Here is a 72089-nt window from a genome sequence, read left to right on the forward strand (position 1 = left end):
ATTGGGAGAGGGAGGGAGGGGGATCAGGATCAGACCGTGCGGGGAGTGTCTGGGACTGGGGGAGGGAGGGAGGGGGATCAGGATCAGACCGTGCGGGGAGTGTCTGGGACTGGAGGAGGGAGGGAGGTGGATCAGGATCAGACCGTGCGGGGAGTGTCTGGGACTGGGAGAGGCAGGGAGGGGGATCAGGATCAGACCATGCGGGTAGTGTCTGGGACTGGGAGAGGGAGGGAGGGGGATCAGAATCAGAACGTGCGGGGAGTGTCTGGGATTGGGAGAGGGAGGGAGGGGGATCAGGATCAGACCGTGCGGGGAGTGTCTGGGACTGGGGGAGGGAGGGAGGGGGATCAGGATCAGACCGTGCGGGGAGTGTCTGGGACTGGGGGAGGGAGGGAGGGGGCTCAGGATCAGACCGTGCGGGGAGTGTCCGGGACTGGAGGAGGGAGGAAGGGGGATCAGGATCAGACCGTGCGGGGAGTGTCTGGGACTGGGGGAGGGAGTCAGGGGGATCAGGATCAGACCGTGCGGGGAGTGTCTGGGACTGGGAGAGGGAGTGAGGGGGATCAGAATCAGAACGTGCGGGGAGTGTCTGGGACAGGGAGAGGGAGGGAGGGGGATCAGAATCAGACCGTGCGGGGTGTGTGCGGGACTGGGGGCCGCTCGGAGTGGGGGGGCTCAGGATCCAGGGGCAAATGTGATCCTAAAACCAGAGGCGGGACATCGAGAAGGAATTGCCTCAAACTGGGGCTGGAGAATGAAACGATCACATGTTGTGGTCGGGGTGGTGAAGAGACATGGAATGTGGAACAGAGTTCCTCAAACAGTGTGTTAATTTTAATAATACAGGAAAAGTGTTGATTAGATTCTCCTTCACACCGTCAGTATTGGTCTCATTTTCTGCCCTGCCATCATTAGATCTCCCGGTGAATGATGGAGTGATTGAGAAAAGCCCACAGCTGGAAGTAAACTGGGATTGTAGACTGAGGAACAACAGCAGGTGAATCAGCACAGGATTGTGAGAGCAGCAACCAGAGAGAACGCTTCCGATTCAAAGAGCTTCCATAGATCGACTGGGGAGAAAGGTAAGAGAAAGTCCCATTTCCTCAGATAAACACTGGTCCTGTCGACAGTCCACAAAGGTTACAAGGTAATGGGGGAAATGGTGAGAATGAGACTGCGAGAATCTGATCACCGAGTACAATTATCCAGCATGAGGCCGTGCAATGAAATGTGAAGTAAGATCAGTTTCTGTCTCAAAACACACAGGCACAAATGGATCTTGTGTGTGTTTTAGAGCAAAGGGGTTTGATCTAAGAGGTGACTCCAGTCTGAGGCAGAGCCCAGCAGATATGCAGTGTCTCCCAGCCCCCAGCACCAACTCGGAAACAACCCACCTTTATAGCCCCCATAATATCGATATGTTGTATGTTAATATTTTACCAGACAGTGTTACCGAATTCAAATATATTTCATATCCATCAAAATCAATCATCTTACAATTCTGAACTGGATACTGGGTTTTACTTAATGTTATTTCCCATCAGTAAATCTATTTCTGGATTTCACAATTGTAGTTGGATTAAATTATAATTTAAATATAAACTGGTGAAAAAATGATACGTAAATCGGATTCTAATATTGATTTGTAAAATTTCTTCCAATTGATTATGTTGTGTTTTGTATCAGAATAATGTTCTAGGTGATCACATAATCCAGCTCCCGGCCTCGGCCGAGGGTTCCTTTTATTAAACTGAGAGCGATCTTTTTCCCCATACAATCCAGATTCATTTCCATGCTCTTTCAACACAATCACCTGATTATTGCAAGAGCGTTGGAGTACAAGAATAAGAAAGCCTTGCTGCAATTGTACAAGGCTTTGGTGAGACCACACCTGGAGTACTGTGTACAGTTTTGGTCTCCTTATCTAAGGAAGAATATGCTTGCCTTAGCTGGGGTGCAATAAAGTTTCATTAGATTGATTCCTGGGATGACAGGGCTGTCCTATGAGGCGAGATTGAGTCGAATGGGCCAATACTCTCTGGAGTTTAGAAGAATGAGAGGTGATCTCATTGAAACATATGATTCTGAGGGGGCTTGACAGGGTAGATGCCGAGAGGCTGCTTCCCCTGGCCGGAGAATCTGGAACGAGGGAGTGCAGTCTCAGGATATGGGATCGGCCATTTAGGACTGAAATGAGGAGGAATTTCTTCACTCAGAGGGTTGTGAATCTTTGGAATTCACTAGCCCAGAGGGCTGTGGATGCTGAGTCATTGAATATATTCAAGGCTGAGTTCGATAGATTTTTGGACTCGAGGGGAATCAAGGGAAATGGGAATCGGGCGGGAAAGTGGAGATGAGATTGAAGATCAGCCATGACTTTACTGAATGGTGGAGCAGGCTCGAGGGGCCGTATGGCCTACTCCTGCTGCGATTTCTTATATTCTTGTTATGGGAACCTGCTTTTAGCAGAAAATATAAACACCGTCTTTCAGCCCTTTAAACACTAACTGGAGTTTGCAGAAATGTGGTTTATACAAGTTTTGTACTATTCCAGATGTACAAAGAATGTGACGACCAGATGTTTCGCCATCGAATTCAGTGTTGTGGCAGTAATTTAAATGGTCACTGCTAACAGTTACAGATTTAGGTGGTTTAAGACGTTCAGATTTTCAGAGCAGACGCGGTCTGTTTTTAATAATGTGACTATTTTATCGATGTCCTTCTGTGGATGCGGTGCTGCTTAATGTTCTGCAGAGCTCAAACTGATGGTGAATTTACTAAATCCCAAGTATCAGCTCTTGTGGTGTAAAAAATCCGTTATTGGAATCGCAGCTTCATGGTTCGAAAAAGTGTCTGAATGTTCAGGGTTAATCTTCATCTGAACTAAACTCTCAACACGATGGTGGTTTTTGTTATTTCCATTTCAGTTATTTTCGTTGAGTGATTTCCTGTATTGCCAGGGTAACAATCTGTCAGATCTCAGTACAAGAGGCGTTGGTTCCAAATTATATCCGAAAGACCATGAAACATTCAGTGTAAACTCCTATCTATATATCCAGACCGTGAAACATTCAGTGTAAACTCCTATCGATATATTCAGACCATGAAACATTCAGTGTAAACTCCTATCTATATATTCAGACCATGAAACATTCAGTGTAAACTCCTATCGATATATTCAGTCCATGAAACATTCAGTGTTATCTCCTATCGATATATTCAGACCATGAAACATTCAGTGTAAACTCCTATCGATATATTCAGACCATGAAACATACAGTGTAAACTCCGATCTATATATTCAGACCATGAAACATTCAGTGTAAACTCCGATCGATATATTCAGACCATTAAATGAGGATGCCCAAATCTCTCTGAACACCAACATTCAATATTTTCTCATCATTTAAAAAATATTCAGTTTTTCTAATCTTCCTACCAAAGTGAATCACCTCATATTTCCCCACAGACTCTTTGTGTCCTCTTCACAGCTTACTTTCCCACCTACCTTTGTATCATCAGCAAACTTGGAGACATTACACTCGGTCCCTTCATCTAATTCATAAAATCATAGATTGGTTACAACACAGAAGGAGGCCATTCGGCCTGTCGACTCTGCGCCGGCTCTATGCAAGAGCAATCCAGCTAGTCCCACTCCCCCGCCCTATCCCCGTAGGCCGACATTTTTTTCCCTTCAAGCGTTTATCCAATTCCCTTTTGAAGGCCATGATTGAATCTGCTTCCACCACCCCCTCGGGCAGTGCATTCCAGATCATAACCAATCACTGTATAAAAAAAAGGTTTTTCCTCATGTCGCTTTTGGTTCTTTTGCCAATCATCTTAAATCTATGTCCTCTGACTCTTGATCCTTCCACCAATGGAAACAGATTCTCTCTATCCACTCTGTATGTTCCCTTCATGATTTTGAATACCTCTATCAGATCTCCTCCAAACCGTCTCTGTTCCAAGGAGAACAACCCCAGCTTCTCCAGTCGATCCACATTACACGAACATAGATTGTTAATAGCTGAGGCCCAAGCACCGATCCCTGCAGCACCCCACTAGTTACAGCCTGCCAACCTGAAATTGGCCCATTTATCCCTACTCTCTGTTTTCTGTCCATTAACCAACCCTCTATCCATGCCAATATATTACCCCCAACCACCTTAACTTATGTAATAACCTTTTATGTGAAACCTTATCGAATGACTTTTGGAAATCCAAGTATTCTACATCCACTGGTTCCCCTTTATCGACCCTGCTAGTGACATCTTCAAAGAACTCTTAGGAAAATCGTGTTTAACAAATTTACTTTCATAAAACCATGTAATCATATTATGATTTTCTAAGTGCCCTGTTACCACTGCCTTAATGGATTCCAGCATTTCCCTGATGACTGATGTCAGGCTAACTGGCCTGTCGTTCCCTGTTTTTTCTCTCCCTCCTTTCTTGAATAGCGGGGTTACATTTGCTACCTTCCAATCCGCTGGGCCCGCTCAAGAATCGAGGGCATTTTGGAAGATCATAACCAATGCATCCACTCTCTCTGCAGCCACCTCTTTTAGAACCCTCGGATGTGGGCCATCAGATCCAGGGGATTTATCAGCTTCAGTCCCATTAGTTTCTCAAGTTCTTTTTCTCTTCTGATATTAATTGTTTAAAGTTCCTCACTCTCATTTGCCCCTTTGTTCCCCACTATTTCCAGTATGTTTTTTCTGTCTTCTGCTGTGAAGACAGATACAGATTATCGACGCATATTAATCTTAAAAGGTTTTATCTAACCATCCGTTTATCGATTAATAAATATATTTAATTTTACTTAGCAGTTGTAAATAGAGGACTGTGTTTTAATATGTGATTTCAAAACATCAGTGAGCGACAGGCCCTTTAGATTAATGTACAAGTCTGGCGTGTCATGTAACTTTCATATTACAAAGTGATCATCATAAGTAATACCGTTGTTGAGAAATGGCGGGGTTATAATATGTTCGATGCAAAACAAGTATAAGTGCAGAGACACAAAGTTCAAAGCACTTTTTTCCACTTGGCGGCTGTAAGTTGTCAGCAAGCTCAGGGAACGGAAATGAGATTCTGGGTGGAAACCAGATGGTGATGAGAATTAAAGATAAACCCTAATGCAGAGAATTAATCAACACCAAATGCGGGTGACCCCATTATTCTCAGATGGATGTTAGGGTCGAATTGAAACCCAGTGCTACTTTAATCAAAAAACACTGGGATTGAATAAACCTTCTGGTAAAAAAATCAAACTGAAGGGGGAACTGAGTGGGTCTCAAAATGTCTGCCCCTGAGTGACACAAAGTAACAGCAAAATGCTGAAACTTGCAGAGACAGAAGCGAACGGTTTTCGTTTGTGGGAACTCACTTCCTCAAACTTTGGGTTGATATGAGGAAGAGCTTTCTGCACTTTGCACGGAGACACCACTTGCTGAGTCTGATCCAACCTGTGATATGGACACGTGTCTTCTGGCAATTTAACTTGTTCAATCCCAGTCTGTGTAGGATTTTCCAAGTTGTTGATAGTTAAAGGTCGGGTTTCATCATGATGCCGCTTGTCCCCAACACAAAATACACACGGATACTCAGAGTCACTCACTGATATACAGAGGCATCCTCTCTCTCACACACTCACTCACTGATATACAGAGGCATCCTCTCTCTCACACACTCACTCTCACTCAGAGTCACTCACTGATATACAGAGGCATCCTCTCTCTCTCACACTCACTCAGAGTCACTCACTGATGTACAGAGACATCATCTCACACACACACACACACACACACACACACACTCAAAGTCACTCACTGATATACAGGTGCATCTTCTCTCTCACACACACACTCACTGATATACAGGGGCATCCTCTCTCTCACACACACACTCACTGATATACAGGGGCATCCTCTCTCTCACACACACACTCACTGATATACAGGGGCATCCTCTCTCTCACACACACACTCACTGATATATAGGAGCATCCTGTCTCTCTCACACACACTCACTGATATATAGGAGCATCCTCTCTCTCACACACACACTCACTCAGAGTCACTCACTGAAAAACAGAGGCATCCTCTCTCACACACACACTCACTGATATACAGAGGCATCCTCTCTCTCTCTCACTCACTCACTCAGAGTTACTCACTGATATACAGGGGCATCCTCGCTCACACACTCACTCAGCGATATACAGGGGCATCCTCGCTCACACACACACTCACTGATATACAGGGGCATCCTCTCACACTCACACTCACTCACTGATATACAGAGGCATCCTCTCTCTCTCACACTCATTCAGAGTCATTCACTGAAAAACAGAGGAATCCTTTCTCACATTCACTCACTCAGAATCACTCACTGATATACAGGGGCATCCTCTCTCTCTCTCACTCACTCAGAATCACTCACTGATATACAGGGGCATCCTCTCTCTCACACACACTCACTCAGTGTCACTCACTGAAACACAGAGACAGCGTCTCTCTCTCACACTCACTCAGAGTAACTCACTGATATACAGGGGCATCCTCTCTCTCTCACACACACTCACTGATAGACAGGGGCATCCTCTCTCTCTCACACACACTCACTGATAGACAGGGGCATCCTCTCTCTCTCACACACACACTCACTGATAGACAGGGGCATCCTCTCTCTCTCACACACACTCACTGATAGACAGGGGCATCCTCTCTCTCTCACACTCACTCACTGAAACACAGGGGCATCCTCTCTCTCACACACACTCACTGATATACAGGGGCATCCCATCTCTCTCACACACTCACTGACATACAGGGGCATCCTCTCTCTCACACACTCACTGATATACAGAGGCATCCTCTCTCTCTCACACACTCACTGATATACAGAGGCATCCTCTCTCTCACACACTCACTGATATACAGAGGCATCCTCTCTCACTGTCTCTCTCACACGGTTCATTGCCTTCCGCAAAGTGTGTGACACTGTGTCATTACCCGTTTGTTTCACACCCCACCCAATAAACAGTACACAGGAACAGGAGAGGGCCGTCCGGTCCCTCGAGCCCGTTACACAGGAACAGGAGGAGGCCGTCCAGCCCCTCGAGCCCGTTACACGGGAACAGGAGGAGGCCGGTCAGCCCCTCGAGCCCGTTACACGGGAACAGGAGCAGGCCGTTCAGCCCCTCGAGGCCTTCCAGCCCCTCGAGCCCGTTACATGGGAACAGGAGGGTCCATCCAGCCCCTCGAGCCTGCCCCGCCACTCTATTATATCGTAGCTGATCTGTACCTCAACTCCATATCACCTCAATATACCTAATAAAAGGGTAGATTTGATTACCTGTTACTTTGTACTGAAAACAGAATCTGACCCTGTTGGGGAAACTGGAAAGCAGGGACACAGACAGAGTGAGTGAGTGAGGAAAACTGTGGGAGATGGTGTTTAATGTGCGCAAGTGTGACGTCATCCACTTTGGATCAGAAAAAGATAAATCGGAATATTTTCAGAATGGGAAGAGTGTGGGAACTGTGGATGAGCACAGAAATTTACGGCTCCAAGTGCACACATCTCTAAATCCCAGTGGGCAGGTACAAGAAGTTATCTCAAAGGCTAATGGAGTGTTGGCCTTTATCTCAAGGGATGGAATATAAAGTGGAGGAAGTTATGTTACAGCTGTACAGAGCTCCGGTCAGAGCCCATCCAGTGCTCGGTCAATGAGGTAGGTTTTAAGGAGCATCTTAAAGGAGGAGAGAGAGAGAGGTGGAGAGGTTTAGGGAGGGAATTCCAGAGCTTGGAGTCCAGGCAGGTGAAGGCACGGCCGCCAATGGTAGAGTGATGGAAATCGGGGGATCGGCAAGAGGTCAGAATTGGAGGAGTGCAGAGATCTCGGAAGGTTGGAGGGCTGGAGGAGGTTGCAGAGAGAGGGAGAGGGGCGAGGGTCATGTCGGGATTTGAAAACCAGGATAAGAATTTTTAAATGGAGGCGTTCCCGGACTTGAGCCAATGTAGATCAGTGAGCACAGGGGGTGAAGTGTGAATGGGAGTTGGTGTGAGTTCAGATACGGGCAGTAGAGTTTCAGATGTTTATGGAGGGTGGAAGATGGGAGGCCGGGCAGGAGAGTATTGGAATAGTGGAGACTGGAGGTGAGAAAGGAATGGATGAGTCTGATTAACCGTCTGATTCACACTCATATCCGGGGGAGAAGGGCAGTGGATTGAGATGATGGCGATGGATGGGGACCGGTTGATCCTCTCCAGGGGGAGGATGGCGGTGGAAGGGGACCGGTTGATCCTCTCCAGAGGGAAGATGGCGGTGGATTGAGATGATGGCGGTGGATGGGGATCGGTTGACCCTCTCCAGGGGGAGGTGGCGATGGATTGAAATGATGGCGGTGGATGGTGACCGGTTAATCTTCTCCAGGGGGAGGATGGCGGTGGATTGAGATGATGGCGGGGGATGGGGACCGGTTGATCCTCTCCAGGGGGAGGATGGCGGTGTATTGAGATGATGGCGGTGGATGGGGACCGGTTGATCTTCTCCAGGGGGAGGATGGCGGTGGATTGAGATGATGGCGGTGGATGGGGACCGGTTGATCGTCTCCAGGGGGAGGATGGCGGTGGATGGAGAGGATGGCGGTGGATGGGGACCGGTTGATCGTCTCCAGTCCCCTGGACTCTTCCATCCATCAGGTCGCGACCCCGCCGGATTGCTGACATCACGCAAGCGCGCTGCATCAGGGCCCGTGCTGAGTCGGTGAAACAGCCAAAAGGGTTTAAAAATCTGGGGACACGTGACCCTTTCTGCGGTCGGTCAATCAAGTGAGAGAGGGCGGTGTCTGTGGGGGAGGCGTTCATTTGTCCCGAGTACGCAGTGCGCATATCCCGCTCCGGGTGGGCCCCGGGGGAGGAGACGGTTGGAGAGGACAGGGGAACGGACTTCTCAATCGGGTTTGACCCAATGGGTACAAAATCTATGGGGGGAGTTGGAGGATGAGAGAGAGCCCCATACTTTCATCAGTGATGGGCGGGGGGATGGGGGAGAGGTAGAATGAGAGAGAGCCCCTGACTTTAATCAGTGATGGGTGGGGGGAGGCGGGGAGGGAGAAGGAGAGAGAGACCCTTTACTTTAATCAGTGATGGGTGGGGGGAGGCGGGGAGGGAGAATGAGAGAGAGCCCCTTACTTTAATCAGTGATGTCGGGGGGGGGGGAGGGAGAATGAGAGAGAGCCCCTTAATTTAATCAGTGATGGGCGGGGGAGGCGGAGATTGAGAATGAGAGAGAGCCCCTTACTTTAATCAGTGATGGGCAGGGGAGGGAGAATGAGTGAGAGCCCCTTACTTTAATCAGTGATGGGAGGGAGAGAGGGAGAATGAGAGAGAGCCCCTTACTTTAATCAGTAATGTGGGGGGGGGAGGGAGAATGAGAGATGGCCCCTTACTTTAATCAGTGATGGGCGGGGGGATGGGGGAGAGGGAGAATGAGAGAGAGCCCCTTACTGTAATCAGTGATGGGCGGGGGAGGGGGCAGAATGAGAGATGGCCCCTTACTTTAATCAGTGACGGGCGGGGGGATGAGGGAGAGGGAGAATGAGAGAGCTCCTTACTGTAATCAGTGATGGGCGGGGGAGTGGGGGAGGGAGAATGAGAGAGAGCCCCTTACTTTAATCAGTAATGTGGGGGGGGGAGGGAGAATGAGAGATGGCCCCTTAATTTAATCTGTAATGTGGGGGAGGGGGGAGAATGAGAGATGGCCCCTTACTTTAATCAGTGTTGGGCGGGGGTTGGGGGAGAGGGAGAATGAGAGAGAGCTCCTTACTGTAATCTGTGATGGGCGGGGGAGGGGGGAGAATGAGAGAGAGCTCCTTACTGTAATCAGTGATGGGCGGGGGAGGGGGGGAGAATGAGAGAGAGCCCCTTACTTTAATCAGTGATGGGGGGAGGGAGAATGAGAGAGAGCCCCTTACTTTAATCAGTGATGGGGGGGAGGGAGAATGAGAGAGAGCCCCTTACTTTAATCTGTGATGGCCGGGGGGAGGGAGAATGAGAGAGAGCCCCTTACTTTAATCAGTGATGGGCGGGGGAGGGGGGAGAATGAGAGAGAGCACCTTACTTTCATCAGTGATGGGCGGGGGAGGGAGAATGAGTGAGAGCCCCTTACTTTAATCAGTGATGGGAGTGGGAGAGGGAGAATGAGAGAGACCCCCTTACCTTAATCAGTGATGGGTGGGGGGAGGCGGGGAGGGAGAATGAGAGAGAGCCCCTTACTTTAATCAGTGATGTCGTGGGGTGGGGGGGGGGGGGGAGAATGAGAGTTGGCCCCTTACTTTAATCTGTGATGGGCGGGTGGATGGGGGAGAGGGGGGATGGGGGAGAGGGAGAATGAGAGAGAGCCCCTTACTTTAATCAGTGATGGGTGGGGGGAGGCGGGGAGGGAGAATGAGAGAGAGCCCCTTACTTTAATCAGTGATGGGTGGGGGGAGGCGGGGAGGGAGAATGAGAGAGAGCCCCTTACTTTAATCAGTGATGTCGTGTGGGGGGGGGAGAATGAGAGTTGGCCCCTTACTTTAATCAGTGATGGGCGGGTGGATGGGGGAGAGGGGAGATGGGGGAGAGGGAGAAAGAGAGAGAACCGCTTACTTTAATCTGTGATGGCCGGGGGGAAGGAGAATGAGAGAGAGCCCCTTAATTTAATCAGTGATGTGGGGGGGGGGAGGGAGAATGAGAGATGGCTCCTTACTGTAATCAGTGACGGGCGGGGGAGGAGGGGGGGGGGGAGGGAGAATGAGAGAGAGCCCCTTACTTTAATCAGTGATGGGCGGGGGGATGGGGGAGCGGGAGAATGAGAGAGAGCGCCCCTTACTTTAATCAGCGATGGGCGGGGGGATGGGGGAGAGGGAGAATGAGAGAGAGCCCCTTACTTTAATCTGTGATGGCCGGGGGGAGGGGGGAGAATGAGAGAGAGCCCCTTACTTTAATCAGTGATGGGCGAGGGAGGGGGAGAGGGAGAATGAGTGAGAGCCCCTTACTTTAATCAGTGATGGGCGGGGGGATGGGGGAGAGGGAGAATGAGCGAGAGCGCCCCTGACTTTAATCAGCGATGGGCGGAGGACGGGGAGAGGGAGTATGAGAGAGAGCCCCTTACTTTAATCAGTAATGTGGGGGGGGGAGGGAGAATGAGAGATGGCCCCTTATTTTAATCAGTGATGGGCGGGGGGATGGGGGAGAGGGAGAATGAGAGAGAGCCCCTTACTGTAATCTGTGATGGCCGGGGGGAGGGGGCAGAATGAGAGAGAGCACCTTACTTTAATCAGTGATGGGCGGGGGAGGGAGAATGAGTGAGAGCCCCTTACTTTAATCAGTGATGGGAGGGGGAGAGGGAGAATGAGAGAGAGCCCCTTACTTTAAACAGTAATGTGGGGGGGGGGGGGGAGGGAGAATGAGAGATGTCCCCTTACTTTAATCAGTGATGGGCGGGGGGATGGGGGAGAGGGAGAATGAGAGAGAGCCTCTGACTTTAATCAGTAATGTGGGGGGGGGGGGGAGGGAGAATGAGAGATGGCCCCTTACTTTAATCAGTAATCTGGGGGGGGGGGGGAGGGAGAATGAGAGATGGCCCCTTACTTTAATCAGTGATGGGCGGGGGGATGGGCGAGAGGGAGAATGAGAGAGAGCCCCTTACTGTAATCAGTGATGGGCGGGGGAGGGGGGAGAATGAGAGAGAGCCCCTTACTTTAATCGGTGATGGGCGGGGGAGGGAGAATGAGGGAGAGCCCCTTACTTTAATCAGTGATGGGCGGGGGAGGGGGAGAGGGAGAATGAGAGAGAGCCCCTTACTTTCATCAGTGATGGGCGGGGGGATGGGGGGGGGAGGGAGAATGAGAGATGGCCCCTTACTGTCATCAGTGACGGGCGGGGGAGGGGGGAGGGAGAATGAGAGAGAGCCCCTTACTTTAATCAGTGATGGGTTGGGGGAGGGAGAATGAGAGGGAGCCCGTTACTTTAATCAATGATGGGATGGGGGAGGGCGATTGAGAGAGAGCCCCTTACTTTAATCAGCGATGGGCGGGGGAGGGGGAGAGGGAGAATGAGAGAGAGCCCCTTACTATAATCAGTTATGGGCGGGGGAGGGGGAGGGGGAGAGGGAGAATGAGAGAGAGCCCCTGACTTTAATCAGCGATGGGCGGGGGAGGGGGAGAGGGAGAATGAGAGAGAGCCCCTTACTTTAATCAGTGATGGGCGGGGGAGAGGGAGAATGAGAGAGAGCCCATACTTTAATCAGTGATGGGCGAGGGAGGGGGAGAGGGAGAATGAGTGAGAGCCCCTTACTTTAATCAGTGATGGGCGGGGGGATGGGGGAGAGGGAGAATGAGAGAGAGCCCCTTACTTGAATCAGTGATGGGCGGGGGAGGGGGAGAGGGAGAATGAGAGAGAACCCCTTCCTTTAATCAGTGATGGGTGGGGGAGGGGGAGAGGGAGAATGAGAGAGAGCCCCTTACTTTAATCAGTGATGGGCGGGGGGATGGGGGAGCGGGAGAATGAGAGAGAGCGCCCCTTACTTTAATCAGCGATGGGCGGGGGGATGGGGGAGAGGGAGAATGAGAGAGAGCCCCTTACTTTAATCTGTGATGGCCGGGGGGAGGGGGGAGAATGAGAGAGAGCACCTTACTTTAATCAGTGATGGGCGGGGGAGGGAGAATGAGTGAGAGCCCCTTACTTTAATCAGTGATGGGCGGGGGGATGGGGGAGAGGGAGAATGAGCGAGAGCGCCCCTGACTTTAATCAGCGATGGGCGGAGGACGGGGAGAGGGAGTATGAGAGAGAGCCCCTTACTTTAATCAGTAATGTGGGGGGGGGAGGGAGAATGAGAGATGGCCCCTTATTTTAATCAGTGATGGGCGGGGGGATGGGGGAGAGGGAGAATGAGAGAGAGCCCCTTACTTTAATCTGTGATGGCCGGGGGGAGGGGGCAGAATGAGAGAGAGCACCTTACTTTAATCAGTGATGGGCGGGGGAGGGAGAATGAGTGAGAGCCCCTTACTTTAATCAGTGATGGGAGGGGGAGAGGGAGAATGAGAGAGAGCCCCTTACTTTAAACAGTAATGTCGGGGGGGGGAGGGAGAATGAGAGATGGCCCCTTACTTTAATCAGTGATGGGCGGGGGGATGGGGGAGAGGGAGAATGAGAGAGAGCCTCTGACTTTAATCAGTAATGTGGGGGGGGGGAGAATGAGAGATGGCCCCTTACTTTAATCAGTAATCTGGGGGGGGGGGGAGGGAGAATGAGAGATGGCCCCTTACTTTAATCAGTGATGGGCGGGGGGATGGGCGAGAGGGAGAATGAGAGAGAGCCCCTTACTGTAATCAGTGATGGGCGGGGGAGGGGGGAGAATGAGAGAGAGCCCCTTACTTTAATCGGTGATGGGCGGGGGAGGGAGAATGAGGGAGAGCCCCTTACTTTAATCAGTGATGGGCGGGGGAGGGGGAGAGGGAGAATGAGAGAGAGCCCCTTACTTTAATCAGTGATGGGCGGGGGGATGGGGGGGGAGGGAGAATGAGAGATGGCCCCTTACTGTCATCAGTGACGGGCGGGGGAGGGGGGAGGGAGAATGAGAGAGAGCCCCTTACTTTAATCAGTGATGGGTTGGGGGAGGGAGAATGAGAGGGAGCCCGTTACTTTAATCAATGATGGGATGGGGGAGGGCGAATGAGAGAGAGCCCCTTACTTTAATCAGCGATGGGCGGGGGAGGGGGAGAGGGAGAATGAGAGAGAGCCCCTTACTATAATCAGTTATGGGCGGGGGAGGGGGAGGGGGAGAGGGAGAATGAGAGAGAGCCCCTGACTTTAATCAGCGATGGGCGGGGGAGGGGGAGAGGGAGAATGAGAGAGAGCCCCTTACTTTAATCAGTGATGGGCGGGGGAGAGGGAGAATGAGAGAGAGCCCATACTTTAATCAGTGATGGGCGAGGGAGGGGGAGAGGGAGAATGAGTGAGAGCCCCTTACTTTAATCAGTGATGGGCGGGGGGATGGGGGAGAGGGAGAATGAGAGAGAGCGCCCCTGACTTTAATCAGCGATGTGCGGAGGACGGGGAGAGGGAGTATGAGAGAGAGCCCCTTACTTTAATCAGTGATGGGCGGGGGAGGGGGAGAGGGAGAATGAGAGAGAACCCCTTCCTTTAATCAGTGATGGGCGGGGGAGGGGGAGAGGGAGAATGAGAGAGAGCCCCTTACTTTAATCAGTGATGGGCGGGGGGATGGGGGAGCGGGAGAATGAGAGAGAGCGCCCCTTACTTTAATCAGCGATGGGCGGAGGAGGGGGAGAGGGAGTATGAGAGAGAGCCCCTTACTTTAATCAGTGATGGGCGGGGGAGGGGGAGAGGGAGAATGAGAGTGAACCCCTTCCTTTAATCAGTGATGGGCGGGGGAGGGGGAGAGGGAGAATGAGAGAGAGCCCCTTACTTTAATCAGTGATGGGTGGGAGAGGGAGAATGAGAGATGGCCCCTTACTTTAATCAGTGATGGGTTGGGGGAGGGGGGGAGGGAGAATGAGAGATGGCCCCTTACTTTAATCAGTGATGGGTGGGGGAGGTGTTGAGGTAGAATGAGAGAGCCCCTTACTTTAATCAGTGATGGGTGGGAGAGGGAGAATGACAGAGAGCCCCTTACTTTGAACAGTCCAACTTGTTTCCTGTTTTAATATAAAATGCTGACTGTTCAGATTTCCCACATTCCTGAGCTGCTCGCATTGACTTAAATGACATTAACTTCCAGCGAATATCCTGCAATTTTCTGCGTCTGGCCCGAGGGACTACAAAGCTCGGTTTGTTCGTCTTAGAGCAGGTAAAGGGGAGATTTAATAGTGGAGTTTTGATCGGGTAGATCGGGAGAAACTCTTTCCACTGGCAGGAGGGTCGGTTACCAGAGGACGCAGATTGATGAGAATTGGGAAAAAAGCCAGGTTGGAGATGAGTGGAATTTTCCTTACGCAGCGAGTTGTTCTGATCTGGAACCGAATGCCTGATAGGGCTGTGGAAGCAGATTCGTGTTTAAAATCTACCCCAATGACTCTGTCGATAACTGATGCTCCGACTGTCCAGTCGCTCGCGGTGAACAAATTTGTTTAGTAACTTTCAAAATGGAATTGGTTAATCACTTGTAAAGGAGAACGTTTGCAGGACTATTGGGAAAGTGCAGGGGGGTGGGATTAAATGGATACCACTTTCAAAGAGCCAGCACGGACAGCAGGGGCCAAATGGCCTCCTTCTGTGCTGTCTGCTTCAAATCAATGGGGGGATTGTAAATCGAAGCATTTACGTCATTTGAGCTCTAAATACGAAACTTAACTCGCATCAAACCCACGTGAAACAGCTGGTAGGAAGAGTAAAGGCAACGCGAGGTTTCGGGTTCTGTCCCACATGATTTTTATATGTCAGTAACATTTAGCGGAAGAGGTGACAGCGAGGTTGATGTGCGCTGACACTTCCTGGAGGGCTCCACTCAGATTGTGTCCAGGGGAGAGCAAGGCGGGGAGATCAGCCGAATCCCCGAGTACCAGAGTCCTGACTGGGGACAGGGAGAGCAAGGCGGAGAGATCAGCCGAATCCACGAGTACCAGAGTCCTGACTGGGGACAGTGAGAGCAAGGCGGGGAGATCAGCCGAATCCCCGAGTACCAGAGTCCTGACTGGGGACAGTGAGAGCAAGGCGGAGAGATTAGCCGAATCTACGAGTACCAGAATCTTCACTGTGGACAGGGAGAGCAAGGCGGGGAGATCAACCGAATCCCCGAGTAGCAGAGTCCTGACCGGGGACAGGGAGAGCAAGGCGGGGAGATCAGCCTGATCCCCGAGTATCAAGTCCTGACTGGCGACAGGGCCCGTGCGGACCAGATCACATGTCGCTTCAGTCTTTTCAATGGACGAATTGGGTGAGTGACTGAGAATGATGAGAGTGGGGGATTATATCGAAGGAAACACATGTCTGCATTTAGTGCAGATCTCTCCTCTTTTTCTCTCGTCACACACACGGTTCTGGGTGGAAACCAGGTGGTGATCAGAATTAAAGATAAAACCTAATGCAGAGAATCAATCAACACCAAATACGGGTAACCCCATTATTCTCAGTTGGATGATAGGGTCGAATTGAAACCCAGAGCGACTTTAATCAAAACACAGTGGAATTGAATAAACCTTTTGGTAAACATTAAACTGAAGGGGGAACTGAGTCGGTCTCAAAATGTCTGCCTCTGAGTGACAGAAAGTAACAGCAACATGCTGAAACTTGCAGGGACAGAGGCGAACGGTTTCCGTTTGTGTGAACTCACTTCCTCAACCTTTTAATCTATAAGAACAAGACGCTTTTGCACTTTGCATGTGGTCTGCCCTTGCTGTGTCTGATTGAACGTTTGATATGGACATGTGTCTTCTGGCAATTTAACTTGTTAAATACCAGTCCGTGTACGATTTTAGAAGTGGTTGATGGTTAAAGGTTAGATTTCATCATCCTGCCGCTTCTCCCCCAACAGAAAATACACACAGATACTCAGTCACTCGCTAATATACAGAGGCATCCTCTGTCTCCCTCTCACACACACAAACTCACTCAGATATACAGAGCCATTTTCTCTCTCTCTCTCTCTCTGCCTCTCACATACACAAACACTCAGTCAGTCCCACATTGATACACAGTGTGTCTCCCTCCGTCACGTATACACACACCTGCTCAGAGTCACTCAGATATACAGACACATCCTCTCTCTCTCTCTCTCTCTCTCTGTCTCTCTCTCACACACACACACACCCACTCAGTTGTTCACTGATGCACAATGTATCTGGCTCCATCACATAAACACACATTCAGAGTCTCACAGTTAGACAGAGGCATCCATTGTCTCTCTCTCATACTCATACAATCCTCAGTTGCTCACTGATAAAATCTGTTTCACTCTCCCTCTCTCTCATGTCCACACAAACATTAAGATTCACTCACTGAAACAGACACGAGTTCACTTCCCCTATCTCTCTCTATCAAACACACAAAGAATCACTGACTGATATACCCACGCCTCCTCTATATCTCAAATGGTACATTGCCATCTTTTGGGGTCGGTACCCGAGAGAGCCTGCCCCGCCCATTGTGTAAGGAACGGTAAACTGCCATCCTGTGGTGACACGGTGCCCTCCCCGCCCCATTGTGCCATACACGGTACACTGCCATCCTGTGGTGACAAAGTGCCCTCCCCGCCCCCTTGTTCGAGACAAGGTACAATGCCATCCTGTGGTGACAAAGTGCCCTCCCCGCCCCGTTGTATCAGACACGGTACAATGTCATCATTGGGGACACCGTGCCCTCCCTAAAGTGTGAGTCCTTCGATCATATCCATTGTGTTTGGACAGTGGCCCCAATAAATCTTTCAATTCCAATTACGCATTCAACTATTGATATTTTTGGGGATAGTGATTTGATTTATCCTAAAACTAAGAATGGGCCATATTTGTTCACACATTCTACTTCAAATCATTTCGTTACTGATCGTGATTTTATCTAATCAGAGATATTTTATTACAGGCATGAGAATGAGTTGTAATCTATCGTCCAGTTCTGTACATCAATGACCATTTATAGCAAAATAGAAACAAGTTAATTGCTGAGAGCTTCTATTTTCTCTTGTTCTCTTAAATATGGTCAAAGTTCCCACCACATTCCCACACTGAGGTGTTGTTATTACAGTTAATACCTATTTGACAGTTAAATATTGTTATTAAAATGTCTCACTTGTAGTTACAAACGTTCCTTCCCCACCCCCACGTGCCAGAACTTTGGAGTTTGCAGCTAACTGGAGACACATCCAGCCTCTGAGTCGGGAACTGTCAATTCAAGACGGTTAGAAACCCGGTCCACAGTTGTTACTAGGACTTATACTCATCGCAGTGTCCAAACAGTAACACTCACAGCAGGGGAAATCTCTTCTTTCTGTGATAAATCAGTCCCATGTTATGTTATGTTTTGTAAATATTCAGTGAAGTGAACTCACTGTAATAGTCACACTTCCCAGTCACGGTGTTGGGGCAGTACAGCTGCCTTCTGTGGGTAGAACCATATCCCTGAGGATATTGTCCCATCAACTCTCCCTGTTTGTCGATGATGCTACTAAAATACACTTGGAAACTGGGGGTCTCGCCCCTGGATGGAGTTCAGCCAGAAAATATAAAGGAATGGTCACTGATTCACAAATAGCAAATGTGATCCTAAAACCAGGGGCGGGACATGGAGAAGGAATTGCCTCTAACTAGGGCTGGAGAATGAAACGATCACATATTGTGGTCGGGGTGGTAAAGAGACATGGAATGTGGGAACAGAGCTCCTCAAACAGTGTGTTTATTCAATCAAATATTTGTTGTTCAATTGTTTAAGTTTCAATTACTTTTATTTTAATTCAACATTAGAGGGAAAGTGCAGATTACATTCTCCTTCACACAGTCAATGTTTGTCTCATTTTCTGCCCTGCCATTATTAGATCTCCCGGTGAATGACGGAGTGATTGAGAAAAGCCCACAGCTGGAAGTAAACAGGGATTGTAGACTGAGGAACAACAGCAGGTGAATCAGCACAGGATTGTGAGAGCAGCAACCAGAGAGAACTCTTCCGATTCAACGAGCTTCCATAGATGGACTGGGGAGAAAGGTAAGAGAAAGTCTCACTTACTCAGATAAACACTGGTCCTGTTGACGGTCCACAAAGGTGACAAGTTAAGGGGCGAAATGGTGAGAATGAGACTGGGAGAGTCTGATCACCGAGTACAATTATCCAGCATGAGGCCGTGCAATGAAATGTGAAGTGAGATCAGTTTCTATCTCAAAACACACAGTCACTGATGAATCTTGTGTGTGTTTTGGAGTGAAGGGGTTTGATCGAAGAAGTGGCTCCAGTCCGAGGCAGAGCCCAGCAGAAAAACAGTGTCTCCCCGCCCCCAGCATCAAATCGGAATGAACCCACCTTGATAGCCCTCATAATATCGATATTACGCTGTGTGTTCAGGTAGTACCAGACAGTGTTACCGAATTCAAATATATTTCAGATCCAACTATCAAAATCAATCATCTTACTGGGTTTTACTTAATGTTATTTCCCATCAGTAAATCTATTTCTGAATTTCAAAATTACAGTTGAATTAAATGATTACCATTTCGATATAATTTGGTGATAAAATTATATGTAGATCTTAAATTTTAATAAAGATTTGTAAAATTTCTTCCATTTGATTATTTTGTGTGCGGTGTCACAATAAAGACCATCCTAAAACTCACTTCTTTGACCAAAATTTTGGCCATTTTCTGTCTGATTCGGCATCTGTGAAGCGCCTTGGGATGTTTTTTCGATGTTAAAGGCTCTGTGGTGATGCAAGTTGTTGCTGTTGTGTGTTTATTATACTAGTGTCAGTGTGAGTGAAACAGCAGGAATTGAATTTTACAAAGTCTCAAACTTGGTTATAAATTAATGCCGGAGAATAACTTCAAATATAGTTTGGAGAAATTACTGATCCGAGATTTAATCATTTTTACATTTCCACAGTGGGGAAAGGAAATGGCACTGGGACTGATAGTTTGATTGGGAGCACATTCGTGAGACACACATACAACTGCCAGTCACAAACGTGATTATATAAAAACAGTCAAATCCACCACTTGAACATTGAGACTGTAAAACCCAGAACGACATTCTCTAAATAAATATTGTGCATCACCTGAATGTTTAAAGTTACACGATTCATAACATTATACATTAGTGTTAATATTAGAACAGTGGTAAATCTCCTCACCTCCTACAATGCTCATTAGTGTTAATATTGGAACAGTGGTAAATCTCCTCACCTCCGACAGTGCTCATTAGTGTTAATATTAGAACAGTGGTAAATCTCCTCACCTCCTACAGTGCTCATTAGTGTTAATATTAGAACAGTGGTAAATCTCCTCACCTCCTACAGTGCTCATTCGTGTTAATATTAGAACAGTGGTAAATCTCCTCACCTCCTACAGTGATTGTCAGGTGCTGACACCATGGGGATGTGGTAAATATATTCCAGTAGAAACACCAACCAGGACACCTCTCCATGAACACACGGACACTTTCACTGCCCAAAGGCACCAGAGGAATCCCACCCAGCTATATATTGTGTATGAGGATAGATATCATATTCATAAAGTATCTGAATTTAATGACGAAACTCAACAAATCAAAAATATTCAACACAATTTGTGAATAAAAATAACACAATTGCCTCAGACTGTGTTAAACCGAGTGAAGGGTCATTTAATCCATCAATGATCACCCCGCTCCAGATTTCCCTCCAGAATATTCACTGCCTCAGGAATAAGGCTGGTTCTGGCCTGTACTGTGTGAGTAAATCTTACCAAGGGACGCTCCCAGTTCAGAGTCTCTGCCGATGGGTTCCCGTCTGGAACTGGGTTGTGGAGATCAGCGGGACTCACTGGACTTCACTGGGCAGCTGTCCATGTCACACCTGATGTGGAGCGTTGATCATAACACTCGGGAAATGCTCGATCCCAGAGCGAACAGCTGTTGTGCTGATGGGGGAGGAGAGACTTGGAATCGTGTTTAACAAGGCAATGCTCTCCTGCTTATTTTAATATTTCCGTCTAACCCTCCTATTTATATTATATTTATTACAGGGCATCAGAATCTGGGAACGTCTGTCACCACCATGGCTGAAGGTTCAAACAGGGGAGAAGTTCCAACATCTTCAACAAGAATGAGAATGTACACAGGTAGGTTCAGAAAATTCTTCACAATACAATTTCCGTCCTGACAAAGGGTCCAGATCAGGAGCAAGAACCTGCAGTTCACACAGGAAGATGTAACAGTACAGATACCGTGGAGATAGAGGGAAGTGAGTGACCATCTAGAGGCATAGTGCAGTCACAGGTGTAGGGATCTCCTGAGTACTGGAACTGTCCAATTGATACCTGATGGCGGGGACTGTAAGGTGGACAGAGACAGTGACTCAGAGGATGGTCTTCCTGAGTAACAGTGTGAGGCCAGGGAGCAGGGGGACACCCCGAGTGGGGCGGGGGTGAGAGGCAGGTGGGACACAGGAATAGGAGAGTGATAGTGATGGGATATTCCATAGTCAGGGAATAGACAGGCTCTTCTGCAGCCCTGAGCAGGTCCCGATCTGAACCGATCAAGAACAATGGTTTTACAGACTGGGTGAATGGAGCAGGAGGGAAGGGTTCACGGTCTTGGCGAATAGAGTGAGTTTAGGGAGAAGGGAAGGGGCGGACACGATATGAACCGACCACCATTGGTTTTACAGACTGGGTGAATGGAGCAGGAGGGAAGGGTTCACGGTCTCGGGGCACGAGGGTGAGTTCAGGGAGAAGGGAAGGGACGGTCACGGTCTGAATCGAACAACAATGGTTTTACAGACTGGGTGAATGGAGCAGCGGGAGGGTTTCAGCTGATAATCTGGAGGGTGGGAAATATCCGGGTCTGAGATGAGAGAACGGAATTCATAAAACTGTTGGAGCAGGAACAGAAGATTTATGAAATAATGAAAAGTTATTGGCAGGTAAAAAGGAAGGTGGTTTTGAAGTATTGAGAGATAAAGTCACTTGGTATTAAAAAAACACAATAAACGGAAACGGGTCAACATTCCAAAAAATCGGAGTTATGGTTGAATTTTATCTCTAAATATACAAATCACTCCAAACACATTTGGAAAATCAGAATCATGAGAGATGTGATCTAGTATCTGCAAGACAGGGCCTGAGTTTTCACAGGACTCAGAGCAAAACGTTCTTGGTTATCACATTTTGAGGAGAAAGAAAAATACCTCTGGTCGCCAGTATTAATAAAGCTTCTATGACAGAGCTGGAACAATAACAACTTGCATTTATATAGCGCCTTTAATATAGTAAATCTACCCAAGGGGCCTCACAGGAGCGATTATCAAACAAAATTTGACACAGAGTCAAATAAGGAGATATTCGAACTGGTAACGGAAAGCTTGGTCAAAGAGGTAGGTTTCAAGGATATTCCAAAAGGAGAACAGAGAGGGAAAGAGAAGGATTTGGATCTGGGAAACATCGCCGAGGTGGATAAATCACTGGCCCCAGAGATAACACATCCGAGGCTGTTAAAGGAAGTCAAAGAGGCGATAGGAGGGATTCTGACCCCAATTTCTCAATCCTCGCTTGTTATCAAAAATATCCAGGTGGACTGAAGGAGCCCAAGTAATGTCTCTGCTAAAATAGGGAGAGAGGGTCAACGGGTAACTGGAGACCAATTAGTCTCCGTCAGTAGTGGGCAAACTCCTAGAATCTGTAATTCCAGATCGAATTCGTGAACGTTTCGAAATGCAGGGGATGATCAGGGGAGGCTGGAAATGATTCGCTGCAGACAAGCTGTATTTGACAAATCTGATGCAGCTTTGTTGAGAGGTGACTATATAGGTCGATGGAATGTATCACATGCGGTGTCTCTGGGTTTTCAGAAGGTGTTTGATAATGTGGCTCACAGGAGGCTTTTGCCGTTTGTTATAAGAGGAAATGTAACCGCCCGGATAGAAAGTCGATAATGTGTTTAGTTTTCTACATTTTTGCTCACAGATCCGAACACTGCAATCACTGAGTTCCTGACAAAGTGCGACGACTATCACCTGTTCCAGTTGACGAAATTCTACCGGGACAGACTGGAACAGGCGATTGAAGAAGTGGTGGACGGAGTCAGCTCGTTGTTAACATACGAGTGGAATTTCAGTGGACAGGAACATCGGGTAAGTGGGCTGGAAACAGAATGAGTTTGGATTATTTAAACATCAGGGAACTAACAGGATATGAGATCTTAGAATCAAACAATGTTACAGAACAGAAACAGGCCAAATAGGAAATAAATGGATCAAACTGAAAATACAGTAAATCTGAAACAATGATACGATGAGAGGAAAATACCCAGTGGATCGGTCAGTGCTTGCACAAAGGATAGAGGAACGCTTCGGGTATAACTTTTCCGTGGACTGAAAAAAAAAGGAAACAGTTTCAGTGGGACTGGGAAAAGGAGAGACCAATATATTAATTATTGTTCTTTACAGAAAGTCGTTGATCTCGTGGAGAAGGGAAACAGGGCGGACAGTTCCAAACTTCTCCTAAATCTGGTGATGGAGAAAGGCTCTCGGGCCCGAAGGGTGATGTGGGAATCCTTTGTGAAAATGCACCATGCGGTACCAAAGTTGGACAAAATACTGAAAGAGATGCAGGAACTTGGTACGGTAAAATCACACACTGAATTCAATTTCAGATTGAAAAACTGCAGAATTTACTTTAATATTACACAGATCAGATTTCACGAAAGCTCATTGATTTAAACAGGTCCTGATCCATTTGATTATATGAACATCGGACGAGGTTTATCTGAAATACCCAGTCACCTGAAAGGTAAGTGATGAAATGGAGATTTCAAACCGTTTATTTCACTTCTGAAAATCAGAATGTTTGACTGTAGACTTTTGTTTAGAGATTGTCAGAATCTGGGAATCAGAAATTCATAGGGTGGAGGGAACAGAAATGAAACCTCGTTAGGAATATGCGGAGGTTGCATTATTTCACTTAATCCAGCTGATGATCGCCAGCACTTGTTAAATCCCCACACACCTGGCAGGATCCTGATACACTGTGAATACCCATACACACCTGGCATGATCCTGATACACTGTGAATCCCCATGCACACCTGGTGGGATCCTGATACACCGTGAATCCCCACACACAACTCCTATGAGGCACATAGAAGCTCTGGGCTCAGAATTAATGAGCAGTGCCTTAAGCCAGACTTTAAGGTTGACCGACTACTCTAGAAATCTGGCCCACCATCAACGGTAGGGAAAGAGGTGGAGAAATGCAAAATATTAAAATATTTTCATTACACAGCACAGAATGAGACGTCGGTGTTCGATCTGATCTGAGAAGATGTTCAGATGTTAACACAATAGATCATTAATCCGTGGAGTAATGTGAGGGAAAGACAATATTCAGGATAATTCGGAAGTTCTGGGCTGGCTTCCTAATGGCAGTTAAAGAGTGAACTTATTCCACTCAAAGAATAGTCCTTTAACTCAGGGTCTTTTTGGACCCAATGGAATGACTGATGGCAGTGAAAAAGAGAACTTATTCCACTCAAAGAATAGTCATTTAACTCAGGGTCTCTTTGGACCCAATGGAATGACTGATGGCAGTGAAAGAGAGAACTTATTCCACTCAAAGAATCGTCATTTAACTCAGGGTCTTTTTAGACCCAATGGAATGACTGATGGAAACAGATTTGTAATTTCCCAATCCTGCATTGTAGGAAATTCAGACCAAAATGAAACAACAGAGTATAATTATTGGGAGAACAGTTGATATGAACTGTGAATGTTTTCTGCTCTAACATTACACTGAGTGATGTGGGCAGTAGTTCTAATTCTAATTCTATGAAAGGACTGTTATAAAAACACATTAAATATAGGTGCAAAGCTGCTGAAATATTGTTCACAATTTCTGAAACACAATATAACGGGAGAATGATTAGAGACAGGAAAAGGCCATTTGGCCCAAATAAGCCTGCCTCTTTTAGAGAGATGGCCCCACCTACTCCTCCTCTCAGTGTATCCACAGAAACACGTTCAATTGTCTTTTAACCCCACTTACACTGCCCCTTCAGTGTGTTTCCCTGGTAACTGTGTCCCCCGCTCTCTGAGAAAATTACCCTGATTTCTCTTCTTATTTCTGACTTTAAATTTTCTCCGTCTCTAATTATTTTCGTGAGTGTGATCCTTTTTCCTGCATTAAAGTTGTGAATTACGTTGAAATGATTCAATACCGAAGTCTCTTACACAAACAAGATACATCAAACCATCTCACCATTCCCTCAACCTAAACTCCTAATACCTTAAATTGTCTTTCTTAATCCCCCCTGTACCTTCAGAATGTCAGTAATATTTACCTGTGATCAGGTGACTAAAGAAGTATAGGTCTGATAAAATAACATTGAAACTTCTGTTCATTCACAGTTTGTCCCTCTCCCAGTGCTCACAATATCCCAGATAACCTGCCAGAGGTCTGATACAATAACAGTGGAACTTCGGTCCATTCACAGTCTGTCCCTCTCCCAGTGCCCAAAATATCCCAGATAACCTGCCCGAGGTCTGATACAATAACAGTGAAACTTCTGTCCATTCACAGTCTGTCTCTCTCCCAGTGCCCACAATACCCAGATAACCTGCCGGAGGTCTGATACAATAACAGTGAAACTTCGGTCCATTCACAATCTGTCCATCTCCCAGTGCCCACAATACCCCAGATAACCTGCCCACGGTCTGATACATTAGAATCATAAATTTTTTACAGCACAGAAGAAGTCCGTTCAGCCCATCGAGCCCCTGCCGGCTCTTTGCAAGAGCTACCCAGTGCGCCACATTCCCCTGCTATTTCCCCGTAGCCCGGCAAAACTTTTCCTTCAAGTATTTATCGAATTCCTTTTCGAAAACCACGATTGAATCTGCTTCCACAAACCCTTTCAGAGAGAGCAGTCCAGACCATAACTACTCGCTATTTAAAAAAAGTTTATTCTCCTGTCGCCATTGGTTCTTTTGCCAATCACTTTCAATCTGTGTCCTGTGGTTCTCGACCGTCCGATCAATGTGAACAGTTTCTCCTTATTTACTTGACCTAAACCCTTCATGGATTTGAAAACTTCTATCAAATCTCCTCTCAATCTTCTCTGCTCCAAGAGGAACAACCCCGGCTTCTCCAGTCTAATCACATAACTGAAGTTCCTCATCCCTGGAGCGATTCGAATAAATCTTTTCTGCATCATCTCTAAGGCCTTCACATCCTTCCGAAAGTGCGGTGTCCAGAATTGGACACAATACTCCAGTTGTGGCCAAACCAGGGAATTATAAAGCTTCATCATCACTTCCTTGTTTTTGTAGTCGATGCATCTATTTTTCAAGCCAAGTATCCCGTATGCTTTTTAAACTGCTTTCTCAACTTGTCCTGTCACCTTCAAAAATTTGTGAACATACACCCCCAGGTCTCTCTGTTCCTACACCCCCTTTAGAATTATACCATTTAGTTTATATTGCCTCTCCTCATTCTTCCTGCCAAAATGTTTCACTTTGCACTTCTCTGCGTTAAATTGTATCTGCATATGTCCGCCCATTCCACCAGCCTGTCTATGTCCTATTGAAGTCTATCACTATCCTCCTCACTGTTTACTGCACTTTCACGTTTTGCGTCACCCAGATCCAAGTCATTAATATATAGCAAAACAAGCAGTGGTCCTAGTACCGACTGTTGGGGAACACCACTGTATACCTTCCTCCAGTCCAAAAAACAACCGTTCACCACGACTCTCTGTTTCCTGTCACTGAGCCAATTTCGTATCCATGCCGCCACTGCCCCTTTTATTCCATGGCTTTCAAATTTGCTAATAAGCCTATTTTGCGACACTTTATAAAACGCCTTTTGAAAGTCCATATCAACATCAATCGTATTGCACTCCTCAACGCTATCTGTCACCTCATTTAAAAACTCAATCAAGATAGTTAAACACGATTTGCCTTTAACAAATCGGTGCTGGCTTTACTTAACTAATCCACACTTGATAAAGTGAATATTAATTTTGTCCCGGATTATCATTTCTAAAAGCTTCCCCACAACTGAGGTTAAACAATAGATTTCTGCCCATTTCAGTCTATTCAGTACACACAGTATCCCAGATAACCTGCCCTAGACCTGATACAATAACAGTGGCACTTCTGTCAATTCAGAGTCTCTCCCTCTCCCACGACACACAATATCGCAGATAACATGCACGAGGTCTGATACAATAACGGTGGGACTTCTGTCCATTCACAGCCTGTCTCTCTCCCAGTGCCCACAATAATCAAGATAACTTGCCCAAGGTCTGACGAAATAACACTGACGAGTAAAGTGATAATGAGAAGTTGTTACTTTTTTCAAAATAACTAACATTGAGAACCACTTTCTGTCTGTTCTCATTGAAGATATTCAACAGAAGCACAAGGAAACACTCCGGGTCCAAACTGAAACATTGAGAGTGAACACGATCCTAATAAAGGAAAAGGTTAAGATTTTCCAGCTGGTCACTCTGTACACTGAGCTAACGGTTATTTCTACTGTTCGAGATCGGACACTTGTAGAACATGAACTGCTGGCAAGAGGCCGAGACCATGAAGAGTGGAGAAAGAAACATCTCCGGAGAGAACTGGAAAAAATCCGAACTGATCAACTGTTCCAGAACTGTTTTTCCCAGAGAGGCAGTTTGTTCCAGAAAATGAAGAGTTTCTTCCAGCGATCCAGTTCTGGGAGTTCAGCAGCAGTGAGCGGAGTCGCGGGGATTGGAAAAACAACAATGGTACAAAAGATTGTTTATGACTGGGCCACTGGGAAAATATACCCACACTTTCAATTTGTTTTCAGTTTTAAATTCCGGCATTTGAACGCGATTAACTGTAGAATAAACCTGAGGAATCTGATACTGGATCTGTATCCTTACTTTGGGAATATTTTGGGAGAGCTCTGGAAGAACCCAGAGGGATTACTGTTTATATTCGATGGTTTAGATGAATTCAAGGACAGTATCGATTTTGCTGACAATCGGAGAAATACAGAACCTCAGTACATGTGCACAGATCCTGAAGACTGGTGTGAAGTGTCTGACATTGTGTACAGTTTAATACAGCACAAGCTGCTCCCAGGATGTTCAGTGCTAGTGACCAGCCGCCCCACTGCATTACATTTATTGGAAAAGGCTGAGATCAGTGTCTGGGCTGAAATCCTGGGATTTGTTGGTGAAGAACGGAAGGAATATTTCAACAAGTTGTTTGAAGATCAGGCGGTGGCAGCAGCTGTTTTCAAACATGTGGAGGAGAACGAGATCCTGTACACCATGTGTTACAACCCTTCCTACTGCTGGATCCTCGGTCTGTCACTGGGTCCCTTCTTCACACAAAGAGACAGGAAACAGCAGCGAGTTCCCAAGACCATCACCCAACTATATTCCTTTTATATTTACAACATTCTGAAAAATCATGGCCGAGAGATTGAATCTCCCCGTGATGTGTTACTGAAGATCGGTGAGATGGCCTTCACTGGAGTCTCCGACAAGAAGATTGTGTTTAGAAATGGAGATTTGATCAAGTACAATCTGCAACCTTCCCAGTTCCTGTCTGGGTTCATGATGGAACTTTTGGAGAGAGATGATTCTGCCCAGAGTGTGGTTTACACATTCCCGCACCTCACCATCCAAGAGTTTGTAGCCGCACTCGCACAATTCCTGACTCCAGATCCAGGGGACATCCGGAAACTCCTCCGTGAAGCCCACAGCAAGGAAGATGGGCGATTTGAGATATTTCTCCGTTTTGTTGTTGGTCTCTCCTCCTCACAGTCAGCTCGGCCACTGGAGGAGTTTCTGGGTCCATTTCTTCATCAAACAATCTGTAGAGTGATTGACTGGGTGAAGGAGAAGGTTGAAGGACAGATTGGAAAGACAGCGAGTCAAACTGGGAAAAGGGACCTCCTGAACACTTTCCACTACCTGTTTGAGTCTCAGAATAAAACACTGGCTCGGGTCACAGTGGGATCTGTGGAAATACTTATATTTAGTGAATTGCGACTGACCCCGATTGACTGTGCGGTCCTGTCTCATGTCATTGGACTCTGTCACACAATAAAAGAACTCAATCTGGAGGAGTGCTCCATTCTTTGTGAAGGACTCCAGCGGCTGGGACCCGTACTACACAAATGCCAGGTGTTGAGGTGACTGTTCATTTGTCTCTAACTGTTGGGCCAATTGTAGAACAGTCACTGATTGTATTGTTGCTCCGTAATGAAGGGCAACACACAGTCCAGTTAAACCAGAGAGAAGCAGATTCAACACAAATATGAAAAATGGTAAGAGGATCGGTTAGTAATTCCCTAAGGACTGGAGATCCTAAAATTAATCCTTGTGAACAAGTCGGGATTTTACAGTCTTTATCGGATCAGTAAATACAGGTCACTGAAAGAGTCTGATAATTTAATTGCAATAAATGATAGTTATAGTTGTTCTTCTCACTGCCTGAGATACGTCCATTGAAGAGGCTCTTCTCATTGTTACTTGCACGTAGACCGACACTAACTGCAGCAGTCTGTGTGTTGGAGCATCCCACCCTCTTACCGAGGTGTGGGGACAAGTAACAGTCACGGGACTGTCAACGTGTGTGGGAGAGGGAAGCAGAAACACCAAACATTCAGTAACAAAGAGCAAAACACAGCTTTCGGGCAGTCAACCGCCAGTGTGCGAGCTGAGCTTTCCCCGCAGGACGTCGGTCCGTTATCTTAACTCCTCAATGACACAGCCCTTCACACTCTCCAATACATCCATCATCTCTTCACCCAGCTGGCAGCACTCGTGCCTCTGAGTCAGAAGGTCGTGGATTGAGGCCCCTCGCTCACTAATCCAGGCCGACTTTTCAGTGGGATTTGGGAACTGAAATCTGCCAGTAAAAAGATTGAAATATAATGGGTTTTGGGGTATTAACCCAGGAGGACAGCGGAAGGGCCCCACACACAGCGGGAGACTCCTGGGTTAACCAGGGGCAGTGAACCCGGGAATTTCCCATAATCTGTCCCATATGTGTGAGGTCCCGCTCGGGGAGGGAACTTCAGAAAATCCACAAAAAACTTTCAGGCCCGTTGCTCATGAAATAACTGTGGAGCCAGTTTAATGGAAATAAAGTGAGAGACTCCCCTCCCCTATCAACTAGGAGTAAAGGGACATTTAAAACTTGTAACCGGACAGAATAAACTGTCCTTGTTACATAAAATCTGGGCCACGGATTTTACAGCAATAGTTAGCGCCGTTCCACATTATAACTCACCCCCAGATATTATACTGATTAATATAATACTGCATAAAGTACAGGTAATCACCGCTTTATCATTTAATTCGGGGAAAATCATCGCCTTACGATAAAATATTGGATTCATGAAGCAGCAGAAATGAGACAAGTTTCCCCAAACTTGACAGGGCCGGTCACTGACCTCCAGGAGGGTTATTCTGATCATCAGGGGGCAGATTATGGGAAATTCCCGGGTTCACTGCCCCCTGGTTAACCCAGGAGCCTCCCGCTGTGTGTGAGGCCCCATTTTTGGCCGGTGTGTGTCTGTACTCCTAGGTAATAACCCAAAACCTGTTGGATTTAAAGGCTTCACACAGACAGCACTTTATTTAATTAATACTTTTACTGACAATCCCTGAATATATGAGGCGATGGACAGAGTGAGATTCGTAGTCAGTGACAGGGAAATCTGGTTGTTAATTTCCTGAAGATTTTTCAGTGTTTCCTGTAACATCAGAGAGAAATTGTATCAGATCGGGGATTGGATTCAGTTTGTTTCTCACTCTCTGTCTGTTTGTGTTTAGACTGGGGAGCAATAATCTGGAAGATTCAGGAGTGAAACTACTGTCTGCGGCTCTGAGGAACCCGGACTGCAAAATACAGGAAACGTGGTAAGTATCAGACAGTGTGAGATTGTGTTTATAATAACTGGATGTCTAACACTGTACATTAATGTCAGTATGAGTAATAATAATACAAATAAATACTGGGAATTTAATCTGATTCCTGTTATCTCTGATCCTCTCTCTCTCTCTCTCTGATCTCCAGGTTAAAGGATAACGATCTCACAGATTCTTGTACCGAGGATCTCTCCTCCGCTCTCAGAACAAACCGGTCACTGACGGTTCTGCACCTGAGTTACAATAAACTGGGAGATTCAGGAGTGAAACGACTCTCTGCGGCTCTGAGGAACCCGGACTGTAAAATACAGAAACTGGGGTAAGTATCAGACTATGTGAGATTGTGTTTATAATAACTGGATGTCTAATACTGAACATTATTATTAGTATCAGTAATACTGTTGTTACTGATAATAATGTACAGTGTTTATTATCAGTAATCGTGTTATTAATAAACACTGTACATTATTAGTATCAGTAATAGTGTTATTAAAAAACAACGGGGATTTACCCTGATTCCTGTAATTTCTCTCTCTCTGATCCCCAGTCTGGATGGTGTCGGTCTCACAGATTCTTGTACCGAGGATCTCGTCTCCGCTCTCAGTGCAAACCGGTCACTGACGGGTCTGAACCTGGAATCAAACTCCTTCACAGACCGATCTGTCCCCGCTCTCCGCTCTCTCATACTGACCTGTAGGCGTCTGGAGTGGATCTGGTGAGTGTTTGTGTTACGTTTAATGTAATAAATAAAATATCAATGGGATTCAGTCCCTTTTATGTGTAATATTCGTCTGTAAATTTATTGAAATATTTACCCCAGTCTCCCTGTTATTTCCACTGTTGTTCAATCTGTTTATTTCCTGTTTAATCTTTCATCTGTTTCAGGCTGGGGGCGAATCAGTTCAGTTTAAACGGAAAGAAGCACCTGAAGTCACTGCAGGAATCCAGACCCGGACTGCGTGTGGGAGTGTGAACATTTCAATTTATAACCATTACCGGTCTGCATGGTCACCAATGAGGCGCTGGTTCAAAGTACAGACAGGAAGGGCCCAGGGTGGGGCTCAGTCTGGGCTGCAGTGGGACACTGGGTCAATGTACAGACAGGTAGGGCCCAGGGTGGGGCTCAGTCTGGGCTGCAGTGGGAGACTGGGTCAATGTACAGACAGGAAGGGCCCAGGGTGCGGCTCAGTCAGGGCTGCAGTGGGACAGTGGGTCAATGTACAGACAGGAAAGGCCCAGGGTGGGGCTCAGTCTGGGCTGCAGTGGGACACTGGGTCAATGTACAGACAGGAAGGGCCCAGGGTGGGGCTCAGTCTGGGCTGCAGTGGGAGACTGGGTCAATGTACAGACAGGAAGGGTCCAGGGTGGGGCTCAGTCTGGGCTGCAGTGGGACACTGGGTCAATGTACAGACAGGAAGGGCCCAGGGTGGGGCTCAGTCTGGGCTGCAGTGGGACACTGGGTCAATGTACAGACAGGAAGGGCCCAGGGTGGTGCAGAGTCTGGGCTGCAGTGGGACACTGGGTCAATGTACAGACAGGAAGGGCCCAGGTTGGGGCCAGTCTGGGCAGCAGCATGACACTGGGTCAATGTACAGACATGAGGGGTCCAGGGTGGGGTCAGCCTGGGCTGCAGTGGGATCCTGGGTCAATGTACCGACAGGAAGGGCCCACGGTGGGGCTCAGTCTGGGCGGTAGTGGGACACTGGGTCAGTGTACAGAGAGGAAGGGCCCAGGGTGGGGCTCAGTCTGGGCTGCAGTCAGACAGTGGGTCAATGTACAGAGCGGAAGGGCACAGGTTGGGGCCAGTCTGGGCAGCAGCATGACACTGGGTCAATGTACAGACATGAGGGGTCCAGGGTGAAGTCAGCCTGGGCTGCAGTGGGATCCTGGGTCAATGTACCGACAGGAAGGGCCCAGGGTGGGGGTCAGTCTGGGCTGCAGTGGGACACTGGGTCAATGTGCAGACGGGCAGGGCCCAGGGTGGGTCTCAGTCTGGGCTGCAGTGGGACACTGTGTCAATGTACAGACAGGACGGGCCCAGGTTGGGACCAGTCTTGTCTGCATTTGGACACTGGGTCAATGTTCAAACAGGAAATATCCAGGGTAACTATTGTCCCTATGAACATTGGGTGTCCCTCCCAGTGAGGAGTCGGACTCTGTAATAATGACCCTACAACCCCCAAAATCTCTGCCCTTCTCCAATTCTGGCCTCTTGCACATCCCCAACTGCCATTGCTCCACCATTGGCGGCCGTGCCTTGAGCTGCTTTCGCCCTAATCTCTGGAATTCCCTCCCTAAATCCCGCTGCCTCTCTCCCCCTTTAAATGCTTCTTCTTTGCCCAAGCTTTTGGTCATCTGTCCTAATACCTCCTTGTGTGGATCAGTGTCACATGAATCGCTCCTGTGAAGCGCCCTGTGACGTTTTACTACTATAAAGGTGCAATATAAATGTAAGTTGTGTGTGTGCTGTGTTAATAAAACTCCACCGCTTACTTCAGCTCAGGCCTGGTCTGGTTATATTTTTTTAACGGTGTTCGTGTTTTAAAATATTGAATATCGGATCCTTGAAATTACATCTCTCCTCCTCCAAGCGGCATCGCAGACGTGACTGTTTGATCGCGTGAGTCGTGCGTGTGGTGGCGGGTAGAGCGGGGCGGGAGGTCTTACTCGGGAGGCTGGATATTCAGTTTACACCGACTGTGAGCAAAAGAGTTCAGCTGGGTGCCCACAAAATGGCCTCCCGACATGCAACGCAAAATGGCCGCCATGCACCTGCCTCAAAATAGCCGACGTGAACCCGCCGCAAGATCACAGAATGATCTATCACGAAAGGAAGCCATTCGGCCCATCGTGCCGGTGTCGACTCTTTTAAAAAGCTAACCAGACAGTCCCATTACCCTGATATTTCCCCGTGTCTAACACATTTTTCCTTTTCTAGTAATTATCTAATTCCCTTTTGAAAGTTACTATTGAATCTGCTTCCACCTCCCTTTCAGGTAGTGAATTGCAGATCATCACAACTCGCTGCATAATAAAAATAATCCTTCCTCATGTCACCTCTGGCTCTTTTGACAATTATTCTGAATCTGTGCCCTCTGGTAACCGACCCCCTGTCAATGGAAACAGATTCTCCTCATTTACTCAATCAAAACACCTCAATTGGCCGCTTTGTCCCCTCAAAGTTGTCCCATCTCCCCGAAACACAAGCATCATTTTGAAATTATCGCAAACCCTCGTAGCCCGAACAGGGGTTCATGTTTCCGACGTTAATCTCCTCTCGGCCCCTGTTTGTCTCACACTGGATTAACGTGTTTGGATAACACTGCAGGTCGGGCTACTTTAACCCCAGGCTTTAACCTGGTTAAATCACAACGATTACAATCGAACAGGAACATGTTAAACCGAGGCCCCAAAATCAGGGCCCAGAGAGGAAATTAAATCCCAGGCAATAAACAGACCGAACTCCCGTGGGCCCTGTTTGGTTGCAGCCTGTGGAGGAGGCCTTGATCGGTCCCCTCTGGAGGAGGCCTCCGTCGGTATCCCTCTGGAGGAGGCCTCTGTCAGCCCCCTGTTGGGGAGGAGTCCATGGACGTTCCCCTCTCGGGGGTGGGGCGCAATGGGCCCCCCAGAGGGATCCCAGAGTGTAATCTTTATGTTTAGACCACCAATACAACTGCTACTATTACAAGAACAGTTTTTATTTATCATATATTTTTAATATATTTTTGTGTATTCATACACGGCCAGCATGGCGGCATGTTGGACAAAATCGCGGAAAGTACGGCGGCAATCTTGGACAAAATGGCGGCAAGTACGGCGGCCATTTTGGATAAAATCTCGGTAAATACGATGGCCATCTTGGACAAAATGGTGGCAATACGGCGGCCATTTTGGACAAATGTCGGGAGTACAGCAGCCATCTTGGACATAATGGTGGGAAGTACCGCACAGACTGTTCCCAGTGATACCACAGTGATAGCAGAATGTCCTGGTGGCCTCACAGTGACCCCAGAATGATCCTAGATTGCAACCAGGGACCCCAGAGTGCACCCAGTCACCTCAGAGTGATCGCAGAATGGCAATCCTTACAGTTAGACCAACACAACAGCAACTACTACTACAAGAACAACAACTCGTATTGAGAAAGATATACTATATATGTTTATTTGCACACGGGCAGCATGGTGGCATTTTGGACAAAATGGCTGCAAGTACGGCGGCCATCTTGGACAAAACGTCGGCAAGTACCGCGCAGAGAGTCCCCAGTGATCCCAGAGAGATCCCAATTGGCAGTCCTTATATTTAGACCACCAGAACAACTGCTACAACAACAACAAAAACAACAATATGTATTTATAATACATATAATGTATATATGATATGTGTATTTATACAAGGGCCAGAATGATCGCCAAGACGACGGCCACCTTGGACAAAACGTCGGCAAGTACCGCGCAGAGTGTCCCCAGTGATCCCACCGTGACCGCACAATGAACTCGGAATGCCCCCAGTCAACGCAGAGAGATCCCAATTGGCAGTCCTTATATTTAGACCACCAGAACAACTGCTACAACAACAACAACAACAACAATATGTATATAAGTACGGCGACCATCTTGGCCAAATTCGGGGTAAGTACGGCCGTCATCGTGGACGAAATGGCAGCAAGTACGACCGCCGTCTTCGATAAAATAGCGGGAAATACCGCGGCCATCTTGGACAAAATGGCGGCAAGTGCAGCAGTCTTCTTGAACAAAATTGCGGCAAATACGCAGCCATCCTGCACAAAATGGTGGAAAGTACCGCGCAGAGTGTCCCCAGTGACCTCAGAATGTCCCAATTAACACAGTGACGCCTCAATGCACCCAGTCACTCCTGAGTGATCATAGAGTGCACCCTGGGATCCCAGATTGCACCCATTGATCCGACAGTGCACCCACTCACACCAGAGTTTTCCACAGTATTTACACACGGCCAGCATGGCGGCAAGTACAGCAGCCATTTTGGACAAGAAAGCGTCAAAATCAGCTGTATGTCTAAGCTTGAGAAAACAGCTACTCTGTTAGGTGAGGCTTCACTCCCAATGTCTCAGTGTTTCTGCTTGTCCTGATATCAATGTAACATTTGAAGGGCTGTAGGTAATGAACAGTGAAGCCCCTTCAGATGATCTCAGCCCAGTAAGAGAACAAACAGAATAGTAGCAGTAAGACAACAGTTTTGCTCTAAAGCCCAACCAGATCCTGATTGGAAAAGAATATAATAAATAATTCACAAATACTATACGAAACTGTGACCGAACTTTAGAACATCCTGGTACTTTGTTGTCTTTTTCTCACATACTATGGAAACTGTCGACTTGATTAACTTTCTCAGAGATTCCAAAAAGACTCACCAGTTTGAAAAAGACAGGCTGAAAAATGGCTTCAAAACAGTGACTGGGAGACAGTGATTTTAAGCAATGGTCTGTTTAATTCAAAAGAAGCTGCCAATCAAAACTGTACGAGAAGAAAGGACCCTGGAGGATTGTATCTGAATCAAATGTTTGATTTTGTGAGGTGCAGCCTGCCTTTAAGAGGTGCAGGCTGCCTTTAAGAGGTGCTCACCACTCACGCAATATAGGGGGCCCCCTGCTGGTGAGAATCCGCTCAACAGCGCAGCCAGGCCTGACTGCTCGCGGGAATCAGATAAATCACCAGGCAGCACAAATCTCACGGCCTGTCTGCATCTCACCAACTGGGTGCAGGTTAATCACACGGGGGTTAATCGACCCCCGCGCCTGGATTGGGGGGTTGTCGAATTTAATCCCGTACATATCTTCATATATATATATTACATAGAATATAGCACGGTGCAGAAACAGGCCATTCAGCCCATCTAGGTAAAGAAGTTCCCGTGAATTCCTTATTTGTTAGCAACAAATTCTTCAATATGTAGTATAATATAACATATAATATAATTTTCTAGTTACATATATGTTATTTTGAATGTACAGTGCAGCGCAGTATAGCACAGAGGCCATTCGGCCGCCTGCTATTTCTATTTTGAAACAAAATCTTCTTGTATATATAATATTTTTATCTTTGGATATATATATATATATATATATATATATACATATATATATATTGCATAGAATACAGCACGGCACAGAAAGCGGCCATTCGGTCCATCTGGGCGATGAAGTCTCTCCGGGATTCCCAATTTTACTTCAACAACAACAACATGATATTTATTTGTATACTACATTGAATTACACAGAATGTACAGCAGAGAAACAGTGGTCATTCGGCCCAATTGGGTAAATAAGTATCCCATAGAGTCCCCACAGTTACTAAGTGATTCCACAATGCACCCAGTGATAGTGCCCCATTGATCCACAGTGCCCCAGTGATCCACAGTGCACCCAGTGATAATACCACAGTGCTCCCAAAGTGATCCCAGTGATCCCACAGTGCACCCAGTGTTCCCACACTGCACCCAGTGATTCCACAGTGCACCCAGAGGTCCCAATATCCCAGTTCACTGCATTTGTGTAAACGTTTGAGAGACTGTCTTTATATACAACAACTTGCGTGTATAAAATAACGTGTGTGTATATATATATATATATATGTATATATATAAATGTATATAATATTTCTAAGTTACATAGAATGGGTAAAGTAGTTTCTCCTGGAACCCCATAAAGCTGAAACAAAATGGCGGCCAGTAAGGCGGCCATCTTAAACAACATGGCCGCCAGTGTCCCAGTGATGCCACGGGAAGCCAATGATCCCACAATGTCCCACTGATCCCACAGTGGCCCAGTGATCCCACAATGTCCCAGTGAACTTGCAGTATCCCAGTGATCCCACAGCACTCCAAGTGATCCCACAGTACTCCCAGTGATCCCACAGTGACCCAGACACAATTTACGTGAGCCCGATTGGGTGCAGCCTGTGGTGAAGGCCTCGGTCAGTCCCCTGTGGAGAGAAAGCTTCTTGTAAAGGATTCCTCCTCCTCCCAAAAATTCTCTTTCGACATCTTCATGTTACAGCATTTCCACAAAAAAATACTTTGGTTAATTAAAAGCAATTGATTAAAAACAAAGCAAGCGATTAAAAAGGCACAGCTAGAGCCCAGAGCTCCCTCACACTCACTCACTCACACACATTCACACTCACTCACTCACTCACTCATTCCATTACACAGGCAGGCAATCTCTCAGCAAACACCACTGACAAACAAACTCCCCAGTTACAAAGCAGAGAATCTGAAGAAAGGAGAGAAAAGTTGGGACAGAGAGATACAGAAAGACACTCAGGGCAGACTGAAGAGCAAATGTTGCTTCTCTCTCTCTCCAATAGAAGTGTGCAGCGTTTTCTCTCCTGTTTTGCCACTCACTCCTTCACTCTCCACCGCCCCCCCCCCCACCCCTCCCCTAAAAGGTGTTGTCCTGGTTAGTGTTTTCTGCAGGGTCCAAATTGCCCCTGTGTTCATTTTCTCTTCTGTTACTGGAGCAGGCGACAAAACCCTGGGCATTTTTTGCTACTTCACCAGTTTGGAAAGGTGAACGAACTTTCCCTTTGCTTTTTTCTCTTGTTTTAATTAGCAGTGAACATAAAGCCACTAGTTTGTGGTCAACTTACAGTTTGTGGCTTTTTGCAATTAGCCAAACATTTCAAATAAATTCAAGACATATAAAAGAGCCAAAGCAATTTTTTTAAAACCTAATACACCGCATGATCCCTCACTCAGTTACAGGGACAATCTCTCAGCAGCATTCATTTACACAGAAACAAAGCCCAGTTTATAAAGGAGAAGAATCGAAAGAGTAAAAGATTGAGAAACAATCTTTATCGACAACAACATATATACATATATATAGATATGTACAACTACTACAACCTCAAATTGTATACAAAAATATACATATGTGTGTGTGTATTATTACAACTACTATTACAAGCATCCATGAGGGCTGTGGGGGAAAAGCAGAGCGGGAAATGGGACTAATTGGATCGCGCTTTCAAGGAGCTGGCACAGGCAGGTTGGGCTGAATGGACTCCTCTTGCACCATGCCTGCCATCAAAATGTGAATCGATGAACAACAACTTCAACGCCATGAACCTGAAACAAAATGGCACCCGAAAGGCGGCCAACTTACGAGTGGGGCAAGATGGTCATATTGAAAAAATTGGCCGCCATGAAGTTAAACAATATGGCCACCCTGATGCTGAAACAAAAAAGCCGTCAATAAGGCGGCCATCTCACTGAGGGGCAAGGCGTCCATGAATTTTAATCAAAATTGCCGCTCTCAACCGAAACAAAATGGCCACCAGTAAGGCAGCCATCTTACTGAGGGGCAAGGTGAAGTTTGTTGTGATGAGAGACACAGAGAGGGATAATTTGCTTTTCCTGTTAAATCACTGTTGCACTATAGTTAAAAATACAAACTGAGTGAGACTAACACTAGCTGGTGTTTAACATAAAGACAGCGGTGCAGTGAGGGAATTAAACATCAAAATGTGAACTCTGCAAAAAAATGGATAAACATTTGGTTATTTGGACTGAATGGTGACAGAAAAGGAGAGACCAGACATTCGGAGGAAAAGTCCAATGAACCATTTTGTGCAGAGAATGTAATTCTAGCTTGTATTAAATAAATCAGAGTAAAATTGGACTCAATCTGAATGTAGTTCTGATCTGGGATTTAATTCATTTCTCCATTATTCATATTTTTCTTTAATCTGAAACAATAACAGGATTTTAACAGTAACAGAACAGGAGAGTGCTGCGGGACCCTGTTCAGTTTATTAACACTGCAGAAGGGGTAAAAATACATATTATTTATTACAGAATTCAGCAGCTCACTGGGAAAGTTGCACATGGTACAGATGGAGGAGCAAAAAGATGGAAAGTGATTTTACACTTTAATTTGGAGCAATGCCTTTTTATCTCCACAAGATTTAGTTTCACGTTTAATTAATGGGCTCTTTATCCTAAACAAACTTCAGGCACAAACCATGGCTTTACAGAGAAAACAAACATTTATTATCAATTCAATAGAAAAAATGACATTAGAATTTAAACATCATCTTGGGTTCATGCCCGATTTAGAATTGCTTTAGCAAAAATTAAACAACACATTCTCAATTCTCAAAATGCATAAACGTTTGGAAATCAAATGTTTATCTTAGACTAAGCCCATAACGAAAGTTTTAGACTTGCCGAGAAGATTCCAGGTATTTTGATGGATACCGTTGTAGTGTAGTGTGACTTTCTCTTGTAGACAGGTCATCTGCTTCACAGGCAATCTGTAATCCTGCATCGAGGCATCAAGCTGGGAGGTAGCGAGCAGTCAGGAAGATTCCAGGTGAGGTGGTGCTGTCAGGAAGTGAAAGGTGAGGTTGGAGCAGTCGTGGTGGATCTGTGTCTCTCCCCACTCAACTTCTGCCCAGCATTTAAAGAGATTTTTAACACAGAATCACAACTCTGGGACGGTGTGTTGTCAACAATAGGTTCCTACAAATACAACCCACGATTGATTGACACTTCACTTGTTTTCTCTCAGTGTCCACAACGTAACCAAGTTAAGTCGGCAGGAGTTCAAATGACCTCTAGCCCCCCTGGAATTGTTCTTGTTGCTATGGTGACCTATCCTCTGCTGTGTGATCTTTTACAATGTGTCATTAACAATCATTTTAACAGTCCTTCCTCCTTTTAATCGTCCTTTTCCTTCAGACATGCTGAAACCAATTTAATCTCAGGCTTTCGTTTATCAGATGAATGTTTACTGCACAGAACAGCTGGGAGACTCCTGCAGTAAGTAATGGTCAGGGTCAGGTACACAAGGCTGAGTGACTTTATTGTGCAGCTTCAAGGCATCACCTTTAGAAATATCAACATTAAATCCACAAGAGTGTTACCCCAGAACAAACATGAACTGTCTGGCCTGCTTCATCTGCTGCTGTTCTGCTGGTCAACACTCTCACACACTCCAAGCTGATTACACAATTTTTTTTGTCCGTCTTTCAATGTGTCTGTTCTCTGTTTATGCCGTTTGTCTCTATTTATTTTCTGTGTGTTATTCTATCTTGTTATTTCCACTTCTACTTCCATCAATTTGTAATTTTTTTGTCAGTCTCTCTCGTTCCATCCATGTCTGCTTGCTCTCTCTCATTATATACATATATATATATGCTTTCTTTCACTTTCTTTCTCTCTTTATTTTTTCTCTCCTGTCAAAGAAACTCACTTTATTTATCTCCAGCTCTGTGTACCTCTGTCTCTACCCCTCTTTGTTTCTATCTCTCTCTTTGTCACAGACCCTCTCCCCTTTATGTGTACCTGTTTTAATTTTCTGCGCTATTTTAATCATTATATTTCTTTTGCCTTGTGTTCTCTGTCTCTGTCCCCTCCTCTCTCCATCTCTCTCTCCTTCTGTCTTTCTCTTTCTCTCTCCCAGTCTTTCTGTCTTTCTTACACTCTCTGTCCCACTATCTCCCTGTCCTTATCTCTGATCTCTCTCACGCTCTCCCTGTGTCGCTCTCTGCCTCTCTTTCTCGCTCTCACTCTCTGTCTCTCCCTCGCTCTTTATATCACTATCTCGCTCTCTCTCACTCTTTATCGCTGTATGTTCCTCTCTGTTTCTATGTCAGTCACTCTCCCCTCTCTCTCTCCCTCTCTGTATCCCTGCCTGTCTCAGTCTCTCTCCCTCTTTCTCCAACTCTCTGAGTTTCTCTATCTCGTACTTCTCTCCCTCCCCCTCTCCCCCTCTCTCTGCCTCTCTCTCTCCTTCTCCATTTATTTGGAGTGCACCCATCCTGGTCTGGCCCGAAGCAGATACTTTGATTCTCAGCTTTGCACATTTTGCTGGATGACCATTTAGTTGAAGTCCAGCTGAGCTCTTTCTTGCTGCCATTTCGAGCAAAATGCATGTGTCGTCTGCAGAATAAATCCTGCCTTAATGGGTCAGATGTTAAATCAAATATATTATCAGAACCATATTTCAGATCATTTAAGGGCTCCGTGCTGCTAATATAAAATTTACTTTCCATCCGCCGGGAAGTGTAGGGGATGGAGTATGAAATGGGATTCAGTTCTAGTGCTTGAAACCCTTCAGCTCTTTCTATGATTTCACTAATTTAACAATTAGATTGATTGGGTATTTCACCGCGTTCTTCAGCTCCTCTCTGAATGTAGTCTGGGTCAGGACATAAATACACGTGTTTGTGCAGGAACTGAGAAGCTGAAGCATCTTTGCTGTATCATTTGTGATATAAAGAGGGTCAGTGTAGGAGTAATAATACCGAATGTCTGCAATTCGCACTTTAATGTAAAATACAACCTGTGTCAGCCACAACAGTATAAAACTGCCCGATATACTGAAGAGTAAAATGATGGATTTCTTTCGGTTCTCCATCTCTGGATCACTCTGATTCTTTCTATTGCTGCGGCCCCGGAGTCCCCTGCGGACTCGACTGGACATTAAAATACGCCTGACCGTCAGAACATTGAGCAGCAAAATCAGACAGAACGGGACACAAGGGGTTAAAATGAGGTGAAACATGTCAAATGCGGCCCATGCGGGGAAGTACGGAAGCTCGGTTTAATTTCACAAAACCAGGGAACATTATCAATTATATATCCGGGTTCATATACAAAGTACGTGGGGACATTAAACAAACAGCCCAGCACACTCACTGTTCCCAGAACCACAGCCGCCGTTCTCTCGGTGCAATATTTAGTTTTCAGCTTCTCACAACAAATGGCCACAAATCGATCAAAGGTGAAAGCGACTGTGAACCAGACAGAAACCACAGTGACTGCACCACTCAAGAAGGTAATAAAACTACACACGGGAGTAATGTTCAGGAATGAACCTGGGAAATAAATCGCACCAATCCAATTCAATATCACACCAATGATAACGACCAGGAGATCGGCCACTGCCATTCCCACCAGGTAGCGACTGATACATTTGGAGAGACCGCACTTTCCTCGGGACAGGATCACAATCGCCACTTAGTTAACTGTAAGAGAGAGAAAAGGAAGCAGAGAAATTAGTGATCAGACCTGGAGCCAATGCAGCAGTTTGAGAGGATCTGAGGTGAAATTTCCAGCTTTGTTGTTGCATCGAAGGGTGGAAAGTGATTGATTGACCTGGGCAGCACTTTCGGGCACAGAGATGTTTTTAAACACAATGATCAATAATGAATTGGGAGATGGATACAGAAAGTGAATAAAGTGAGCACCGGATCCACTGGAAGGGCTGAGTGAGGGCACAGTGCCGGTGGGGAAGGGAGAAGGGGTTTTACACACCGGGAATCCAGAGGATTAAAGACGGATTTGGGCTCCAGACTGACGGGAAAGAGAGTGAAGGGTCGGGAAGGTGAGGGTATAGTAGAAGGTGCAACTGGTTTGTTGCATTGGGTAACGAAAGCCCACGGGGGCAGGCAGTAAACAGGAAAGCCAGCTGTAGCCCGAGCCAGTGAGTGAGATTGGGAGGGAGAAAAGGAAAAGAACATGTAGGAGCTGAAAGGGAGTCAGGAGTAGATGGTTTAGGAAAGTGGACAAACTGAAGGAAGGGTTGAGGAGACAGAGGATTCACTGCAGTGGGACGAGAGGCTGGAATTAGAAGGGAGAGACTGCAGCAGAGTGTTAGAGGAAATCTAATGAATAGGTCCCACTAACACAATCCAACTAATACATTCAACTGTTCATTTCTGTGGTTATTGATGTCAGGAAATCTGTGTTTGGTGTAAAATGTGTGCAATAAATTTACATTGTACATTCAAATCGATATGTATTAATTAAATCAACCTCGTTGTTTATTGAATTCAGCCGAGTTTCAACGTACAGTATCCGAATAATTCATTATGATCAAGAAATTACTGATTCTATTCTTTGAGCAAATTTTAATTATGTTTCGTGTCAATGTGCAAAACAAGGAACATTCATAAAAACAGACTGAGGACCTGACAGGGATATAAACATAAGGGGTGAGTCACACAATACAAACTCACCCAATCTGACCACATCATAATAACACCTTCAAATCACATTTTCTACATTTAATTGTACTGGAAGTTTCAGCAGTTCATTCTGATGAATTATTCACACCACAGCCTCTCGCTTTCCCTCTCAGTCACCTTCTCTATCACTCACTCTGCTCTCTTTCTCACATCTATTTTCATATCCGATTAAATCCTATCATCCTGTGCCTGCATTCTGTTCACCAGCCCCGTGTTCCACCGATCCTATTCTCATTGTTAGTTTGTTAAATTGTGAAGCCTCCGTGGAATAGTTTACTATTTCTACAGATCATTCAAGTCCCCACCTGTTGACCTACACTGTTCACTTCATCTACAAATCATGGAATAAACAGAATCGAATGCCTCTTCCAGACAGATCTCTTAATAATTGAGATTCCTTCACCTGTAATTATAAAGTAAAGTGATAGATGGCGGGATTGTTCAATTAACAAAACGCCAAGATCACACTTATAATCTACAGATACATAGAAGGGCTCCTGATTCCAAAAGGGACAGTGCAAACTGAGACAACATAACACCAAAACATTTCATTTTACAGTGAAGCCCAGTGACAGTCAGTGAATTCATCCACAGTGAAGCAGAGAAGGAGATGTGAAAGAGTCAGCAGAAAACTCAGTTCAGTAACCAGACATCTGAATCGGCGTCAGATACACACATAATGAAAAAATATTTCATAACAGTGATAACCAATTAAAATCCCAGTTAAACTGAAGAATATTATTGTGGAGGGAATACACTGTGCTCCCTCCTTGTAACACTGATACTGTGAGATGCCTCATTATCAATCACTGAAAACACATTGATGAAAACATACTCCAGAACAGGTTAGTTCCACACGATGAAACTATTAACAGCTCCTGATGGTCTGACATCAGCTCTTCGCCCAGAGACCTGACCCCAATATATTCAGTACAGTGATTATTCCAGGAACAATGCCGGGGGTGGAGACAGAAAGGCGACTACAGATATAATGTAACTCCTTCAAGACCGAACTTTTAGAAGTTAAGGACATACCATTGTTCAACAATACATTCAGTACAGGGAATAATCCAGTAACAATGCCAGGGTTGGATACACAATAATCATTACGGATATAATGCAGCTCCGACAAGACCAAATGAGACTGAACACATTCCATCATTGAACGGATCGAACAGAGCAGGCGACTGTAAAACATGCAGGGAGAAAATATAATTTAGCAAGTACAGCAACAGAGTTAACACTCATTTACACCATTAACAACTGGGATAGTGGCTTACCTGGAACGCCAATGGCTGCAAGAACAGGATAATAAATAAGCATTATCTGATCGATTACTCGATATCCCATTTCTGTGAGAAGCACTGACTTCTGTTGGCCTGGAAACCACAGCTCGGCCAGGCACTCTGAGCTGATCCATTCCAACAAGCCCTGAATTATACAGGGGATACGTCTCCACTGACACGGTTATACTCCTGACCATTGCTATTAGTTACAGTCAGTTTAACAAACACATTACATCTGCAGCGTTGACTCCAATGTAAATAATGTGGTGGATAGAACACAAACATCTCAAAGTCCCCGTCAATATCTGAATCAGACCTCTCTCAGGAATAAAGTTTAAATCTGTTCTTATCCAGGATTGATCCAACAATAATGAGCAGCTCCATTTACAGTTTTTATATGATTGCATTGATCATGTTCATTCCTGGAGATTAATTTATAAATGTTACAGAATCTCCGCAGTGTAGACTGAATCCCGGGACACAAGCAGACCCGTTTCACTCTGTTCCTGCAGTTTCCCAGTTAAAATATAAATTGTGAGTCTCTGACACGGGGACAGTTAAAGGGCAGGTTGAGGATTGCAGCCTAGAAATGACTGTGGGTGATATTAGGGGACGGACACTGAACATGTCCCATTGACATTCCTCTCTCCGCTATTTTACTGCAGATGTTTACCCGTTCATTCTGCATTGGTTAACGGCTCCAGTAAACTTGGCCCCCTGTAACACCGAGCTGAGCTCATGACCCGATTTGACCTCCATCACAAAGGCCCCGTGATTCCCTCACCCGCCTCCATTCCTTCCTCAGCCCATTGCCATTGAAACCCTCATCAATGCCTCTGTCCCCTCCAGACTCCATTCCTCCAATGCACTCCTGACCGGCCAACCAACCTCCACCTTCCATAAACGTGAGCTCGTCCAAAACTCTGGTGTCCGTGTCCAACCAGCACCAGGTCCTGCTCGGCCTCACTGACCCTCACTGGCTCCCAGTTCCATATCACTTAAATTTAAAGATCTTCCTTGGGTTTAAGTCCCTCCATGGCCCACCCATCCCCGTCTTCACACCCACAGCCAACCCACCAATGACCTCCTCAGCCATGGTTTACTGGCCTCCTTTGTTGGGACTCCCCTCACTTGGTTCCACTCACCTATCTGATCAGAGCCAGGAGAAGCTTCTCTTCCCACCCTATCACCGTTATCTCTGATGTTTCTAAAGGTTCAATCCTTGGCTCCCTCCTCTTCCTCATCTACATGCTGCCCTTTGGTGACATAGTCCGCAGACATGGACCAGCTTTCAGATGAACGCTGACAAAACCACCGCCTCGCTTGACCCTTTCTGCAGGAACAGAGAGATCTGAGGTTATATGTGCTCAAATCGTTGAAGATGGCAGTGCAGTTTGAGAAAACAGTTTAAAAAAGCAACCGGGTTACTGGGCTTTATAAATAGAGGCATAGAGCACAAAAGCAAGGAAGTCATGATGAACCTTTATAAAACACTGGTACGGCCACAATTGGAGTATTGTGTCCAGTTCTGGGTCCCGCACTTTAGGAAAAATGTGAAGGCCGTAGAGAACGTGCAGAAGAGATTTACTCGAATGATTCCCAGGATGAGGCACTTTAATTGCTTGGATAGACTGGAGAAGCTGGGGTTATTCTCCTTGGAACCGAGAAGGTTGAGATGAGATTTGATAGAGGTATTCAAAATCATGAAGCGTCTGGACAGATCAGATAGAGAGAAACTGTTCCCATTGGCGGAAGGGTCAAGAATCAGGGGACATCAATTGAAGGAGATTGGCAAAAGAACTAAAGATGACATGAGTAAAAACCTTTTTACACATTGAGTGATTAGGATCTGGAATGCACGACCAGAGGTGGTGTGGATGCAGATTCAATCATGGCCTTCAAAAGGGAACTGGATACGTCCTTGAAAGGAAACAATTGCAGGGCAACGGGGAAATGGCGGGGGAGTTGCTCGAGCTGAATTGCTCTTGCATAGAGCCGGCACGGACTCGATGCGTCGAATGGGCTCCTTCTGTGCAGTAACCTTTCTATGATTTCAATGTCTTTGCATTTGTCAGACCCACATTCTGTTTTATATGAGACACAATTTTCTCCAGTTAAAATGGGGAACTCCTAGCCACGGATTCCACTCCGGTCCTCCACTTCTGGCAACTTGTGCATCCACAGTTCATTTGACCTTCTTTTGACAGCCGTGCCTTCAGCCATATCCACGCTCCAGTGTGTGGTCTCCACAAACCCCTCTCTCTCCCTCTCCCCGTTTCAGGTACCAGCCGTGGCTCAGTGGTGGCACTCTCACCTCTGAGTCAGAAGGTTGTGAATTCAAGTCCCACTCCAGAGACCTGAACACATAATCCAGGCTGACACTGCAGTGCAGTACTGAGGGAGCACAGTGCTGTCAGATGGTCAGTACTGAGGGATCACTGTGCTCTCGGATGGTCAGTACTGAGGGAGCACAGTGCTGTCGGTTGGTCAGTACTGAGGGAGCTCAGTACTGAGGGAGCGCAGTGCTGTCGGATGGTCAGTACTGGGGGAGCACTGTGCTGTCGGATGGTCAGTACTGAGTGAGCACTGTGCTGCCGGATGGTCATAAGAACATAAGGAATAAGGAGCAGGAGTAGGCCATTCGGCCCCTCGGGCCTGCTCCACCATTCAACCAGATCATGGCTGATCTTCGATCTCAACTCCACTTTCCGGGCCTATCCACATATCCCTTGATTCCTTTAGAGTCCAGATGTTCATCGATCTCAGCCTTGAATATACTCAACGACTCAGCATCCACAGTCGTCTGGGGTAGAGAATTCCAAAGATTCACAAACCTCTGACTGAAGTTTCACCTCATCTCAGTCCTAAATCGCCCACCACTAATCCTGAGACTATGACCCCTAGTTCTAAACTCTCCAGCCAGGGGAAACAGCCTCTCAGCATCTGTCAAGTCCTCTAAGAATTTTATAAGTTTCAATGCGATCACCTCTCATTCTTGTAAACTAGAGAATATTGGCCTATTCTTCTCAATCTCTCCTCATATGACAACTCTCTCAACCCAGGAATCAATCTGGTTAACATTCGTTTCACCACCTCTAAGGCAAGTATATCCTTCCATAGATATGGAGACCATAACTGTAGACAGTACTCCAAATCCCTGTACAATTGCAGCAAAACTTCCTTACCCTTGTACTCAACCCCCTTGCAAAAAATTCCGAAACACCATTTGCCTTCCTAATTGCTTGCTGTACCTGCAGGTTAACTTTCTGTTTTGTGGACAAGTTCCCCCAAATCTCTCTGAACACCAACATTTAATAGTTTCTCACCATTTAAAACATATTCTGTTTTTCTATTCTTTCTATCAAAGTGAATAACCTCACGTTTCCCCACATTATATTGCATCTGCCACCTTCTTCCCCACTCACTTAACCTCCCTATATCCCTTTGCAGAATCTTTGTGTCCTCCTCACAGCTTATTTTCCCACCTATCTTTGTATCATCAGCGAAATTGGTACATTGGTCAATACTGAGGGAGTGAACTACTGTCGGAGGGTCAGTATTGAGGCAGCACAGTACTGTCGGAGGGTCAGCATTGAGGGAATGCAGTTCTGTCGGAGGGTCAGTATTGATGGAGCGCAGTATAAGTTTCAATGCGATCACCTCTCATGCAGTTCTGTCGGAGGGTCAGTGTTGAGGGAGTGCAGTACTGTCGGAGAGTCACTACTGATGGACTACAGTCCTGTCGGACGATCAGTATTGAGGGAGCATAGTACTGTCGGAGGGTCAGTATTGAGGGAACACAGTGCTGTCCGAGTGGCAATTCTGAGGGACTGCTGCATTTTGGAGGGGCAGTAATGAGGGAGCGCAGCAATGTCGGAGGTGCCAACTTTTGTCAGAGATGTTACAGCGAGGGCTCATCTTTCCTCTCTGGTAAGTGTAATAGATCCACTGGCAATATTCAAAATAGCGTAGGGGAGCTCTCCCGGGTGTCCTGGCCAACATTTATCCCTCAACCAACAATACTGAGACCGATTTTCTGGTCATTTATCTCAATGAAATGTGTGGGATCTTGTTGTGTGCAAATTGGCAGTTGCGTTTCCCACATTACCACAGTTACTGCACTTCACAATGTACTTCATTGACTGTTTTGGGACGTCCTGAGGTCTTGAAAGGCGCTATATAAAGGCAATTGCTTTCCTTCTTTCAGACGTCCCATGACACCCATCTCTTGCTCCAAGCTTTTGTCATCCCTCCTAATATCCCTTTCTTTTGGGCCTTCTTTCGGGCACTATCGGGTCCTTCTCTCCTCTGCCAAAACTGCTCACTATTCCAGGATCATCCTGGAATGCAAAGATAACCCCCGGCTTCTCTTCTGCACGACAAACCATCTTCTTAAACAGCTCTCCCCCGCCCCCTTCACTCTCACCTTCAAGGAAAAGTCCGAGGAGCTCATGGAATTCTTTGTCACTAAGATTGAGACCATCCGTTCAGGTGCCTCCCTTCCCCTAGCCCACCAAGCCAAACTTTCCCTACGGCTCCCCCCTGCCCTAGCCCTCAACTCACATATTTCTCTTGTTTCTCTCATGTCTCCCCTCAAACCCTCTCCGAGTTTATCTTGACCTGCTCCCTCAAACCTATTCCCACTAAACTGCTGACCACCCAACTTCCCTTCCTGGGCCCCATGTTATCTGATATTATTAACGGTTCCCTCTCCTCAGGTACTAACCACTTCCCCTTCAAATCTGCTGTCATCAACACCCTCCTCAAAAAGCCCACCATTGAATCTCTGGACTTGCAAATTACCGCTTCCTTCTCCAACCTCCATTTCCTCTCGAATGTCGTTGAACGCATTGTCACCTCTCAAATCCGTGCCCATCTTTCCCACAAATCCATGTTTGAATCCCTCCCAACAGGTTTCCGTCCCTGGCTCAGCACTAAAACGGCCCTTATCAATGTTCTATATGATTGTGACCATGGTAAACTATCCCTTCTGATCCTTCTCGACATGTCTGCAGCCTTTGACATGATTGATCATACCATCCTCCTTCAACGCCCTCTTGCATCGTCCAGCTGGGTGGGACTGTGCTCGCCTGGTTCCATGCTTATCTATCCAGTCATAGCCAGCAAATAACCTGCAATGGCTTCTCGTCCCATTACCGCACCATTACCTCTGGAGTCCCCGAAGGATCTATCCTTGACCCCCTCCTATTGATCATCTACACGCTGCCCCTCGGCGACATCATCCGAAAGCACAACGTCAGATTCCACATGTACATTGACGACATTTAGCTCGACCTCACAACCACCTCCCTCGACCCCTCCACTGTCCCTCATTTGTCACATTGCTTGTCCGACATTCAGTACTGGATCAGCAAAAATTTCCTGCGACTGAATATTGGGAAGAGCAAAGCCATTGTCTTTGGTCCCTGCCACAAACTCTGTTCCCTAGCCACCGACTCCATCCGTCTTCCTGGCCGTTCGCAACCTTGGCGTTCTATTTGACCATGAGATGAGCTTCTGAACACATACCCGTTCCATCACTAAGACCGCGTGCTTCACCTCCACAACATCAGCCGTCTCTGCCCCTGCCTCAGTTCATCTGCTATTGAAACCCTCAGCCACGCCTTTGTTACGTCCAGACTGGACTATTCCAATGGTCTCATGGCCGGACTCTTATCTTCCACTCTCCATAAACTTGAGATCATCCAAAACTCTGCTTCCCGCATCCTAACTCGGACCAAGTCCCTTTCTCCCATCACCACGGCCCGCATCCTAACTCGGACCAAGTCCCTTTCTCCCATCACCACGGCCCGCATCCTAACTCGGACCAAGTCCCTTTCTCCCATCACCACGGCCCGCATCCTAACTCGGACCAAGTCCCTTTCTCCCATCACCACGGCCCGCATCCTAACTCGGACCAAGTCCCTTTCTCCCATCACCACGGCCCGCATCCTAACTCGGACCCAGTCCCTTTCTCCCATCACCACGGCCCGCATCCTAACTCGCACCAAGTCCCTTTCTCCCATCACCACGGCCCGCATCCGAACTCGCACCAAGTCCCTTTCTCCCATCACCACGGCCCGTAACGTAACTCGGACCAAGTCCCTTCTCCCATCACCACGGCCCGCATCCTAACTCGGACCAAGTCCCTTTCTCCCATCACCACGGCCCGCATCCGAACTCGCACCAAGTCCCTTTCTCCTATCACCTGTGCTCGCCGACCTACATTGGCTCCAGATCCGGGAGCGCCTCGATTTTAAATTTCTCACCCTTGTTTTCAAATCCCTCCATACCCTCGCCTCTCCCCAACTCTGTAACCTCCTCCGTCCCAACAACACTCCGCAAGCTCTGCCCTCCTCCAATTCTGGCCTTTTGCACATCACCGATTTTAATCGCTTCACCATTGGCGGCCGTGCCTTCTGCTGCCTGGGCCTTAAGCTCTGGAATTCGGTCCCTAAACCTCTCCACCTCTCTCTCCTCCTTGAAGGTACTCTTAAAACCTACCTCTTTGACTTCTGTCCTAATGTCTCCTTATGTGGCTCAGTGTCAAATTGTGTTTGCTAATCGATCCTGTAAAGTGCATTGAGACGTTTTCCTACGTTAAAGAAGGTGTATACAGGCAATTTGTTGATGTTCTGGTTTCAGTATGTAGAGGGGTCTGGGAGAGTGAGTCAACATGAAAAAGGGTACCAAGGACTGTAGATATCCAGACAGTCCCCAGATTGTGTCATCATATGGAGGGATGTTTGTGAGTGAGCCAATATGTAAAATGGTTCCAAGGACTGTAGATATTCAGGGAGTCCCCAGATTCTGTCAATATTTACAGAGGTCGGTGAGAGTGAGTCGCTATTTACAGGAATACCAAGGACTGTAGATAGACATGGAGTCCCCGATTGTGTCAGTATTTATAGGGATTTGTCAGGGTGAGACGAAATTTACAGAGATACCAAGGACTATTCAGGGAGTCCCCCGATTGTGTCAGTATTTTTTGGGGTCTGTGAAAGTGAGTCGATATTTGCAGGGATACCAAGGACTATAGATATTCAGGGATTCCCCCGATTATGTCAGTATTTACAGGGGTCTGTGAAAGTGAGTCGATATTTACAGGGATATCAAGGACTGTAGATATTCAGGGATTCCCACGATTATGTCAGTATTTACAGGGGTCTGTGAAAGTAAGTCGATATTTACAGGGATACCAAGGACTGTAGATATTCAGGGATTCCCACGATTATGTCAGTATTTACAGGGGTCTGTGAAAGTGAGTCGATATTTACAGGGATACCAAGGACTGTAGATATTCAGGGAGTCCCCCGATTGTGTCAGTATTGATAGGGGTTTGTGAGGGTCAGTCTATATTTACAGGATACCAAGGATTCTAGATATTCAGGGAGCCCCCGATTGTGTCAGTATTCATAGGGGTTTGTGAGGGTGAGTCAATATTTGTAGGGATACCAAGGACTGTAGATATTCAGGGATTCCCCCGATTGTGTCAGTATTAATAGGGCTTTTTGTGGGTGAGTCGATATTTACAGGGACACCAAGGACTGTAGATATTCATGGAGTCCCCCGATTGTGTCAGTATTTATCGGGGTTTGTGAGGGTGAGTCGAAATTTACAGGGATTCCAAGGACTGTAGATAGTCATGGAGTCCCCCAATTGTGTTAGTATTTACAGGGATCTGTGAGAGTGAGTCAATATATAAAGGGTTACCAAGGACTGTAGATATTCAGACAGTTCCCAGATTGTGTCAGTATTTACAGGGGACTGTGGGAGTGTGTCGATATTTACAGGGCTACCAGGGACAGTACACATTCACGCTGTACCCAGTCTATGTCAATATTTACAGGAGTCTGTGGGACTGATTCAATATTTACAGTGTTACTAGGCAGTGTACACATTTAGACAGTCCACAGATTGTGTCAGGAAATTTAGAAGTGGATCCATGTTTTAAAGTATCCAGAGCCTTCACCGGAAAGGAACATCCGCTCGAGCTTGAGGAATACAGCGAGACCCTTGTCTGTCTGACTGACTGATGGAAGGCTTTTTTGCGTGAAAGTGAATGCGGCTGGACGTGTTGTTACTCAAAGGCACTCCTTGCTGGTGAGCAGAGGCAAATGCTCGAGCAAAACAGCCGTTTTCGGGCAGACACAGGAAGCTTTCAAGTTTAAGTAAGGAAAGGAGGTCTCCTGTGCCTCAGCGCCAACATGTTAACCTGCAGGCTGTCTGTAAAGTAAAGAAAACGGCCTTGAGCTAATTTCTGCTTACTCCAAAAGCACGTTCGCTAGTTCCAACAAGAAACCGAAGGATGACTTTTATCTGTTAATTGTATTGCAGTCCTCCGCTGTACCAGCTGAACGATCGAAGGGAAGCAGCAAAGATTGCTCTCTTTGGTAAATGTTCACCGTGAGCCTTTTGATATCCATGGACTCGTGGAGTCACATGTGCACGACCGAGACTGACTCGGTTCCTGCTGATACCCCAGAGCTGTGGGAGTGTGAGTTGCTGCTTACTCTGCACACCCTGGGCCATTGGAGCAGTCGGTAACGTGTCTAACTACTGGTCAGATGATTGTAGGTTTGATTTCTACCTGGCTTAAAGGTTTCTGCACCCTTCTTTAAATTACAAAATATATTTTATTTCATAATATTTAAGAATACACAAAGTTCAAAATAAATATTACAATTTCGAAGCAATAAATTCATAACAATACAAACCGTACAAAATACGATCCCAATATTACAATTCAAACAATGTGCATATTTTATAATACATGGTGACCAATACAAGATGGGATGGGCTTACATGGTGCCTTTTCCCCATACAAACTTTGTGTCGGCTGCTCAAAATTACTTCACACAGAGGGTGGTGAACCTGTGGAATTCTCTTCCACGGAAGGCAGTGGAGGCCAAGACGTTGGATGTGTTCAAGAATGAGATAGATATATTTCTTAATGCTGATGGGATCAAGGGATATGGGGAAAAAGCGGGAACAGGGTACTGAGTTAGACGATCAGCCATGATCATTTTGAATGGCGGAGCAGGCCCGAAGGGCCGATTGGCCTACTTTTGCTCATATTTTCCATGTTTCGATGTTTCTTAAAAACCCATGGTTTTTGCCTGAAGTTTATTTCGGAAAAGGAGATCATTAAGTTATAAGTAAAATTAAACCTTGTGAAGATAAAAAGGAATTGTCCCAAATTAAACTGTAAAATCAAATTGCACCTTTTTGCTCCTCCATCTGTACCATGTGTAACTTTCCCAGTGAGCTGCTGGATACCGTAATGAATCACAATGTACTCTTACCCCTTCTGCTTATTACTAAACTGGATAGGGTCCCGCAGCACTCTCCTGCTCTGTTACTGTTACAAATACTGTTATTGTTTCAGATTAAAGAAAAGTATTAATAATGGAAAAATTAAGAAAATCCTAGATCAGAACTACATTCAGATTGAGTCCAATTTTATTCTGATTTATTTAATATAAGCTAGAATTACATTCTCTACACAAAACGGCTCATTGGACCTTTCCTCCGAATGTCTGGTCTCTCCTTCTCCGTAAGTGTTACGACCAAATAATCAAATGTTAATCCATTTTTTTGCAGAAGTTCAGATTTTGGTGTTTAATTCCCTCACTGCACCGCTGCCTTTGTGTTAAACACCAACTAGTGCAAGTCTCACTCTTTTTGTATCTTTAACTATAGTTCAACATTAATTTGAATGGAACAGCAAATGAACCCTCTCCGTGTCTCTCACCGTAACAAGCTCCACCTTGCCCCTCAGCAAGTGGCTGCCTTCTCGGTGTCCATTTTTGTCAGGATCAGGGCGATCATTTTGTTTAAGCCTCAAGGCGACCATTTTGTTTGACATTGGCCCCCTTGCCCGCCAGCAACTTGGCCACCTTGCCCCTCAGTAAAATGGCCGCCTTGCCCCTCAGTTGGATATCCAGCTTGCCCCTCAGTAAGATGGCTGCCTTACTGGCTGCTATTTTGTTTCCGGTTCATTGCATTGAAGTTGTTGTTCATAATTTCATTGTAGGTACGCCACAAGAGGAGGCCATTCAGTCCACTGTGCCCATGCCGGCTCTTTGAAAGGGCTTTACAATTAGTCCCTTTATTAATCCACACAGTCCAAGTGACTATTAATTTTGTCCCTGATTATTGTTTCTAAAAGCTTCCCCACCATCGAGGTTAAACTGACTGGCCTGTAGTGGATGAGTTTTCAGGAGGAGGAACACAAAGCCCTCAGACAGTGGTCGGCACAGAACGGGCAGTTCTGCGACCAGATAGTCGATGCCATTTGGCAGAACCTCTCTTTGCCAGAACTGACCAACAACCACCAAGATGTGACCTTGATGGTGGGGAGAAAGGCCCTCCCAGTGCGTTCCTTCCAACACGCACAGAATATCAATGCCAGCGCGAGCTGCCCTTGAGGCAAGGACGGGAGCATCTTCAGCCTCCTGATGGGCTGCCCCTTCGTGCAGAATTTGTGGAGAGAGATGCGTTAACATCTGTCCAGGTTCATCCCAAAAAGTTCGGTAAATCAGGACGCTCGACGGGCTGTTCGGCGGGTTGTACACCGAGACAGATATCAACTTCTGCAGGAAGACCATCAACTCGGTGAATGAGGCCGTTTTGTTCCGCCGGCAATCTGCTGGCCTTCTAGCTGAAATGGCTGTACACAACCGAGAGTTGCCGACTGGCACACTCCAAGGTCCAGGAGTACGTGCTGTGGGACGCACTGAAGCGAGGTGCAGACTATGCAACGGCTTTATGGGGAAAAGGAACCGCGTAAGGCCATCCCAACTTGTGTTGGTCACCATATATTATAAAGCATGTACTGTGGTTGAATTGCAATATCGGGATCATGTTGTGTTCGATCTCTTTTGAATTATATTGCTTTGAAATTGTGGTGTTTAGTTTGAGTTCTGTGGATTCTTAAATTTTATGAAATAAAGCATATTTTGTGACAAAAAAAGTGCGCAGAATCCTTCGAGCCATCTAGAAATAAAACCTACAATCTTCTGACCTGTAGTTAGACACGTTCCGCGTTGCTTCACTGGCCCAGGGTGTGAAGAGTAAGTATGAGCTCACACTCCCACAGCGCTGCGGTATGAGCAGGAACCGAGTCAGTCTCGGTCATGCCCACGTGATTCCACGAGTCCGGGAGTGCCAAAAGGCGCACAGTGAACAATCACCAAAGAGAACAATCCTTGCTGCTTCCCTTCGATCGCTCATCTGGTAGAACAGAGGAATGTCGTCGAAAACAAAGCAAAGTCATCCTTAGGTTGCTGGTTTAATTCAGGCTCGAAGAAGCCAGTGTGATTTTGAAGGAAGTAGCAATTATCTCAAGGCCGAATTCTTAATTTTACAGGCAGCCGAGAGCTTAACATATTGTTGCTGAGGCACAGGAGACCTCTTTTCCTTTCTCAAACCTGAAAGCTTTCTGTGTTTGCCCAAACACGGCAGTTTTGCTCGAGCATTTGCCTTTGCTCACCAGCAGGGAGTGCCTTTGAGTAACAACACACAAGTCAAACTGTACTCATTTTCAGGCAAAAATGGCTTTTTGCAGTCAGTCAAGGCTCTCACTGCTCCCTCAAGCTCGTGGCGGGGGTGGGGGGCCGCTGTTCCTTTCCGGCGACCTCGTCTGACTTCGGCGGGCTCGGGCTCTTAGACATCATTCGCGATTACTGTCGCTTCCCGTTCTGCTGTTGCTCACTTGCTGATGCTCAATACCGCCGATTGGAGCAAAGTATTGAATATATTCAGGGAAGGGGCAATTCGTGGCGCTGCATGGAGGCGAGTATGAAGCGACCACTGTGAGGGGAAAGTTTTGAGCATAAATGGGGAATTAGCTCAGATGGTAAAGCGCTCGCTTCGCATGTGAGGTAGTGGGATCGATGCACGCTTTTTCACATTGGGAGATGTCCCGAAACTAAAATGGTGTCAGTTGTCAACGAGTCCGTGACCCACGTAAATTCGAAGATGCGATGAAGAGAGTTCAAGAGGCAGCAAGGCTTTTGGTGTGCAGCAGTAAGCAAAAATTCTTGATTTTGGTGTTCAGCAAAGATGAGGTGAGACATGGAAAAAAGCTTCACAGGTCCTGATATCATTTCTGTGGATTGAACTCAGGATTTACAAAGTTAATAAAACTAATGCATTCCCTGTTGTGTTAAGAACACACTTACAGTGGAGACTGCCAGGCAGCACTAACAATTAGGTCAGTTTGCAAGCTATCTAAAGTCATAAAGTAATGGGCAGTTTGCAAAAACAATCCAGCCAGGTAGGAGCTGACCAGACAATCTTCTGATTTGTCATTAGACACGTTATCCACTGCTCCACTGGCCCAGGGTGTGCAGAATAAGTATCCGCTCACACGCCCACAGCTCTGCGGTATGAGCAGGTACCGAGTCAGTCTCAGTCATGCACCCGTGACTCCACGGGTCAGGGTTTGCCAAAAGGCGCACGGTGAACAATCACCAAAAAGAGAGCAATTTGCTGCTTCCCTTCGATAGCTCAGCTGTAGGAGCTGAGGATAATAGTTAATTAAACTCAAAGCCAACTCATCCTTAGATCACTGTTTCAATTCCGGTTTGAAGGAACGTGTCTGCTTTTGGATTAAGCAGCAATTAGCTCAAGGCCGCTCTTCTAACTTTCCAGGCAGCCGACAGCTCAACATGTCGACACCTCTTTTCCTTTCTCAAACCCAAAACCTTTCTGTGTCTGTCCGAACACGGCTGTTTTTCTCGAGAATTTGCCTCTGCTCACCAGCAGGGAGTGCCTTTGAGTAACAACACGTCAAACCGCACTCACTTTCAGGCAAACAAGTTTTCCATCAGTCAGTGAGACTGACGGGGCTCTCGCTGTTCCCTCAAGCTGGGGGCGGCTGTTCCTTTCCGGTGACCTCGTCTGTCTTCCGTTGGCTTGAGCTCTTCTCAGCATTATTCACGATTGCTGTGGCTTCATGTTCTGCTGTTGCTCACTTCTGATGTTCGATACCCGGGATTAGAGTAAAGTATTGATTGTATTCAGAGAGAGGCCAACCCAAGGCAAGATTTCTCTGCTGGTCGTGGAGCTGCTTGGAGGCGAGTGCAAAGCAGCGACTGTGAAGGGCAATTTACAAGAAGCAGCCTCAAATATGGAATAAAGTGGGGAGCAGCAACATGGACGCAGAATTGTCTGAGGGACAGGAAACAGAGGGCAGTGGTGAACGGTTGTTTTTCGGACTGAAGGGAGGTGTAGAATGGTTTTCCCCAGGGGTCGGTGCTGGGACCACTGCTTTTCTTGATATATATTAATGACTTGGACTTGGGTGTATGGGGCACAATTTCAAAATTTGCAGATGACACAAAACTTGGAAGGGTAATGAACAGTGAGGAGGATAGTGATGAACCTCAGGAGGATATAGACAGGCTGATGGCATGGGTGGACACATGGCAAATGTAATTTAACACAGACAAATGCGAAGTGAATCATTTCAGTAGGATTAACGAGGAGACACAATATAAACTAGAGGGCACAATTCGAAAAGGGGTACAGGAACAGAGGGATTTAGGGGTAAGTATGCACAGATCATTGAAGGCGGCAGGGCAAGTTGAGGAACCGGTTAAAAAAGCATACAGGAACTTGGGCTTGATAAATAGAGGCATAGAGTACAAAACTATGGAAGTCATGTGGTTCGGCCACAACTGGAGCATTGCGTCCACTTCTGGGCACCGCACTTTAGGAAAGATGTGAAAGCCTCAGAAAGGGTGCAGAAGAGATTTACTGGAATGATTCCAGGGATGAGGGGCTTCAGTTACGTGGATAGACTGGAGAAGCTGGAGTTGTTCTCTTTGGAACGGAGACGGTTGTGATGACGTTTGTTCGAGGTATTCAAAATCATGAAGTGTCTAGATCGAGCAGATAGAGAGAAACGCTTCCCGTTGGCGGAAGTGTCAAGGACCAGAGGACATAGATTAAAGTTGATTGACAAAAGAGCCAAAGGTGATATGAGGAAAAACTTTTTTACACAGCGAGTGGTTAGGATCTGGAATGCATTGCCCGAGGGGGTGGTTCAATCATGGAAAGGAAAACATTTGCCGGGCTACGGGGATGGGTCTGGGGAGTGGGACTAGCTGGATTGGTCTTGTATACAGCTAGCGCGGACTCGATGGGCTGAATGGACTCCTTCCATGCGGTAACCTTTCTATGATTCTGGTCGAGTGCTCGCTGGGCATGTGCGAGAATGCAGGGTCGAATCTTCCACCTGAGAGAGCTGTCCACGACCGAGTGTTGCCGACTGGCACACTCCAAGGTGCAGGAGTGCATGCTGCAGGACTCACTGAAGCGAGGTGCGGCGTCGCAAAGGCTCTGTGGGGAATGGCTACTGTGTAAGGCCGTCTCACGTGGTATTGTATAGAATGTATTAAAAAACACGTACCTTGGTTAAATTGTAATATTGGGATCATATTATGTACGATGTGAAATTTATCGCTTTGAAATTGTGATATTTAATTTGATCTCTGTGTATTTTTAAATTTGATGAAATAAAGTATATTTTGCAATAAAGTTAAAGTTTGCAGCAACCTTTGCGCTCGGTAGGATGCGAACTTTCTAATCTTCTGATGTATAACACCAGAACAGGGTATCCAACGGTCCACTGGCACCCGTTGTGAAAAGTAAGCAGCAGCATGCACTCCGACAGCGTTGCTGTATGAGCAGGTATCGAATCAGTCTCGTTCAGGCCCACGCGAATGCACGAGTCTGGGAATTTAAAACGGTGAACAATCACCAAACAGAAGGATCTTTGCTGCTTCCCTTCGATCGCTCAGCTGGTAGAATAGAGGACTCCAGTGGAAAACAAAGCAGAGTCACCCTCAGGTTGCTGGTTTAATTCCGGCTTCCAGTAGCGAATGTGATTTTGGAATAAGCAGCAGTTAGATCAAGGCCGCTCACTGTGGCTTCCCGTTCTGCTGTTGCTCACTTGCTGATGTTAGATAAAACCGATTTGAGCAAAGTATTGAATATATTCAGGGAGGGGGCCAGCCCAAGGCAAGATTTCTCTGCTGGTCGTGGAGCTGCTTGGAGGCGAATGTGAAACAAATATTGCGAAGGGCAAGACATGAGCAAAAAACAGGGAATTACTTAGTTATATGAAACTTAGTGGGATCGATGCCTGCGTTTTCTACTCACCTTCCAGCTGGAGGCAATTATCCAAACAACAGAAATTGCTTCAGTTATCAATGAGCCCACAACCCACGTTGAATCCTAAATTTCACCAAGTGCTACGGTACAGAGAGATCAAGGAGCAGCGAATCTTTTGGTGTGCTGCAGTAAGCAAACAATCTTGATTTTGTTATTGAGCAAAGACGGAAAAATAAAGCTTCACAAGCCCCAATGCTTTCCCTGAGGATTGAATTCGGGACTTAGTGGATTATTTGGATGACGCATTGCCTGCTGCGCTAAGAAGACACTTGACATGCTAACAAGCAGGCAGCACTACCAAGTAGGACTGTTTACAAAGTGTAACGGCATAAAGTAAGGGGCCGTCTGCAAAAACCATCCAACGAGGTAGAACTCGAACCAACAATCTTCTGAAGTCTGGTCAGACATATACTCCACTGCTCCACTGGCCCAGGTTGTGGAGTGCAAGTAGGAGCTCACACTCCCACAGCGCTGTGGTGTGAGCAGGTACAGAGTCAGTCTCGGTCATGCCCACGCGATTCCACGAGTCCGGGAGTGTCAAAAACCGCAGGGTGAACAAGTACCTTTGCTGCATCCTTTCTATCATTCAGCTGATAGAGCAGAGGACAAAAGTGGAAAATAAAGCAACGTAATCCTTAGGCTGCTGGAAAGAACGAGTTGGCTTTTGGAGTAAGCAGCAATTACCTCAAGGTCGCCCTTTTAACTTTACAGGCAACCGACAGCTTAACATGTTGGTGCTCAGGAACAGGATACCTCTTTTCCTTCCTCAAACCGGAAAGCTTTCTGTGTCTCTGCTCACCAGCAGGGAGCGCCTTTGAGCACCAACTTTTTAAAATTTCAAAATATACTTTATTTCATAAAATTTAAGGATACCTACAGTTCAGTGTAAAAGTCGCAAATTCAATTCAAAACAATACAAAACAGATCGCACACACTATGATCCCATTACTTCAAATCAAAACACAGTACATGTCTCATAATATATTCTGTACAGTACAAGGTGGGATGGCCTTACACGGTGCCTTTTCCCCATAGAGTCTTTGCGTAGGCCGCACCTCGCTTCAGAACATCCCGCAGCACTGAATCCTGAACCCTGGAGTGTGTCAGTCCGCAACTCTGCAACACTCCGTTGTGGACAGCTCGTTCAGCTGGAAGGCCGGCAGGTTTCGGTCGGACCAAAGGGCCTCCTTCACCGAGTTGATCGTCTTCCAGCAGCAGTTGATATCTGTCTCGGTGTGTGTCCTGATATCAGTCCGTAGAGCACAGCGTCCTGTGATACCGAGGTGTTGGGGATGAACCAGGATAGATACCAACGCATCTCTCTCCACACCCTCTGTGCAAAGGGAGAGTGCACCAGAAGATCGACGACGGTCTCGTCCCCGCTGCAGTCTCGAGGGCAGTTCGTGGTGGTGTTGAGATTCTGTGCGTGTTGGAAGGACCGCAGTGGAAGGGCCCTTCTCACCACCATCCAGGCGATATTCTGGCACCTGTTCCTCAGTTCCGGCGATGATACCTTCTGCCAAATGGCATCGGCCGTCTGGTCGAGGACCTGCCCGTTCGTATCCAGCCTTTCCTTTCCCTGGAGGATCCCCAGAAAGTTCCTTGCCGACCATTGTCTGAGGGCTTTGTTGTCAAAGGGGTTCCTCCTCAGGAATTTCTTCACCTGGGTCAGTTGGGTGGGGGTGGTGTACGGTCCAGCTGGACGGTACTTCCTGCATCTGCTCGGTCAGCATAGAAACTCAGTGAGCAGTGATTTTTCCACAGGCTCGGCCTCTTCTCAGCAACATTCCTGATTACTGAGGCTTCCCGTTCTGCTGCTCTGGGGAATGAGGAGGGTCAAGTGGAGTAAGTCTCAGTGGGGGTACAGTTAGGGAACGGCAATCATAATATCATGAGGTTTCGATTTTTATGGACAATGAAAGGAGCAATCCAGAGTAAAAATACTTGATTGCAAGAGTGACAATTTCAGTGGGTTGAGAAAGGAAAAATTGTAATCAAAGATTGGCAGGCAATATTATATTCGAACAATGGGTGGACTTTAAAGAGGAGATGGTTCGGGTACAGTCTAGGTACATTCCCACGAGGGAGAAAGGTAGGTCAACTAAAGCCAGATCTCCCTGGATGACGAAAGAGATAGAGAGTAAGATGAAGCAGAGCAAGGGGGCGTAGGACAGATATCAGATTAATCATATTAGTGAGAACCAAGCTGAATAAAGAAGTTCAGAGGAGAAGTGAAAAAGGAAGTAAGAGGGGCAAACAGAGTATGAGAGTAGATTGCCGGCTAACACAAAAGGGAATCCAAAAGTTTTCTACAGGCATATAATAGTAAACGGGTAGTAAGAAGAGGGTGTGGCCGATTAGGGACCAAAAAGGAGATGCACGCATGGCGGCAGAGGGCATAGCTGACGCACTAAATGAGTACTTTGCATTTGTCTTTAACAAGGAAGAAGATGCTGCTAAAGTCATAGTAGAAGGGGAGGTAGTTGAGATACTGAATGGACTAAAAAATGATGAAGAGGAGGTACTAGAAAGGCTGGCTATGCTTGAAGTAGGGAAGTCACCCGATCCAGGTGCGATACATCCGAGGTTACTGAGTGAAATTAGGATGGCAATTGCTGAGTTAATGGCCATAATCTTCCAATCATCCTTAGAGACGGAGGTGGTGCTAGACGACTGGAGAATTGCAAATGATTACTCCCTTCTTCAAAAAAAGGTGTCAGGTTAAACCCGTCAACTGCAGGCCAGTCAGTTTAACCTCGCTGGTTGGGGAGTTTTTAGGAAAACAAATCAGGGACAAAATTAATAGCCACAAGGACAAATGTGGATGAATAAAGAGACTAATTGGATACCCCTTTCAAAGAGCTGGCACAGGCACACTGGGCAGAAAGGCCTCCTCTTGTGCTGAACCGAATGTGAAAATATAAACAACAACTTCAACGCCATAATTCTGAAATAAAATGGCAGCCATTAAGGCGGCAACCTTACTGAGGGGAAAGCTGGACATCTTACTGAGGCGCAAGGCAGCCATCTTATTGGTGACAAGGCAGCCAACTTACCGGCGGGCAAGGGGGCAATGTCAAACAAATTGGCCGTCATGAAGCTTAAACAAAATGGCCGTCTTGATCTTGAAAGATAATGGGCGCCAATAAGACAGCCATCTTACTGAGGGGCAAGGTGGAGCTTGTCATTGTGAGAGACACGGGGAGGGCTCATTTGCTGTTCCTGTTAAATCACTGTTGCACTATAGTTAACGATGTAAACTGAGTGAGAATGGCACGATCTGGTGTTTAACATAAAGACAGCGGTGCAGTGAGGGAATTAAACATCAAAACGTGAACTTCTGCAAAAAAATGGATGAACATTTGGTTATTTGGACTTAATCCTGACAGAGAAGGAGAGACCAGACATTCGGACGAAAGGAAAATGAGGCATTTTTGTCTAGAGTTTGCAATTCTAGCTTCTATTAAATAAATCAGGGTAAAATTGGACTCAATCTGAATGTAGTTCTGATCTGGGATTTGGTTCATTTCTCCATTATTCATATTTTTCTGTAATCTGAAACAATAACAGTATTTGTAACAGTAACAGATCAGGAGAGTGCTGCGGGACCCTGTCCAGTTTAGTAACACAGCAGAAGGGGTAAGAGTACATTGTGATTTATTACAGAATCCCAGCAGCTCACTGGGAAAGTTACACATGGTACAGATGGAGGAGCAAAAAGGTGCAAAGTGATGTTACACTTTAATTCAGTGCAATTCCTTCTTATCTCCACAAAGGTGAATTTTATATTCAAATAATGGGCTCATTATCCTAAAGAAACTTCAGGCACCAAACCATGGCTTTATGAATAAAACAATCATTTATTATTATTAATATAGTGGAAAAAATGACATTAGAATTTAATCAACACCTTGGGTTTATGCCCGATTTAGAATTGCTTTAACAACAATAAAACAACACACTCTGAACTCCCAAAATACGTAACCGTTTTTGGAAATCCAATGTCTATCTTTGACTGAGCCCAATCTCAGCCGGGAAGATTCCAGGTATTTTGATGGATACCGTTGTAGTGTAGCGTGGCTTTCTCTTGTATCTAGGTCATCGGCTTCACAGACAATCTGTAAACCTGCATCGAGGCATCAAGCTGGGAGGTAGCGAGCAGTCAGGAAGATTCTAGGTGAGTTGGTGCTGCCATGAAGTGAAAGGTGAGGTTGGAGCATTCGTGGTGGATCTGTGTCTCTCTCCAATCAACAACTGTCCAGCTTCTAAATACCTTTTTAACACAGAATCACACCTCTGGGACGGTGGCTCATCAACTATAGTTTCCTACAATTACAACCCACGATTTATTGACACTTCACTTGTTTTCTCTCAGTGTCCACAACGTAACCAAGTCAAATCGGCAGGTGTTCAAACGACCTCGAGCCCTCCTGGAATCATTGTTATTGCTATGATGATCTATCCTCTGCTGTGTGGTCTTTCACAACGTGCCATTAATAGTCCTTTAAACAGCCTTTCCTCCTTTTAATCGTCCTTTTCCTTCAGACATGCTGAAGCCGATTTAATCTCAGGCTTTCGTTTATCAGATGAATGTTTACTACACAGAGCAGCTGGGAAACTCCTGCAGTAAGTAATGGTCAGGTTCAGGTCCACAAGGCTGAGTGACTTTACTGTGCAGCCTCCAGGCATCACCTCTCTCTTTGTTTCTCTCTGTGGATATACTTTACCATTTTCCTTCTTTCTATCTGTCTCTTCCTCCTTCCCTTTTCATCTATCATTGTTTCATTCTGTTTGTTTCTCACTCTCCAGCTCTGGTTCTGTCTACTTCTTTCTCTCTGTTTCCAGCTGACTTCTTGGTCTCTTCTTTGCATCTGCTTCTGTATTACATTCCATCTCTCTCAGCCTCTATTTTCATCTTAGTATTTCGCCCCCTCTCTGCTTTCTATTCCTCTTTCTCTCTTTCTCTTACTGCCTTTTATGTCTGACACTCTCCTACTCTGCCTAGCTCTCAGTCTCTAGTTATTTTGAATTGATTTCTTCTATCTTTTTACCTCTCCGCTCCAATCACTTTGTAATTGTTTGTCAGTGTCTGTCTCTCGTTCCATCCATTTCTGTGTTGTCTCTCTCTCATTACATAAAAAAATATATTTGCTTTCTTTCACTCTTTATTTTTCTCTCCAGTCTTAATAACCCACTTGTGATTCCTCTCCATCTCCGAGTAACTCTGTCTATGCCCCTCTTTGTTTCTGCACTTTTATAATTAGTAGATTTCTTTTAACCTTGTGTTCTCTCTCTCTCCGTCTCTCTCTCTCTGTCCTCTCTATCTCTCCTTCTTTCCCTGTCACTCTCTCTGTCTGTCTGTCTCTATGTCTTTCCCTCTCTCCCCCTCTCTCTATCTCCCTCTCTGTATCTCTGTCTCTCCTTCTCTCTCTCTCCGTCTCTCTCCCCTCTCTATTCCTCTCTCGCCCTCTCCCTCTCTCTCCACTTCTGTCTATCTTTCTCTGTCTCTCTCCATCTCCCTCCTTATCTTTGCCTCTCCTTCACTCATTATCTTTGTCTCCCTCTCTGTCTCTCTCTCTGTCTCTCACTAATTGCCTCTCACTCACTCTCCCTGTTGCTCTCTCTCACTCTCCTTCTTTCTCTCTCTCTCTATCTCCCGCTCTCCCCTCCCCTCTCTCCCCCTCTGTCTCCCTCTTTCTCTCTCCGCCTCTCCCTTCTTCTCTCCCTCTCTCTCACCATTTATGTGAAGTACACACATTCTGATCAGGTCCACAGAAGTGACTTTGATTTCCAGCGTTGCCCACTTTGCCTTGCGGTCAGTTAATTAAAGTCCAGCTGAACTCTTTACTGCCGCCAATTTGAGCAACAATTCATGTGTCGTCTGCAGAGCAAACCCTGCATTAATAGGTGAGATTATCAATAAAATATAATCTCAGAATCAGATTTAAGATAATTTCAGGGCTCTGTGCTGCTAATATTAAATGTACTTTCCATCCCGCGGGAAGTGCAGGGGATGCAGTATGAAATGGAATTTGGTTCTAGCGCTTGAAACACTTCAGCTCTTTCTACAATTTCACTAATTTAACAATTAGATTGAGTGGGTATTTCACCGCGTTCTTCAGCTCCTCTCTGAATTGTGTCTGGGTCAGGACATAAATACACGTGTTTGTGCAGGAACTGAGTAGCTGAAGCATCTTTGATGTTTGATCTGTGAGATAAACAGGGTCAGTGTAGGAGTAATAATACCGAATGTCTGCAATTCGCACATAAATGTAAAATAAAACATATGTCAGCCACAACAGTATAAAACTGCCCGATATACTGAAGAGTAAAATGATGGATTTCTTTCGGTTCTCCATCTCTGGATCACTCTGATTCTCTCCATTACTGCGGCCCCGTAATCCGCTGCGGACTCGACTGGACATTAAAATACGCCTGACAGTCAGAACATTGAGCAGTAAGATCAGACAGAACGGGATAAAAGGTGTTAAAATGAGGTCAACAATGTCAAATGCGGCCCATGCGGGGGAAGTACGGAAGCTCAGTACAGTCTCACAACCCCAGGGAACATTATCAATTATATATTCAGGTTCAAATGTAAAATACCAGGGGATATTCACCAAACAGCCCAGCACACTCACTGTTCCCAGAACCACAGCCGCCGTTCTCTCGGTGCAATATTTACTTTTCAGCTTCTCACAACAAATGGCCACAAATCGATCAAAGGTGAAAGCGACTGTGAGCCAAACAGAAACCACGAAGGCTGCACCACTCAAGAACATAATAGAACTACACACAGGAGTAATGAGCAGGAATGGCCATGGGCTATACATCGCATTAATCCACACCAGTATCACACGAATGATAACGACCAGGAGATCGGCCACTGCCATTCCCACCAGGTAGCGACTGATACATTTGGAGAGACCGCACTTTCCTCGGGACAGGATCACAATCGCCACCAAGTTAACTGTAAGAGAGAGAAAATGAAGCAGAGAAATTACTGATCAGACCTGGAGCCAAAGCAGCTGTTTGAGAGGATTTGGGGTGAAATTTCCAGCTTTGTTCCTGCATCGAAGGGTGGAAAGTGATTGATTGACCTGGGCAGCGGTTTCGGGCAGAGAGATGTTTTTAAACACAATGATCAATAATCAATTGGGAGATGGATACAGAAAGTGAATAAAGTGAGCACTGGAAGGGCTGAGTGCGGGCGCAGTGCCGGTATGGAAGGGAGAAGGGGTTTTACACACCGATAATCCAGCGGATTAAAGCCGGATTTGGGCTCCAGGCGGACGAGGATAGAGAGCGGAGGGTCAGGAAGGTGAGGGGACAGGGGGAGGTGCAGCTGGTTTTTTGCTCTGGGTTAAGAGAGCCGACAGGGGCTGGCACTAAACGGGAAAGGCAGCTGGAGACCGAGCGAGTGAGTGAGATTGGAGGGTGACAAGGAAAAGGATATGGAGGAACCGGAAGGGAGTCAGGAGCAGATGGTTTGGGAAAGTAGATAAACTGAAGCTAGGGATGAGGAGACAGAGGATTCAATGCAGTGGGAGGAGAGGCTGGGATTCAGAGGGAGAGACTGCAGCAGAGTGTTAGAGGAAATCTAATCGATCGGTCCCACTAACACAATCCAACTAATATATTCAACTGTTCATTTATGTGGTTACTGGTGTCAGGAAACCTGTGTGGGTATAAAATATGTTCAATAAATGTACTTTGTACATTCAATTAAAATTAAATTTATACATATTAATTAAATCAACCTCGTTGTTATTGAATTCAGCCGAGCTTTAACGTACAGTATCCGAATAATTCATTATGATCAAGACATTTCGAATTATATTCTTTAAGCAAATTGTAAATATGTTAATTTGGAAAACAAGGAACATTCACAAAAACAGACTGAGGACCTGACAGGGATAGAAAGATGAGGAGCGAGTCCCTCAATAAAAACTCACCCAATCTGACCACATCATAATAACACATTCAAATCACATTTTCTATATTTAATTTTACTGGAAGTTTTAGCAGTTCATTCTGATGCATTATTCACATTACAGCCTCTCGCTTTCCCTCTCAGTCACACTCTCTTTCACTCACTCTACTCTCTTTCTCAAGTCACATTTTCTGTGTTTAATTGTACTGGAAGTTTCAGCAGTTCATTCTGATGAATTATTCACACCACAGCCTCTCGCTTTCCGTCTCAGTCGCCCTCTCTTTCACTCACTCTACTCTCTTTCTCAAGTCCATTTACATATCCGATTAAATCCTGTAACCCTGTGCCTGCATTCTGTTCACCAGCCCCGTGTCCACCGATCCTATTCTCAGTCAATTTGTTAAATAGTGAAGCCTCTGTGGAATAGTTTAATGTTTCTACAGATCATCTAATTCTCCACCTGTTCACCTACACTGTTCACTTCATTTGCAAATCATGGAATGAACAGAATCGAATGCCTCTTCCAGACAGATCTCTCAATAATTGGGATTCCTTTTCCTGCAATTATGAAGTAAAGGGATAGATGGCGGGACTTTTCAATTAACAAGACGCCAACATCAGACTTATCATCTGCAGATGAATAGAAGAGCTCCTGATTCCAGCAGACACAGTGCACACGACAAACATACGAATTAAGAGAAGGATTAAACCATTCGGCACCTCGAGCCTGCTCTGCCATTTGATAAGATCATGGCTGATCTGATTGAGACCTCAACCCTACTTTCCCGTTTACCCACTATAACCTTTGACTCCCTTGTTAATCAGGAATCGATCTAACTCAGCATTAAACATATTCAATCATCCTGCCTCCAGCGCTTTCTGGGGAAAGGAGTTCCACAGACTCACGACCCTCTCACAGAAAAAAATTCTCCTCACCTCTGTCTTAAATGGGAGACCCTTATTTTTAAACTGTGGTCCCTAGTTCTAGTCTCTCCCACAAGGGGAAACATCCTCTCAGCATCTACCCCTTCTAGCCCCCTAAGAACCTTAAATGTTTCAATTTGGCGAACTCTCATTCCACTAAACTCCAGTGTATACAGACCCAACTTGTCCAACCTTTCCTCATCAGATCAACCCCTCATTCCAGGAATCAGTCGAATGAACCTTCTCTGAGCGCCTCTAAAGCAATTATGTCCTTTCTTAAATAAGGAAACCAAAACTGCACACAGTATTCTAGAAGTGGTCTGACCAATGCCCTGTACAACTGGAGCAAAACATCTCTACTTTTATTTTCCATTCCCCTTGCAATAAATGACAACATTCCATTTGCCTTCCAAATCACTTGCTGTACCTGCATACTAACTTTTTGTGATTCATGTACTAGGACACCCAGATCTCTCTGTACCTCAGTGTTCTGCAGTCTCTCTCCATTTAAATAATATACTGCTCTTCTATTCCTCCTGCCAAAGTGGACAAGTTCACATTTTCCCACATTATACTCCATCTGCCAAATATTTTGCCCACTCACTTAACCTACCTATATCCCTTTGCAGACACCTTACTCCTCTTCACAACTTACTTTACTACCTTCATTTGTGTCATCAGCAAATTTCGCAACCATACATTAGGACCCTTCATCCAAGTCATTAATACAACATAATATCAAAACATTTAATTTTACAGTGAAGTCCAGTGACAGTCAGTGAATTCATCCACAGTGAAGCAGAGAAGGAGATGTGAAAGAGTCACCAGCAAACTCAGTTCAGTTGCCAGACATCTGAAGCGGCGTCAGACACATAGATAATGAAATGATATTTCATGACAATGATCATCAATAAATACATTGAAATCCCAGATAAACTGAAGCATGTTATTGGGGAGGGGGATACTGCGTTGCCTCCTTGTAAACACTGAGACTTTGAGCTGTCTCATTATTAAACACTGAAAGCACATTGATGAAAGTATATTCCAGGGCAGGTTAGTTCCAAAACAAGAAATTGTTATCAACTCCTGATGGTCTGATACCAGCTCTTAGCCCAGACACCTGATTCCAATACATTCAGTACAGAGAATAATCCAGTAACAATGTCAATGTTGGATATGCAAAGTTCATTACAGATATAATGCAGCTCCTACAAGACCGAAAGAGCAGAGACTTAACACATTCCATCATTCAACCAATAGAACAGAACAGTGACTGTGTAAAACATACAGGGAGAAAAAACAATTTTCCAAATACAGCAGCAGAGTTAACACTGATTTACACCATTAACAGATGAGATAACGGCTTACCCGGAACTCCAATGGCTGCAAGAACTGGATAATAAATGCGTATTGTCTGAATCATTACTGGATATTCCATTTCTGTGTGAAGCACTGACTTCTGTTACCCTCGAAACCGCAGTTCTGGCAGGCACTCTGAGCTGATCCATTCCAACAAGCCCTGATTTATACAGGGGATAAGTCTCCACTGACACGGTTATACTCCTGACCATTGCTATTAGTAACAGTCAGTTTAACAAACATATTATATCAGCAGCTTTGACTCCGATGTAAATAATGTGGTGAATAAAACACAAACAGCTCAAAGTCCAGGTTATTAACTTAATCAGATCTCTCACAGGAATAAAGTTTCAATCTGTTCTCATACAGGACTGATCCAACAATAATGCGCGGGTCCATTTACAGTTTTTATATAATTGTATTGACCATGTTCACTCCTGGTGATTCATTTATAAATGTTACCGATTCTCCGCAATGTCGACTGAATCCAGGGACACAAGCAGACCCGTTTCACTCTGTTCCTGCAGTTTCCCAGTTAAAATATGAATTGTGAGTCTCTGACTCGAGGACAGTTAAAGGGCAGGTTGAGGATTGCAGCCCAGAAATGACTGTGGGTGATATTAGGGGACGGACACTGAACATGTTCCATTGACATTGGTCTCTCCTCTATTTTTACTGGAGATGTTTACCCGTTTATTCTACATTGGTTTACGGCTCCAGTAAAATTGGTCCCGTGTAACACTGAGCTCAGCTCATGACCCGATCCGACCTCCATCACAAAGGCCCCGTGATTCCCTCACCCGCCTTCATTCCTTCCTCAGCCCATTGCCATTGAAACCCTCATCAATGCCTCTGTCTCCTCCAGACTCCATTCCTCCAATGCACTCCGGGCTGGAGACCCAACCTCCACCTTCCATAAACGTGAGCTCGTCCAAAACTCTGTCGTCCGTGTCCAACCAGCACCAGGTCCTGCTCGGTCTCAGTGACAGTCATTGGCTCCCAGTTACATATCAATTAAATTTAAAATTCTCATCCTTGGATTTAAAACACCCCCTGGCCCACCCCTCGCCATCTTCACACACACAGTAGACCTACCAATGATCTCCTCATTCATCGGTTCGGAGCTATTTTGGTGGGACTACCCTCGCTTGGTTCCACTCAACCATCTGATCAGAGCAAGGAGAAGCTTCTCTTCACACCTATCACCGTTATCTCTGATGTTTCTGAAGGTTCAATCCTTGGCTCCAGCCTCTTCCTCATCTTCATGCTGCCCTTTGGTAACATACTCCACAGACATGGACCAGCTTTCAAATGGACGCAGACAAAACGATCGCCTCCATTGACCCTTCGTGCAGGAACAGAGAGATCTGGGGTTATATGTGCACAAATCGTTGAAGGTGGCAGGGCAAGTTGAGAAAGCAGTTAAAAAAGCATAGAGGATCCTGGGCTTTATAAATAGAGGCAAACAGCACAAAAGCAATGATGTCATGATGAACCTTTAGAAAACATTGGTTTGGCCACAATTGTAGTATTGTGTCTAGTTCTGGACCCCGCACTTTAGGAATAATGTGAAGGCCTGAGAGAAGGGGCAAAACAGATTTACCAGAATGATTCCCGTGATGACACACTTTCGTTACGTGGATAGACTGGAGAAGCTGGGGTTGTTCTTCTTGGAACAGAGAAGGTTGCAATCAGATTTGACAGAGGTGTTCAAAATCATTAAGGGTCGCGATGGAGCGGAGATAGAGAGAAACTGTTCCCATTGGCTGAATGGTCAAGATTCAGATGACATCAA

The 72089-nt window shown here is 46.1% G+C and overlaps 1 protein-coding gene across 5 annotated transcripts; it reads left to right on the forward strand.

Moving 5' to 3' along the window:
• Positions 1 to 693: 693 nt before the first annotated feature.
• LOC137316370 (NACHT, LRR and PYD domains-containing protein 3-like) lies at positions 694 to 33090 on the forward strand. Of its 5 annotated transcripts, XM_067980444.1 has the most exons (12): positions 694 to 823; positions 916 to 1082; positions 18530 to 18696; positions 20703 to 20798; positions 22641 to 22807; positions 23123 to 23294; positions 23400 to 23465; positions 27076 to 28849; positions 30498 to 30584; positions 30742 to 30912; positions 31141 to 31308; positions 31479 to 33090. In XM_067980444.1, the coding sequence occupies exons 4-12, from the start codon at positions 20735 to 20737 to the stop codon at positions 31564 to 31566; spliced, it is 2757 nt and encodes a 918-aa protein (XP_067836545.1). In that variant the 5' UTR covers positions 694 to 823; positions 916 to 1082; positions 18530 to 18696; positions 20703 to 20734; the 3' UTR covers positions 31567 to 33090. The 5 variants fall into 5 exon arrangements, 4 of the variants coding, with proteins under 4 accessions (XP_067836545.1, XP_067836544.1, XP_067836542.1 ...); XM_067980443.1 differs by having other exon boundaries at positions 694 to 1082; XM_067980441.1 differs by lacking the exons at positions 694 to 823; positions 916 to 1082 and adding an exon at positions 15441 to 15940.
• The last annotated feature ends 38999 nt before the right edge of the window (positions 33091 to 72089 follow it).

The sequence above is a fragment of the Heptranchias perlo genome, unplaced genomic scaffold, assembly GCF_035084215.1.
Source record: "Heptranchias perlo isolate sHepPer1 unplaced genomic scaffold, sHepPer1.hap1 HAP1_SCAFFOLD_59, whole genome shotgun sequence".
Taxonomy (NCBI): domain Eukaryota; kingdom Metazoa; phylum Chordata; class Chondrichthyes; order Hexanchiformes; family Hexanchidae; genus Heptranchias; species Heptranchias perlo.

What these genes read in the sequence shown, in the direction of transcription:
- LOC137316370 (XM_067980443.1), top strand. Translation starts at nt 20,735, where the DNA reads ATGGCTGAAGGTTCAAACAGGGGAGAAGTTCCAACATCTTCAACAAGA. An exon ending in AATACCCAGTCACCTGAAAG is followed by an intron (nt 23,466 to 27,075) that starts GTAAGTGATGAA and finishes TTCTCATTGAAG; the next exon opens with ATATTCAACAGAAGCACAAG. An exon ending in TGTAAAATACAGAAACTGGG is followed by an intron (nt 30,913 to 31,140) that starts GTAAGTATCAGA and finishes TCTGATCCCCAG; the next exon opens with TCTGGATGGTGTCGGTCTCA.